Source organism: Mangifera indica, chromosome 19 (assembly GCF_011075055.1).
Source record: "Mangifera indica cultivar Alphonso chromosome 19, CATAS_Mindica_2.1, whole genome shotgun sequence".
Taxonomy (NCBI): domain Eukaryota; kingdom Viridiplantae; phylum Streptophyta; class Magnoliopsida; order Sapindales; family Anacardiaceae; genus Mangifera; species Mangifera indica.
The window spans coordinates 11,015,542-11,084,985 of NC_058155.1; the positions used below are offsets into that span (position 1 = coordinate 11,015,542).

General features: G+C 34.2%; 11 protein-coding genes across 22 annotated transcripts in view; 9 read left to right on the forward strand and 2 right to left on the reverse strand.

Moving 5' to 3' along the window:
• The first annotated feature begins 803 nt into the window (after positions 1 to 803).
• Positions 804 to 4,412, forward strand: LOC123203622 (probable inactive receptor kinase At5g67200). The gene is made up of 2 exons (XM_044620063.1): positions 804 to 2,758; positions 3,638 to 4,412. The coding sequence occupies exons 1-2, from the start codon at positions 1,339 to 1,341 to the stop codon at positions 4,207 to 4,209; spliced, it is 1,992 nt and encodes a 663-aa protein (XP_044475998.1). The 5' UTR covers positions 804 to 1,338; the 3' UTR covers positions 4,210 to 4,412.
• Positions 4,413 to 6,866: 2,454 nt separating this feature from the next.
• On the forward strand, positions 6,867 to 8,371 carry LOC123203117. Its single transcript, XM_044619295.1, has 2 exons — positions 6,867 to 7,146; positions 7,617 to 8,371. The coding sequence occupies exons 1-2, from the start codon at positions 6,979 to 6,981 to the stop codon at positions 7,983 to 7,985; spliced, it is 537 nt and encodes a 178-aa protein (XP_044475230.1). The 5' UTR covers positions 6,867 to 6,978; the 3' UTR covers positions 7,986 to 8,371.
• A 543-nt stretch (positions 8,372 to 8,914) lies between these two features.
• LOC123203116 (kinesin-like protein KIN-4A) lies at positions 8,915 to 19,700 on the reverse strand. The gene is made up of 26 exons (XM_044619294.1): positions 19,223 to 19,700; positions 17,978 to 18,124; positions 17,732 to 17,881; positions 17,018 to 17,271; positions 16,287 to 16,474; positions 16,087 to 16,211; positions 15,589 to 15,625; positions 15,350 to 15,441; positions 15,125 to 15,235; positions 14,771 to 14,884; positions 14,490 to 14,583; positions 14,177 to 14,289; positions 13,719 to 13,817; positions 13,514 to 13,627; positions 13,305 to 13,421; positions 13,109 to 13,189; positions 12,532 to 12,603; positions 12,355 to 12,448; positions 12,234 to 12,265; positions 12,046 to 12,143; positions 11,859 to 11,957; positions 11,527 to 11,748; positions 10,570 to 10,732; positions 10,142 to 10,297; positions 9,736 to 10,055; positions 8,915 to 9,425 (listed from the first exon to the last, which is right to left on the reverse strand). The coding sequence occupies exons 1-25, from the start codon at positions 19,346 to 19,348 to the stop codon at positions 9,843 to 9,845; spliced, it is 3,111 nt and encodes a 1,036-aa protein (XP_044475229.1). The 5' UTR covers positions 19,349 to 19,700; the 3' UTR covers positions 8,915 to 9,425; positions 9,736 to 9,842.
• A 6,268-nt stretch (positions 19,701 to 25,968) lies between these two features.
• On the forward strand, positions 25,969 to 28,325 carry LOC123202661 (SUMO-conjugating enzyme SCE1-like). Its single transcript, XM_044618660.1, has 6 exons — positions 25,969 to 26,104; positions 26,191 to 26,311; positions 26,422 to 26,505; positions 27,613 to 27,765; positions 27,863 to 27,976; positions 28,098 to 28,325. The coding sequence occupies exons 2-6, from the start codon at positions 26,243 to 26,245 to the stop codon at positions 28,158 to 28,160; spliced, it is 483 nt and encodes a 160-aa protein (XP_044474595.1). The 5' UTR covers positions 25,969 to 26,104; positions 26,191 to 26,242; the 3' UTR covers positions 28,161 to 28,325.
• A 1,866-nt stretch (positions 28,326 to 30,191) lies between these two features.
• Positions 30,192 to 32,616, reverse strand: LOC123202976. Its single transcript, XM_044619125.1, has 2 exons — positions 31,442 to 32,616; positions 30,192 to 30,992 (listed from the first exon to the last, which is right to left on the reverse strand). The coding sequence occupies exons 1-2, from the start codon at positions 32,343 to 32,345 to the stop codon at positions 30,496 to 30,498; spliced, it is 1,401 nt and encodes a 466-aa protein (XP_044475060.1). The 5' UTR covers positions 32,346 to 32,616; the 3' UTR covers positions 30,192 to 30,495.
• A 2,876-nt stretch (positions 32,617 to 35,492) lies between these two features.
• Positions 35,493 to 37,221, forward strand: LOC123203598. Its single transcript, XM_044620034.1, has one exon. The coding sequence runs from the start codon at positions 35,574 to 35,576 to the stop codon at positions 36,831 to 36,833; it is 1,260 nt and encodes a 419-aa protein (XP_044475969.1). The 5' UTR covers positions 35,493 to 35,573; the 3' UTR covers positions 36,834 to 37,221.
• Positions 37,222 to 42,081: 4,860 nt separating this feature from the next.
• LOC123202620 (ethylene-responsive transcription factor ERF010-like) lies at positions 42,082 to 42,996 on the forward strand. Its single transcript, XM_044618581.1, has one exon. It carries the CDS (start codon positions 42,345 to 42,347, stop codon positions 42,807 to 42,809), a length of 465 nt encoding a protein of 154 aa, XP_044474516.1. The 5' UTR covers positions 42,082 to 42,344; the 3' UTR covers positions 42,810 to 42,996.
• Positions 42,997 to 51,336: 8,340 nt separating this feature from the next.
• LOC123203627 (WUSCHEL-related homeobox 4-like) lies at positions 51,337 to 52,648 on the forward strand. Of its 4 annotated transcripts, none has more exons than XM_044620068.1 (3): positions 51,337 to 51,709; positions 51,850 to 52,137; positions 52,226 to 52,648. In XM_044620068.1, exons 1-3 carry the CDS (start codon positions 51,509 to 51,511, stop codon positions 52,361 to 52,363), a joined length of 627 nt encoding a protein of 208 aa, XP_044476003.1. In that variant the 5' UTR covers positions 51,337 to 51,508; the 3' UTR covers positions 52,364 to 52,648. The 4 variants fall into 4 exon arrangements, with proteins under 4 accessions (XP_044476003.1, XP_044476005.1, XP_044476004.1 ...); XM_044620070.1 differs by having other exon boundaries at positions 51,339 to 51,709; positions 52,229 to 52,648; XM_044620069.1 differs by having other exon boundaries at positions 51,340 to 51,709; positions 51,853 to 52,137.
• Positions 52,649 to 54,464: 1,816 nt separating this feature from the next.
• On the forward strand, positions 54,465 to 58,892 carry LOC123203149 (polyadenylate-binding protein 2-like). Its single transcript, XM_044619342.1, has 9 exons — positions 54,465 to 55,064; positions 55,492 to 55,610; positions 55,694 to 56,350; positions 56,456 to 56,533; positions 56,608 to 56,697; positions 57,184 to 57,321; positions 57,944 to 58,120; positions 58,204 to 58,410; positions 58,504 to 58,892. Exons 1-9 carry the CDS (start codon positions 54,824 to 54,826, stop codon positions 58,741 to 58,743), a joined length of 1,947 nt encoding a protein of 648 aa, XP_044475277.1. The 5' UTR covers positions 54,465 to 54,823; the 3' UTR covers positions 58,744 to 58,892.
• Positions 58,893 to 62,900: 4,008 nt separating this feature from the next.
• On the forward strand, positions 62,901 to 64,417 carry LOC123203190 (uncharacterized acetyltransferase At3g50280-like). The gene has a single exon (XM_044619422.1). The coding sequence runs from the start codon at positions 62,924 to 62,926 to the stop codon at positions 64,274 to 64,276; it is 1,353 nt and encodes a 450-aa protein (XP_044475357.1). The 5' UTR covers positions 62,901 to 62,923; the 3' UTR covers positions 64,277 to 64,417.
• A 1,691-nt stretch (positions 64,418 to 66,108) lies between these two features.
• Positions 66,109 to 69,444, forward strand: part of LOC123203191 (NAC domain-containing protein 83-like) — a 10,788-nt gene continuing 7,452 nt past the window's right edge. For 4 of the 9 annotated variants that reach the window (XM_044619426.1, XM_044619427.1, XM_044619425.1 and 1 more), the window contains exons 1-2: positions 68,301 to 68,896; positions 69,376 to 69,444. The exon at positions 69,376 to 69,444 is cut by the window's right edge and continues 237 nt beyond it. In XM_044619426.1, coding sequence (XP_044475361.1) covers positions 68,402 to 68,896; positions 69,376 to 69,444 — 564 coding nt within the window. In that variant the 5' untranslated portion in view covers positions 68,301 to 68,401. Of the gene's footprint in view, positions 66,433 to 68,300; positions 68,897 to 69,375 lie in introns of those variants that run through there. The other 5 variants (XM_044619429.1, XM_044619431.1, XM_044619430.1 and 2 more) reach the window with 3 other exon arrangements.

Sequence of the window (69,444 nt, forward strand, 5' to 3'; positions counted from 1 at the left end):
AATTTTTTGAGACTCACTGGTGGGTGGGCTTAGCAAGAAGTTTGAGCCCCCTAATTGAGCCAATCTCCTCAGGGCTCTTTAGAAATCATGCCATGAGTTTAAAACTACCCTAGCTGCGTCCAGTCCCAATTAAGGGTTAGATTCGAATAGAGTTGGCTCGGTAAACGTATTTATATATTGAGGCGAACTTAATCCCTGAGTGTGAGTGAGCAGAATAAGAACCCGAATTTATGATTTTTTTGTAATTTTGGAACAACCGTGAATGTTTGTGATAACTAATCAATTTAAAGTGATTTGTATATCTGGTTATTTTTTAATTAGAAGTTAATCACATTTTCCCACCTCATGTTTGACCTAAAAATACTTTTGCATCCCGTGATGGAAGAATAAGAACCCGAATTGATGAATTTTTTTTGTAATTTTTGAACTAGTGTTGATGTTTACGATGGTTAATTAATTTGAAATATTGTGCATATAATGTTTGCCCTAAAGAGATTTCTATATCTTTTGATGATATAAATCACACTTTAAAATAAGATAATTGATTGATCCGGATTTAATAAAAGGTTATTGATTTTTTTATGTAAATACAAAATAAAAATAAAAGGTGATCTGAATATTAAAATATCGTCACGTTTAGGTGAGGGAATCTACCCCGTATATCAAACTACTAGTCTTTATTCTTATAGCTTATCATTTTATTGGACCCAATAAAGTACCATATTAGTTGTCAATTAATTTGAGGTTGTAGCCATCACCCATGTCACAACCTGCTTGCTCAACCGACCTGTAGCAACAAAAGGACTATAAATACCACCTCCATTTCTGCGGTTCTTCAGCCCTTTTCCTTGAGACCCCTTCATAGTACTTAACCTTCAATTTGCAACAACTGTAAAGGCAAGAAGCATCATGTAGTCAAATTCCTCATAGCTCTTCGTGATAAATGTAATTGTAAAAGTTCCTTTCTTCATTGTACTCCGAACCCTCGTTTGAAGACAGAGCCCAAACTGGATTAGATAGGCTCCATTTGTTTGGTTCAACAGGAAACGAAATTCGAAATTTAAAATTTGGCCTCTTTTCTTTCACGTGATTCTACAGCGCCGACAGCTGCTCGCAAGCCCTTACTGTTAAATGCTTTGTCATCTTCCCAATATTGAAGCTTTCTGTTGCTTTACCCTCTTAATGTTTCCCTTCCTTCCGAGTCATTGCCTTATAGGGGAATGAAAATGGTCCAATCACATTCACAGTACTCGTGCCCCAAAAAAATAAACTGAGAAGGAGGAGAGAGCCAACCAGCCAGTTGAGGGTACTCTGTTTTTCATCATTTCTCCAACAACCATGTTTATGAGAAGTAAACAATCTGTACAAAAGTTGTTGCTTTTCTTATCAAATGTTCTTCTGTTACTGTCATTTTGTTTTGCTTCTCATTCTCGAGAGGCAGCCAATTTGTCACAACCGTCTGATGCAAAATCGCTTTTAGCATTCAAATCCAAAGCCGATTTGAGGAACAACCTTCTATTTTCTCAAAACGCAACCTTCCATTTCTGTCGGTGGCAAGGAGTCATCTGTTATCAACAAAAGGTTGTGCGGCTACTCCTCGAAAACTTAGATCTTGGTGGCATTTTCCCTCCGGACTCGTTGTCTAAACTTGACCAGCTCCGAGTTCTGAGTCTAAAGAACAACTCACTCACCGGACCCATTCCTGATCTTTCCCGGCTTGTCAATCTAAAATCTCTCTTTCTTGATAATAATTTCTTCTCTGGTTCATTCCCTTCTTCAATCTTGTTCCTTCATCGCCTAAAAGCCTTGGACTTATCCAGCAACAACCTCACTGGACAAATACCAAAAAATTTAACTTCCCTTGACCGGTTATACTCTCTGCGTCTTGATTCGAATCAGCTAAACGGTTCGATTCCTCCTCTGAACCAGTCGTCTCTTCAAACATTCAATGTTTCAGGAAACAACCTGACTGGTGCCATACCTGTAACACCAGCATTATCACGTTTTGATATCTCCTCTTTTTTGTTTAACCCTGGGTTATGTGGCGAAATCATACATAAAGAATGCCACCCCATCCCACCCTTTTTTGGGCCATCAACGGCTGTAACGGCGGCACCCCCACCAGCTATTGTTCTTGGGCAAAGTGCACAAGTACGGGGAGTTGAGTTGACTCAACCCAGTCCAAAGAAGCACAAGAGAACCGCAGTGATTATTGGTTTTTCATCCGGGGTCTTTTTTTTAATAGCTTCACTCCTCTGTTTTGTAATGGCCGTGAAAAAACAGAATCAGAGAAACAATAGCAAATCAAAGGCTTTGATAACGTCTGATGATGCGGCGGCGACTGCTCAAGCAGCAGCTGTGATTCAACTTGAACAAGAGAACGAATTAGAAGAGAAAGTGAAGAGAGTTCAAGAAATGCAAGTGGCTAAGAGTGGAAATTTAGTATTCTGTGCGGGTGAGGCACACTTGTATACGCTGGACCAGCTGATGAGAGGCTCTGCTGAGTTGCTTGGTAGAGGAACCATGGGAACCACTTACAAAGCAGTGCTTGATAACCGTCTGGTTGTTTGTGTGAAGAGGCTTGACAGTAGTAAATTAGCAAGCACAAGCAAAGAAATGTATGAGCAGCACATGGAATCAGTGGGAGGACTCAGGCATCCGAATCTTGTTCCACTGAGGGCATACTTTCAGGCCAAGGAAGAGAGGCTTCTTATATATGATTATCAGCCCAATGGTAGTCTCTTCTCCCTCATACACGGTAAGCTTCTCTTCCTGCTCAGTGAGTCAACCCATTAGGAATCTCAATCTCCCCTCTGTGTTGACTCAGTTTGACTGTCTCGGCACCTGAAAATCTAAGAAAATCCTGTAGGATTCTAATTATTATTATTTAATTAGGGTGTGGTGTGGAGTTCCTAGATTCGGTGATTGATTTTTCAATCAACGGCGAGAATCTTGCTGCTGACTCGCGTTGGGAAATGATTTGATTGCGTATTTTGTTTGATGTGATTGGCGTTGTCGGCTTCCTATTTTAGTTGTCCGTATTGATCTTATTAAATCTGTAAAGAAGCGTACGATACGATCTGATCACTAGTGGGTCCTTCTTGTCCAATGCTTAATCACCGTTCATCTTTAGGTCAGTAAGAATTCAACACCAACCCACCACCGTTCATCTCCGAATTGTCGATGTGTGCTAAATTTACGCGCGGATACGCGCATGTCCACGCTCTTCTTTATGTTTAGATTCAAATCAAATTAAATTTAAACTTGTTGAAAAAATTATTTGAATTTAAATTCAATCCAAATTTAAAGTTTGGCTCGTAACTATAATCTAAAAAAATGATTAAAATAATATCATTTTGATATATATTAATCAAAATGGTATAATTTTAATCAATTTATATTGAAATTTTTAAGCTCACAATTTTAGGGAGTTGAACACCTTAAAATTTGATTTCAAACTTGAAAGTATTTGACTTTTAGATTCAAATTTGAATTCATTTAGGTTAAATCAGTTTTAAATTTATTCGGATCAAACTTGTTTTCAAATTTAAATAAATTTTATTTCAATTCAATTTTTTAAACTCTAAGCTCTAAACTATGACTCACAATGTTTGTTCCAATATAATTGGATGTGCAGGGTCAAGATCAACAAGAGCAAAGCCACTTCACTGGACTTCATGTTTAAAAATAGCAGAAGATATAGCACAAGGACTCTCTTATATCCACCAAGCGTGGAGGCTAGTCCACGGCAATCTCAAGTCCTCTAATGTCCTGCTTGGTCCTGATTTCGAGGCCTGTCTTGCTGACTATTGCCTGGCTGCTCTGTCCAATTCACCTCCGGAATATGACCCAGCTAACCTAGCGTATAAAGCCCCAGAAACCCGCAATGCAAGTCATCACCAAGCGACCGCAAAATCAGATGTTTATTCATTTGGGGTTTTGTTGGTTGAGCTTTTAACAGGAAAACCACCATCGCAGCACCCGTACTTGTTGCCTGATGAAATGATGAAATGGGTTAGGTCGCATAGGGAAGACGATAGCGGAGAAGATGATAGGTTAGGTATGCTAATGGAGGTGGCCATTGGTTGTATATTGACATCGCCTGAGCAAAGGCCCACTATGTGGCAAGTGTTGAAGATGTTACAGGAGATTAAAGAGGCTGTATTAATGGATGATGGGGAATCGGATCCACACATTGGCATGTCATAGTTATTATTTTCGTAGAACTCCATGACCATGTCCACGGCTGATGCATTATCCGTGCATTTAGGAAAAAAGATACAGTAGATGAAAAACCATGTGCAGGCCTATTTTTAGTTGCTTTAATTACGACATTATTTTGCCTGCTACTTTGATTATCTTAGTGTGGTTTCTAAGATTATTATTGGTGGGTGTCCATCCTTTTCGATTTATTTTTGGTCATAATCTCTCTCTACAAGAATCAGTACTGAATTAACTATGGAAACTTTTTTTTTTTGTGAGAAGCAGAAGTTGCTGATCTACAAGGACCAGTTATGTCAGCTGTAGTCAACTGAATTTTGAAGAGCTATCATGTACATTAAACAACATAAGTTGTTGAAGATTCTTTCAAGCTATCAAAAAAAAAAAAAAAAAAAACAAGAGAGGTGGCCAAAAGACTTATTCCCACCCAAGGTTTAACACATACCCCAATTTATACTTACAGAGTTTTAAAAACTTAAATACTTATTTATAAGCGGTTAAACTTAACAAAAAACTGTTATTTACTAGAGATAAAATTGTTATTTTACTACTAAATTTTAAAATTTTATCTTATTTTTTTCATTTGGTTTAGAAAACTAACAATTTTCTTTTATCAAAAAATTTAAAAATTTTATTTTTCCCCCTGTTAGGTTTTATTTTTTTCCAACGTTAGCTCGACTTTTGTGCATGTCCCTCCTTGATGGTTTCCTAGCATGGAAACCACCCAAAATCCAATCAAAATGGTTGGATGATGAATAGACAATAACACACGTCTGTGCATTGTCTTGTCAACGTATAGATCCATTGCATAGAGTTGTCTGGGCATCTTGGCCAGATTTTGTGTGGTTTTCACGTTAGAAAACCACCGAAGAGGGAGACACACAAAAGATCGATTGACGTCAGAACTGATTGATCGTTGAAAAGTATGAAGGGAAAAATTCAAACCTTAGTAAGGTGAAAATATAATTTTTCAAACTTTTAGGTAAAAGGAAATTGATGGTTTTTTAAATTAAAGGGAGAAAATAAAGTATAATTTTATTTATTTTAATATTAATGATAAAATGATAATTTCACTCTCTATAATTAGTAGTTTTTGTTGAGTTTAATAACCTATAGGTGAGCGTTTAAATTTTTAAAATTTCATGGATATGTGTTTAGGAATGGGAAAAACCTTGGATGGGAATAAGTCTTTTAGCCGAAAAAAATTCATAGACAACATGTATAATGTCTAACTTTTCTTTAGATTTCTTCCTTCAATGGCATAATAAATCCCCTTCTAACTTCCCATTAATTTTTGTCTGAAAATTTTATAACAAAAGTTTTATTAATTTGATTGGTTTTGGAAAGAGGGCAATGCAAGATCCTAGTTAATATGGAACGAGAGTTCACAATGTCACCTTAAGGTATTAAAAACCTATAGTTCAGTAATAATCCTCTCCCTTCTCCCCCTTACCCCTGCCTCCCCTTTCCCTTACCCCCACCCCCACCCCCACCCCCACCCCCACCCTCACCCTCACCCTCACTACCATCAAAAGTATGTTGTTTTCTCAAGTTTTTTCATTCTTTTAACTTTAAAAATTCTATTTACCCATCCATAGATAGTTATAATTAATTGAATCCGTTAGTTATATCATTTCTCTTCCTAAACCCTAAAAACTAATAATTTTTCCTTAACTCAAGTTTTCAAAAATAACATTTTCCCTTTAGGGTTTTCAATTTTTCATATTCAATTTTTTTAGTGCCCCTCTCCAGTGTATCCTCCCTTCGACGTTGTGTGGAATCATTGTCAGAGAATGAAAATGATTCATCTTTGTCTCTGACGAAAATGAACTGTCTTTGTTTCTGATGAAGATGAAGATTCTTTATCGACCAAGAGTCTTCATCAATGATGACGATGTCATATAGTGTCAAAAGAAGGATGGGTCGGAGAAGAAAAGACGTTGTCTGGAGATTATCAAAGAACTCTCTTCGTTGTTAGAAAAATTGAATCTGAAAAATTAAAAATCCTTAAAGGAAAATGTTGTTTTTGAAAACTTGGATTGAGAAAAAATTGTTAGTTTTTAGCGTTTAAGAGGGAGAAATAAAATGAAATTTAGGTTTATTTTTAATATTAAATATAAAATGATGATTTTGCTTTTAAAACTAATAGACTTAACCATCTATGAGTGAGTAAGTGAGATTTTGAAAATTAAGGGGAGAGGGGACTTGGAAAAACAATATACTTTGGGTGGGAATAAGTCCTCTGGCCTAATAATTTTGTGGTGAGTAAACTAGTGGTGGAGATGGACGAGGCTGAGGTTTTTGGGTACAAAAATGCAATTTTCATCTTTAACGGGTGGAAAATTATTCGACGGAACTTTTGGTGTAATGTATTTCGCTCTATTAAATATTAAAGAATTTTAAGAAGAGTGTATAAATAGAAATGGGTAGAGTGTATTTAGTAACGCCCACCCTTTAATTCTTGGAGATCAAAATGAGCCCAATCAGCTATACGGCCGAAGTAAAGTTGAAGCCCAAAATCAACACTGCATGTCATTAGAGGGACAGTCAGAAAAGGAGGGGTGATGCCTGACTTGTACAGAATTTGCTGGAATCCTCTAGCAAGTGCAAATCGATTTTCTTAAAAAATTATAATAATAAAAAAATAAAAAAAAGAAAGGTAAGCCAAATCTCAGGGGCATCTGCAGATATTTCCTAACCGAGCAGAAATATATAAATTAAATCTGGGAGATAAAAGAAAAAAAAAAAAAAACCTAGATGGCAATGACAGATGACGTGGGTCATCGTACGGACGTCGAGATGATTGAAATGGAGACCGTCACGGCAACTCAGCCGCATCAGAACCAAAACGACGTTGCAAGAGAGCTACTCACATTGGCTCGCCAGCTCATTAATCAAGGCAAGCCTTCTCAGGCGCTGCAGGCGGTAAGTAATTAACATTTTCTTCGAATTTATGTTCATAATTTTTTGTTTCAGCTTGATGAATAATATCTGATGAATTTTCCTTTTTTCCTAATTCAAAGAGAAAATATTTGTCATCAAAATTTGCTGACGATCATCGATTTAGTTTTCTTTGGCATTGGTTAGATACATAGAGCTAGGTCATGAAGTTGTTAAATTGCTTAATCGATAAATTTCCTTTCTTTTTGGCTGTTCAAAAGGAGTGATATGATGACGCTGATTTTATTTATGATATCAATTCCTGCACTAATTTGTATTCTAGACTTATGTTTATCTTTAGAAATGGGCAAAGAACGTCGACATTTTGTAGCAATCTATGGATATTATGGTTGATTTGGCATAACTTGATGAGAAAAATTGAAGGTGCAATGTTCAAGCACACAATTTTCTATTTTACTTGAGGATTCTGTATATATAATGAATGTTTGGAGCAGGTGGTGATGGCCATGAGAACCAAAGGAGGGGAGGAAGCTGTATTTCAGTCTCTTCACCGAGCTCGTGAATTGTACATAAGAAGAATGCAAGAAAACACAGCTGTAGATCAGCTGGCAGCCATATTTGCCGAGTGTGTGATTGCTGAAGCACAGCCTTTAAATGTTGAACCAACACCACCATGTACTGTTGTTTCTCCATCAGTTGCTGCTGATGCTGATGGAACTTCGATACTTGCTGAAACTGGTCGAATGCAAATTGTGTTGGATGCATTTTCAGATGGAAGTAGCTTTATCTGTTTGCAATGTGGAGGTCTTGTTAGTAACCATCGCAAAGATGAGCACTATGCTTACTGGTGTTGCAAACTCTGATGCAGAGGTATGTGGAATGGATAATTGCTTCAAATTGATGTAGTGCCTCTCTTGAATATTATTACCATACCTGTTGTTCTACCTGTATTGCCATTGACTGATATACTTCCATTGCACACTATTGTCAAATATGCTGTATCTGGTTACCCTAAGATGATACTTAGAAATTAGAGGCTGCACAAGCCCAAAGGGAAGAGGATAGTAAAAACTTATGCCCGTCCCGTATTAGAGTATTTCAGAGTCTTGTATTCTTGCAGTAACTATCATTATAATAAAACTATGTATACACAATTGAGTATATAACTAATGATGACACATTGAATCACATGAAGACTTATTAGCTATGTACTCAAAAGTGTGTATGCATAACATTGGTCTTGTTATTATACAAGAATGCAAGTAATATTTTATCAGGTTATGTCTCATAATAATGTATTTCATAAAGTTTGTACTAAATGGTTTGATACTAGGGCTTTAGTATCAGGGGTGTTCTTTTCTTTCATTTTTCTAGGATGAACTCACTCATACTGCAATCATCTTGTAAATGAATTACTTACAGAATGGGAGTTGGTGATTCAGTTATATTCCTCTTTTTTGTCAAGTCCTTCCATTTGTCTCTGTAGAGATGAGCCATTAAGTCAAGCTCATCTGTTTCTGAAACCGAAAAGAGAAGATGCAAGAAAAATCAATCTCTTGCCTAAGCAGTTTTGATAGAGTTGTCAGTAGATTTGGACAAGCAGTGCAGCTGTAGTGGTGAAGTTTCATGTTTTTCCGATTGGAATGGCTTGGAGCTGCCTGTCATTCAAATTTGTCTCGGATGGGAGGAGGGTATACAGATAGGAAACTGAGAGCAGACAATTTTTAATATGACCCATTAACCATAATTAGATACATTGGCCTGAACTTATGTAGATAGGAAATAATAATGCTTATACAACAAATGATAATTATAAATTCACCAGAAGGACTTAATGTTGTTGTAATGTAAATATTGACAAGCTACTTCAAACCTTATAACAATATCAATATTGTGCTTACACACAATAACATTCAAAAACAAATTACACAGAAACCTATTACGGTAAAAAAAAAAAAAGAAGAACAAAAAATATATATATCAGACTAGACCTTTGATACATATTTATGTGACTTTGTGGGAAGAATTACACCCACAAAGTTGTTATTGACAAAATGAACCAAACCAATAGAAACCAAGTGTAATATAATCTTTCACTGAACATTATCACTCACGCCATCACAGATCCTGGGCGTTTCCTTTATAAGTGGTGATTCATCAGCTGCCACCACACTTCTATATATACAATTTGCTCCAATTTTGGTAAATCACAGCAAAAATTTCCAAGATTACACACTTAACCTTTTCCAGAATCAACTCATCCAGCAATAACCATTAGCAGAGCCCCTAACCAGCAATATAAACTGCACAAAAAAAAAAACTTAATGTTCTACTGCATGTGGTGAGCTATATTCCTTTTACATAAAGCTAGCCAGTGATTCAACCAGAAATCAGTCTTGCTGCCCAAGCAGGACCAGTGTCTATTGTCCAACTTGAAGACAATTACACCTGACTTTGTTGGCTGGTTGTTCTTTAAAGAAATTTTGTGACTAATTTTAAATAAGTGAAGAAATTTGCTGTGCAAACTATCAGGAAAATGAATACTCTATGATGGCAATGCTGCATACGCCAAATATTATGTAAGACTGAGGATAATATTGCACCAAAAATTACCTGCTCTACCATTCTCTGCGCTTCCATGCGCCATGGGATGGGATCAGGCTTATTAGTCAGAGGTTAGTATAGCGCAATAATAAGCTTGTGACCATAACCACAGCACATCAACCCGCACGTATCAGGGCCTGTGGACGAGGCCTTGCCCTCACCATTGTTTCATCACTATGCCGGATCAACTCAGACAGTCTCCAAGGCTTCTGCCACTTCCATTTAAATTGCAGAAGCCACTGCTGGTGGCTTCTCTTCCACCTCCATAGCTTCCCACCTTGTCCTACAGCTGCTAATTTTTTCATTGACAACTGCCCAAGTGGTACCATCTGCATTAACGGCAAAGCTCACCATCTTAGACAAAGTAGGACAACATATCCCAATCCAATAATAACGGATGAAAAAGGAGATGAACCTTTCGCTTATGATCTATGAAAGCTGCTGACTTTCTCATTGGACCATTAGCAATGCCTGGTGTATATTTCAGCTGTTTCTGTGCCGGCACAGACATTGGAGATGGAGGACCACTCACATCTTCCGCAGAGTGTTTTAGTGAGTTGTGTGTGTTCCCCTGTTCATAGCGAGCCCGAAGAATTAGACATAGTAGAATAATGATTACAACATCCAAAAAAAATGCATTTCCGTCCAACATTACGAAAACCACAATGACACTCAGCAATAGCGTAAACCCATATATAGAAAAAATTAAAGTCTGAAAATTTAAATAGAAAAATCACATTACTAAACTCTCCTACGGAGTTAAAGTCTTTCAGTTAGAGCTCTAAGTTGGTTCTCAAATTATGATGCAGAAGAATAGAAGTCACAAGTAAGACATAATCTCACCGAAGCTGATGAAGCCAGTGCAATTGCAACAGCTTGCTCCCTCAATTTTAGTTCCTTTTCTACTTCCTTTCTCTTTACCTCGCTCTGTTGCAAAAGACCTACAAGTTCTTTAAGCTGCTCCTTCATTTCTTTGATTTCTACGTCTTTCTCCCACAGTTGGCACCTGTTGTAAACATACAAAAAAAGTAAAAATAAAAATTTTTTACTCTGCAAATGAATTCTATTAACCATAAAATTTAATATATATGGAACAAACAAATAAACAGAAATAACTAGCCGAATTAGATTAAGATTTGTTGTGCTTTTGCAAATTTAATACCAGCTGATCTTGCAATACAATATGTTTGTAGCTAGAATTTGCCATCTTTATTTAGTAGACTAATTTTTAGGCCAGGAGCATATTATTGAAAACTTGAATTTTCAGATCTCTAACAAGTATAAAATAGGACTTGTGGCAGGAATCAACAAAGTGGAAATGAGTGGGTAGTGACCAAAAGTATGATGATTAGATAACAATTCAGCAACAGAACAAAGTCTTCTGTATACAAGCAACATTACTTCCAGGTCCTGCTCCAGAATACATATTAACTGGATTCTCTGATATTAAAGAGAAGCGTTGCTTATGTCAAAGGAATTGCTTTCAGCATTTTTATCCACACACCTAAAGCCCACCCCATTTTGTTTACGTTAGCTCTTTGTTGTCTAGTTTTCTTTTGTTTATATTGCTATAGGTGGTACCCCCTGCCGCTTCCCCCTCTTTATTTTTCATTTTTCCACCAAACATCTTTTTTGCTGTTAATGTTGGAAAATTTTCTGAATTTTTCATCTATTTGAGCAAAATTGGCTGAGGAGATTTGCATTCAACTCAGAATTCTATGTATTGCTAAGACAAGTAAATTAAATTTCAACAAAAACAAAGATGAAGTAGTTTAGATCATCACTAAATAGTAAAGGCACCTTGTATCAGCAAGGGAATTGAACATATATTGAAGCAAATTCTTTGCATCTCCCATTGAACGCAACTGATTCCAACGTCCACGGTTAGTGAAAGCACGCTCACGCTCTTCTGCCTCTGAAAGTTGTGAAGCCATTGCTACTAGTGAATTAGATGATATACTCAGCATGTTCTCAAGTGAAGATATCCTGGCCATTCTTGCATTTAGCGACATGGAGGATGCTCTGAACAAGCAGTAAAAACACATTAACTTCAAACTTTCTTCATCAACTTCACACAAGAAGATAGGTGGTAAGACGGAATTGACTCGAATAAGTTACACCACAACTTATACCTAGCAAACCCATTCTTCCCCCTTGGAGGACTAAGACCCTTTGAAGCAAACTCATCCACTTGCTTCAGCACAGACAACTCTTCTCCCAGAGCAGCTCGCCTGGAGATTAAGCAGAGATTGATTTAAGAACAGGGACAATGGTTTATTTGCACTGCAAATATTACATATACATAAATTAAGCACATACACCTGGCTTTGCTTCTCATATTCATAACGAACTTCATGCACATTCACCATGACTTCTAGCTCATGATCGAGCCAACGTTGTAAGGATTTCTCATGGCTCTATTAACACAAATTAAGTCAAAATTAAGGTAAAATTTACATTGAGCAAAAATATAACTTATCCTGAGAAGAGTAAGGAAAGAGTTTTACCAGCCCATTTGTTCCATGTCCATTGGTGATAGCTGGAATAAGGCATAAAATTAGAAGGGCCTGTAATACAAAAATCCCAAATTTCTGGTAAACGCATAGCTTCTCCAGTATGGTAACATACCTGAGTTGTCCCTGGCAGAAGATTTACGGGATTCAAGCAACTCTTTTAGCCTCTTGGTGGCCATTGCAGCCTCTTCTGTTTTTCTTTGAAGAACCTAGAGGAAAGAAGTTTTTCCTAATAAACTGCTGCATATTATATTAGATAAATATAACTGGGTGAGAATAGAAGTGTGCTCACCAATTTCTGGCGTTGATTCAAAGCTTGCAATTTATGCCTTTCATACTCGTTTCTTCTTCCCTCCTTTCGCAACTGTTTTACCAAGCGAATTCTTAGTTAGCATATGTAAATAAAATATAAATAAAGCAAAATGTCAACAAAAAAATAATAATAATAAGGTAAACATTGTCATATACAAGTTCTATGTCTATTTGTCTATCACTATATTCAAAATTGAAAGCCATAAATTTCCTTATTCAACCTCTGTAACTATATTTTTCCTCACAGATCAATAAAAGGAGCAATAGTAAGTTTTCCTGGTTAATACATAAATGATCAGGTTAATAAGTTAATGCAAGGGTAAATCCGAGTTTGTATGACATATATTGTCAAATTGTTGATTTTCCGAATTTAATCGGACTTGTAATCATCCAGTAGCTTGCCAACCAAAAAAAGAAGGTTAGACAGAAATTATTTATCTTCTCCATCTGCCAAATTCTATTGATTATCTTCTCTCGATATGCAACATGAAAGGTCAGAAGTGCCACTGTATAACTTTTGTCAAATTATTCATATCCCAAACTGAAGATTAAAGCACCTGCAAGAGTTCCTTCTCTCGAGAGGCTTTCCACTGACGAAATTGTTCTGCCTCTTGTTTTATCTTTTGCTGCAGTTGAACCTACACAGAGAGGAAAAAGAAGATATATAAAGTCGAAAATTAGTGGCACATAGAGTAGAGGTCATAGATGATGACCTTAGAAAGTAGGAGACTTAGAAGGCAAATGTGATTTAACCTTTTGAGCTTTTATAGATTGAATTTCATCTTGCAACCGCTTTGCTGCTTCATCACTCTTTTGTTTCTGCTTTAAAAGTTGAACCTGGTTCTCTTGTTTTTTCTTAAGATCCAAAATCTGGTATATAGTCATAAGGATTGTTTAATATTTGAATATGTCGTGTTCTTTAATCCAAAAGTACACAGAAATTAGGCTAAAGCCTACTTCACCTGTGCTTCAAGCGATTTTAATTTCTGGGCATGGACATCATGCATTTTTTGTGTTTGCCCATCGGAACTGGCAGCAAGATTTTCAATTTCAGCTAACAAACGATCTCTTTCTTGCTGCAGTAATAAAACAGGTGCACAGATGAAACAACAATAATGAAATTTCAAGGGGGTAAAATAATGAACTTCCAAGTAACTTATTTCTAACCTGCACAGCCCATTTCTCATCTTCTAATTCCGCTACTTTCTTCCCGAAATGTTGCTTGAGTGCCACAGTATTGATTCCACCAAAACATTTCATCTCTGACTGTTCAGAGACCAAAGGTGATGTGAGGTTAAAAATAAAGAATATGTACTTCAAATTATCAAGGATGCTGATAGTAATAAGAATGTAACGTAAAAGATATACAAATTCAACTTCAAAATAAACTATAAAAAAAAAAATTATGTATGTAAAAAGTACCCTGCACCTTTTCTGATTTGTCTTTTAACAGGTTTGAAATCCTTAAAAAAATGAAAAAAACATTAACTGTGTTTTCAGTAGAACTTTTGGGGTAAGAAATGCAATCCTCCACAAATTACGATAAGAACCCACATATATACAGTGATGAAGTAAAGTTATTCTTGTGGATGCATAGACGGATAGATTGGACAGGAGAAAAATACCTCTTTCTCCTCTAACTGTCTATTCAATTCATGGAGCTCTTTGTCCATAGAATTCTGAAAAAGTGTGTGCTCCCACTCCTTTGCAACTTCTTCATCAATTTCCCTGGAATCACCTGCCAAATTTGGAAATGGTATTATATCTAATGTTGCAACAGAAGAAAAGTCAAGTTTGTGTAACATAAAATATTGAAGCGAGAGGGACTCTAACAAAAACAAAATGGAACATATGCCACAACCAGAATTAAAACTTTTATGCAGTATTACAAATGAGAAAGACATGTTTTTCACACAGAAAATGTGAGGAGTGCAGTACCTGTCATAGTTTCACCCATTTGATGATCAGTTTGCTCAATACTATTCAAGCTTCTTTTAAGCCCCTCACTTTTCATAAGACACAGACTATCATCCTGAAGAGGACAAAACATAAATTTGTGTATCACACATAAATCAATCCTATAACGAGGTTAAGGACATTGATGTTCCAAGAAAATGTAATAAACAAAACGAAAAAACGTAATTAAATTATCCATTGCTTTGAAAAATGAAAGGAAGATAAACAGAGAAGTTCCAAAAGAAGCAGCTACTATTACATACTTGAGCATCTGTTTCACGCTGGTCTACAAAAGTGCATCTACTGCGGTATTCATGGAGTTCTCGGCAAAGATCTTCATTAGCAGCTTCAAGCCAAGCAATCCTTTCCTTCAGAACCTAGACAAATGGTTTAATAAGGTATATGTAACTAGTGAACAATACCAAACTCTCTCCAGAATGAAATTCGTTCATCTAATTCAAGCAATTTGTTAATTGCGAACAAGATTAATTGTACTAAATAACATGTGTACTTGATCCTATAAAATTGGTCTTTACAAAATAATGGAGGATGAAATTATTAATATTTGTCTAATGGTTAAAGGAAAACTGGAAATAGCAGCTGACAAAACCGAATACCTGTATTTCATCCGATGAAGATCCTCCTCCACGTGCACAAAGTTCAGCTTGTAAATACTCCAGTTGTTGACGCATTTTTATCATCTCACTAGACATGGGATCTCTATTAACCTATTAAAGACAAATTTCCATGATAGACATGAATGGATTGTACTATCATAAAACAAGCATACTTACCAAAAATTGAAAAAATAAAAATTAGAATAATTCTCTAAAAAGTCTTACAACAGGCTTATTTTGGATATTTCGAGCACGATTTGCATATTTAAGTGTGTTAAGGGTTTCCTCAGCATTAATATCAGCCGGACTAATGCAGGCTGTAGAAGGCAAATTTTTGGTTATGTTAGGAATAACATGATAAAATGACAAACTTGTGAATCAATAGAGAGGAGATTATAATAAACAATGGAAGGTATAGGATAGACAACTATGAAAAGTATCAAAACCACAAAAGAAAAAAATACCAATCATAACAGTTCTGCTGTTTCCACCCAGCGAATCCTGCCAAAGTTCATGAATCAAATCGATATATAAAATTATAAAAAATAATAATTGAGAATGAAGGGCAAATATATGAAGTGAAAAAGAACTATTTTGAGCCTAGTCCATATTTTTAAATATAATACTAGAGATGTCAAATAAGTTACTTAGGTTAAAATCATTGAAAATCTTGACAATCAAGTTTCAAATATCAGTCCTCAGACGAACAGATTATTAAAGAGTCGGATAAATCACATCCTTGGATGCAATTTTGTTTGTTAATGGTTACTAGATTCTATATACATATCCTTTCAACTCCTATTAATACCGCAATCTATTGGCAGGGAGATTCCAAAGTTAGTTTGAGTACTTGGGACAGAAATCACTTTTCAACAATTCAGCAGTTCTTGTCCTTGCCACTTTTCTATGTTATAATAAAGAAGAGAACTGATTCATGGAATAATCTTTCAAATATGTCATACCTGCAAAAGCCTTGTAAGTTTGCTATCACGATAAGGAACATGTACACCTTCTTTGCGCTTTTTTTCATCACCAAGTGCACTGATAACATTACCAAGTGCAAGAAGGCCCTTGTTGATGTGAACTCCTGTTTGAGAACTTAAATGTTACTATGTTGGATAAAAGAACTTCAAGTTCACAAGTGATCAAAATCTTCACCAACCTTCCTTGAAACGCAAACCATCAGAACCAGTTCTTTTGGCTCTCTCTGATCCAGCAAGATCTACTAAATGCAATTTGGCACATAGATATTCTTCATTCATGCTCTCATTAGCACTGATTTCATCCGGTAGAATTGAATTGAGCTTACGCATTTGCTCTAAGGTAATGGTAAATATTGCATGTGAACGACTATATAAAGACATACCAGAAAACATAATATGTTAATAAAACCGGTGATAACTGCACCGAACTTAATAGTAACTATGCATTTAAAGGTAATGTTTCCAAAACCATCATGGTACACAAACATAAGGTTGAAAAGTTTCTAGTTAGGAAAAATAGAAATATAAGCATGATTCATAAAACTTATTGAAGTTTGTAGTAGATATATTTCTTAAATTTTATAAATGATAGAGTTTTCTCAGATATGTTATTTATGTAGTGTTATTTATTTCTAAAAATCCAAATCCTTGTTATGAAGAGTAACAGATTTAATGCATAATTTGAATGTTCCTGGATATTTGTTAAAACCATGTGAGTGTCTCTCCAAGCAATTATTTTCTGCAAGTAAGAGTTATAGGTACAGTGCATAAATTATGTGTCATATTTACCATGTTAAATGAATGGAATTTGAAAGATAATTACGGGAAAAAAATAAATTAAAATAAAACATTATCAAACAGCAATTGCAACCATCTTCAAATTGAAGTAGAAGTGAGAAGTGTAATTAACCTTGACTGATTGTTCATGTTTGTACTCCCTGTTGCCCTGCTCAATGATCCTTGCTCTAGACATGCAGCCATTTCTTTTAGTGAACTAACACTAACTTCAGTAGATCCAGCCAGTGTAATAACACCATTTGATGTTTCACGGATTTGTATTGGTGGTTTCCCAGGGACAGCTACTTTTCCTGCATGCCCATTTGTGGTTTCTGGTTTGCTCGAGCAAGTGGGGTCCAGCAAATCTCTTACTTCTTCTTTTAAAATCTTTCACATTGCAGGTTTTTAGTTAGACATATACCACAAAAAGGATTTTATAATATAGCATCAAATAGTATTGCTGAAAATAACAAATATAGAGATATAAAACAGAGTAGCTTTATTGGGGACACCTTACACACCCAAATAAGTAAGGAAAGATGATACACAAAGCTGATGCCATATGCATTTTTATAACTAACAAATATAACTTGCATTCAATTTCTAAAATTTTTCTAATTATGTTCTGTGACAGAATGGACACTAAATCATAGTTCTCGCTGTAACATGTTGGCTGCTAGGCACACACAAGCTTAGACATCTCAATAAGATCCATAATTCTGCAAACTGACTGACATTTGTACTGAACTCTATATTGTGATAGAACAATCCATATATTAAATTATAAAGTGAAATTGTAAAATAGACGCTGATGACATTAAATAACTCTTAAAGAAAGAATACCAACCTCAATGAAGGAAACGTGCAATTGGAATTCAGTCTGATGCTTTAAAGTTTCAATTTTGTTAAACAGAACATGCATAACTTGAGGAATTATCCCAGTTTGGCATCCATCTTTGAAGCCGGTACCCATTGTATATGTTTTCCCAGATCCTGTCTGAAATATTAAAAAAGTCAACTAGAAGAAAATTATTGACCAAGCATACATAATAACTGCTCCACTTGAGCATTTTCCCATTAGGGGTTAAGTTACCTGACCATAAGCAAGTACCGTAGCATTATACCCTTGGAACAAACCGTCAACAAGAGGTGCAATACATTCTTCAAACATTGCAGATGAAGGAGAACCAGTGCTCCCATATACATGATCAAACGTAAAGGAATGTGTCCCAATTTGTACCTGCAGCATAGTCAAATCAGGCATGCAATTCTGGAGAATTGTACATATAGTAAAGTTCAGAGGCATTGGCAAAACATGAACACGCATTGAAAAAAATACACCAAACATATACAGATATACTTAATAAATCACATCAAATGGCATAACATACTTGTGTGAACAAAGACCTTTCTCTGCTTTTCACTGCTAATGTCAATTGAAAATACATATACAGAAATATTTAATATATCACTCTGAAAGTACGAAATGCCATATAAAGATTGCAGCAAGCAACATTAGAAAAAATTCTATAAACAGATACATCAGTAATGTGGTATATTGTGTCTGCTCTTTACTGGAGAAAGTACAATTGATGTTACCCTCCATCACCATCTTCAAAAAGAGAAAAACAGAGTCATTCCAGAAAGGCACATAAGATTTTACATAATCTTGCAATAGAATTTAAAATTTCATATTAAAACTAAAATGAAACACAATTTACTTATAATAGAAAAGATAACCAACAAGTAAGAAGGCTACAATTCAGATGGAAACAAAACTTCACATTATAGTTCCTTTTTCATTTGCTTTGTATAACTTTTAACAAGGACCACTTTGGCACTAAACTGAGCCAATGCCTTATCTCTCATACATCTATACCAGTAAATTCAACGTAAGGCTCTGCATAATGGAATGAAGACACCTGTACGATTATTGAATTGTTGCATAAACAAAGACAAAGACTAACGAATTCCTAGATCGGAATTATAAAAGAAATAAACTAACAAAAACACCAAATGGAATATTCCGAAAACTAGCCAAGTTCACCTGATTCTGTGTAAATTTTGACCTCTGTAATCGTAAACTCGATTATGAAACCAATCCAGTAATGAAAATAATGAGTAATGATTATAGAAAACCATCTTCAAAGCAAACATGCAAAATGAAGCGTTTAGCATCCTAAGATCTAGATCTCCATAGATTTATGAATCAACAATTTTAAATAGGCATCCACAACAAGAACTATCCACTGAAATATATAGTAGACTGAACCAGCCCCGATGACATTAAATTCAGAGTCCACTCAGAGCTTTTACATTCTCACAACTAAGTGCATACCTGAGGCTTCCCAGCAATGACAGTGACACAATCTTTACAACCTTGTGCACGCTCATCACCGATGAGTGGCCGCACGTGAACTGCAACCTTCACACAACAATCCTCTCCTCCGCCGCCCGTTTCCATGGGAAGCAGCCAAAGATAACAACAAATAAACCCGCGATTTTGTCGGCAGTAATAGCAACAAGAATGAGCTTTATCTATATGTTTATGAATTCAATATTTGCCATTAACCGTTCTCATTGTCTGATAATTTGGAGAATTTCAGACAAAGAAAGTGATACAGTAACAACAAAAAACAACAGAACAGGACCAAGATGGAAACTATAAGTCAAGTTTCAGAAAATGTATTGTAGAGAGAGAGAGTCTCACAAAAAAATGTTAGAGATTTCAGAGAGAGAGAGAGAGGGAAGGGTAGTTGGGGAATTAACAAAATGGAGAGCGAAGGCAGGGAAGTAGCAACAGTTAACTGTAAAGACAACAACCACTATCATTTTCCTTAGGCTTCACTACTGAAAACATAAACTTTCATGACACTCTTTCCTATTTTACCCTTGTCCTAAGACAACGGCTCTCACCCGCCTTACTTCATGGTCTTGTCCTCCTTTTCTGGAATTGTAATTACGTTTTCACCCTCGTAAGTCCGTCCAAATATACGCTGTTTCATATTTTTTTTTAGGCCAAACGACTATTTCCCACCCAAGGTTTAGCGTTTTCTCAAAAGTCTCTCCTTTAACTATGGAAACACCAAACACCCACCCATGGCCGGTTAGATTTAACCAAACCCTAACGCCTGAAAATTTTATCTCCTTTTGCCCCCCTAAACTTTAAAAACTGAAATTTTCCCCCCGCCTAAGTTTTAAAAAATTGTAGTTTCACCCTAGGGTTTGGTTTTGAAATCTCCGACGACCTCTCCGGCTCCGTTGCCGACGGCCGCTCCCTCCCGAAGCAACCTCTCCTTCCGGCGATCTCTTTCCTCCCATTTGGAGGTTCGATCAGCGCCCGGAGACGCCGTAGGAGACGAAGAACTTCGTCGGGAAGACGAAGTTCTTCGTCTTCCCAGAGGTCTTCTTCTGGGAAGACGAAGAACTTCGTCTTCCCGACGAAGTTCTTCGTCTCCCACGGCGTCTCCGGGCGTCGATCGGACCTCCAAATGGGAGGAAAGAGATCGCCGGAAGGAGAGGTTGCTTCGGGAGAGAGCGGTTGTCGGCAACGGAGCCGGAGAGGTCGCCGGAGATTTCAAAACCAAACCCTAGGGTGAAACTGCAATTTTTTAAAACTTAGGCGGGGGAAAATTTCAGTTTTTAAAGTTTAAGGGGACAAAATTATATTCTATTTTAGTTTATTTTTAATATTATAACTAAAATAACGATTTTACCCCTACCACTGTTAGGGTTTGGTTAAATCTAACCGGTCATGGGTGGGTGTTTGGTGTTTCCATAGTTAAAGGGGGGACTTTTGAGAAACGCTAAACTTTGGGTGGGAAATAGTCGTTTGGCCTTTTTTTTAAAGGTTTGTGGAGTGCTATAAGTGCTACGCCCCGTATCATGATGTTTACGAGTCATGATTGTCGCCAGAATATAGTAGAAAAAAGAGATGCCACAGCACACAAGCCACGTGATTTGGAATCATATACGATTTCCGGAGGAAATTTGGGCACGGGGAAGATTCATACTTACATGTTAAAGACGATTTAATTTTATAAAATTAGAAATAAATAAAAGAATTTATTATCTGACAAACTTGAAAATATCTGTGTGTGTATATATAGTCAAAGAAAAGACCCGCAAATGCAATAAATTAATGCAAATATAAAGATAAAAAAAAAAAGAACATTAAATTTCATTACCTACCCTTTGTATTAAAATAAATTAGTAAATTGGGAGACAAATTAAAATTGGGGAAAATAAGAAAGGTGATGCGGGAAAGAGAGAGGAGGTAAAAGGAGACCCACACATTAGACATAGCCAGCTGGTGGTCTCCCATCCTCACATGGTCTTTTAGTGTCAACATCAAAATGGTCCCTTTAAAAAAAAAAAAAAAAAAAAAATTGAATTTGGTATTTTCCAACTTTAACGATCATCCTATACTCACTCAGATCTCATGCCGACCCACCTGCCATCCGTCTATCTCATTATCTGCTGGGTGATCTCAACCTAACCTAACATTTTGATTTTACTCTTCGGATTTTAATGATCATTAAGGCCTTTTAGGACCACTTTTTCTTTAATTTGTGGTTAATTTGTCACTCTTAGTTTGACACATTTTAACCAAATTAAGATAAAGCGGAACATCATTTAAGCAGGGTTGATTAGTTGCATAGAGCATGATTTAAGTGTCAAATCGTTTCATTAGTAAAAGTTGATTAGATTTCCCTACCATATTATGGACTTTCCTTTGTGGGTCTTAGCTAAAACATATTTTCAATGCTTCCATTCCTGTGGGATAGCAGATAAAAAGTAAAAAAAAAAAAAATCTTGACCATTTAATGTTTCCCATTGTTAGATACAAATGTGACATATTTCCTAATTACAAGTGAAAACGCCATTTGGCAGATGGGGAAAGAACTTAGAGACTCTTTTATTTCCTTTTCCTGATGCGGTAGACTGCAAGTTAAGCAAAACAACATTCTCATTCTGCAGTAACTTAACTGCTTCATTTACAAGAAAGAATGAGGAAAACAGAGAGAAAGCATATCATCTGACGCAAAAATCCTAACTCAACGGTTCCTTTTCACAACCTAACTCTTCGTTCATTGGATTTTTCCATTTCCGACCGTTAGTTTGGAAGAAAACCAAGCAACCATATAGACCCCGCTGCATGTTGTTCTGGATGATGAATCTTTTGTCGTCACATTGTATTTGTAGCTTTATTTTCCAAATTCAAACTTAGCTGTATGCCTTACCAACCACAAAATTAATTCCAAACAATCTGTCCAATCAGGAACTTAACCACAAGGTCCACAAAGAAACTTTACTACATGTTTAAGCCAAAGCAGTAGTAGCCTTTTCATTAGTCCGCTAATTAAATCTCATAAAGCAGTAGCTATTTCTGCATAAGTGCTTTATTAATTCCTATCCGAAATTCTCCTACCCTAACCAGCTTTTTCATAGTGCTTTGCGTCACCTGCTGCCACCTCCTTTACATAATAAATATGCATAAAAGAAATTAACTTAAATGTCCAAAGATAATGTGTTTCAAGCAAAAATGTCTAATTTTGGAGGATTAAAGCAAAAATGCCCAACTATTTTTCCATGACGTGGTAGAAAATTTTCCCGCAAGGTGAAGTACCAGCCCTCAAGATCCATATTTTCTAAAAAAAATATCATTTCTTGAGTACCATTTCAAAAAAACGAATCTACATCTATTCAAACATAATAACATTCAATCAACTTATTTAAAATAAGCAAGAATCAACCCATAAAATCAAATATTCAAAATCAAAAATCTTAGTTAAAAACATTCAAAATCTTTATCCAATCAATAAAATCTTAATACTAAAATGAGTAAAACATAACAAGAAACAATGTAATAATAGTTTTTTATCATTTTCATCACCGAAAAGCTAAAAAAATCGCTAGAAAATTATCGATCTCATGGAAGCCTTAGGGGAGAATGAATCTACCATCAAAATATAAGGGTATTTAGTTCAATTCACATAACTTGGGTATTTTAGCTTTATGTTAACAAAAGATAGAAATTTTTGTTTTGTGTGGATATATTTTAAGTATTTAATTTAATTTCTTTATATATAATAATTTTTAGTCAAGATCAATATCGTTAAATTCTACAGTCAAATAATGATAAGCAACTCTTGTGTATTGACTAGAATGATTAGTACCATTATTTGACTATTTAGTGTCCAATCCCATAAGGTTCATAGGCCAGGGGATATGATTCCAAAGGGAAAAATTGAATATGAGTGTGGCCTTCTTGTCAACCAAAGCGAATTTATGCAAGTTGTCTTGGATATAAACTGCAATGGTGCTAATTGCTACAACTGTCTCTTTCTCTCGTTGAAAGTTACAACGTTGGGGCTTTAAAACAGAGGAGACACAACATGTGCTGCATTGCTGGTATTCATCACGCGCATGCATCACTGGTAGAGCTATAACGAGAAGTGGGGTACCTAAAATATACTTTTTCTCTCGCTATTTTATCTACGCATCCGTCATATCATGCTTCTATATGACTTCTATATATGATTGGTAATGTGTTGGAGATGGACTGTTCCACTGGATTATCTATTGGGCTCGACAAACAGGCCTAGTGAATTTTGTTGTACTTAAGGAATGAAACTAGCCACAAGTCTACCTGGTTTATTTGTAGAAACTAACATATTAATATGAGATGAGACGAAGGCCAATTCCGAGCACCATTTAGTTCAAATTCGGTTTGAATAGAAAATGCTCTGATTCAAATTCGTCAAACTAAAATTAATTCAGTTAGGATGAAAATTGATTTAACTCAGCTCGGTTCTAGTTTGACTCGATTTCATAGCTCCAATAAATGGTTTAAATTTATCGCTCGATCGGTTTAAATTAATAGTTCAAATATATAATTCAAATTTATGACTTGAGTTTGTGATTCATTAACAAAATAATATTATTTTACCTAAATAATATTCAAAATTTTTTATTCAAATCAAACCGAGTCACGAATTCAAACCACCAATTCAAACTATAAATTCGAATTAAATTAAGTCACTATTCAAATTAAACTCGAATCAAATACCTCCTAGTTCAAGTGTAGCTTGGTTTAAAAAATAAGTGAAATTTTCTTGTTTGAGTTTGACTCGAATTTAAATCAAACTAATTTGAGCTAAAATAGATCAAATTGAATCAGCTTTTGAAACTAAACTGACTTGAATCACATGTTATATAATAATATATTTAATTAATTAGTTTCTTATTGTTGGGAAATTAATATTCAAGTTATAATAATATATATTTTGGTATAACAATCACCACACCAGCTTGTTAAAATTGTTCATTATAATTAATTATTTAGTTTATGATTTCTGGGGAAACATTGATCAGAGGTTAATTCATTATTTAGTTCATTATAATTCATTCAGCTCGGAATTGGAAGTCAATAATTTAGGGTTCAATCATGGCTGTCATTTGATGGTTGTTTCTATTGTTGCAAGCTAGAAAGTAGAGAAATATAAACAAAGGCAAACCCTTCAACGTCATGTTGATGGAGAAGTGGTATTGTATGCACATATGTTGAAAAGAATGTAGATGTCGAAGCATGTTCTAAAGTTTTTCGTGATATTAGATATTAAATCGTAAGAGCATTAGATGATAGTGCAATGAAAAATAAGGAAAAGACGAATTTCGTATGCATGTAACACCTCATGATGTTAATGTACATCAAATTGTAAAATATATTAATCGTGCATAAATATAATAATTTTATTAGAAAACAAAGTAAAATGTCAAATGATCGAAAAAGAAAGAGATTATTGATTTTTTTTCTCAAAACTATTCTTAGATGTTAACCCATGTTTTCGTTGGTAAATAAACCACATGGAAAGTCGATATTACTATTGTTAGGTTCTTTCATAACGTTTATATCCTTGTGAAAATTGTAAATTCCATATGTTTTAGATGTCATAATTGTAATTGCTCCTAAATATAAATAACCAACTTATCATCTCGTGCACGTGAATTTGTTGAGAGATACTACAATGTAAGTCTAATCACTTGTCGATAGTTTCAAAAATAACAATGAATTCTTTTAAAGGGTTTAAATGATAAATTTTTAAGTTGATAAATAAATTAATAATAATTTGAAATTCATTACAGTTTCATAATTTTGATAGTTGTTTAAACTAACGCTTATCAGAATTTGATAAAGAAAATGGTGCGAATAAAAATTTAATTTATAAATTTAAAGGGTGAAAAGTCATCTCATCAAACCGGGGGGGGGGGGGGGGGGGGGGGGGGGGGGGGGGGGGGGGGGTTTGGATTTGGCCAATATAAAACTTTAAAAGGCCAAAGAACTATTCCCAACCAAGGATTGTTGTTTATCCAAGCATCTCCCCTTTAATTTTGAAAATCTCAAATACTTACCCATGAGTAGTTAAATTTAACGAAACTTTAACCTCTTAAAATTGTATCTCTTTTTCCCTCTTAAACTTTAAAAACTAAAAGTTTTCTCTCAACCTAAGTGTTAAATATTAATAGTTTCTCCTTAAGGCTTGATTTTTAGATCTCTAACGCCAAATCAGACGTCATTGCTGACCATTTATCCCTCCCGAAGCTTCCACTCCCTTCAACAGTTTCTCTCCACTTATTTGGACAACTGATCGATGTTGAATGAGGTTGGAAGACGACAGGAGATGAAGAGTTTCGTCTTCCCTAATGAAACTCTTAGTTTTTCAGAAGAATATCGATGTCGAACGGATATCTAAATGGATAGAGAGAGATTGACGGAGGGAGAAGAAGTTTCAGGAGGGATAGACGGTTGGCAATGTTGCAGGATTTAGCGTCGGAGATCTGGAAACCAAACCCTAGGGAGAAACTGTCATTTTTTAAAACTTTGGTTGAAGATAAATTTTTAGTTTTTAAAGCTAAAGAGAGAAAAAAAAGATTGTATTTTAGTTTATTTTTAATATTATAGATAAAATAATGATTTTACTTTTATTATCACTAAATTTAACTGTTTATAAGTTGATATTTGAGATTTTCAAAGTTAAATAGGAGATAGTTAAGAAAACAGCAACGCTTGCGTGGGAAATGGTCGTTTGACCAACTTAAAAACCCCAAAAATCCCAAAATTGCTTTGCCTTTGTAGAACAGGACACAATAAATAAATGAAAGAAATAGACGGAGCGTATCTTCGAGTCATCGTCTCACAGTGAAGCTTCCAAGTCGCGTAAGCCTCAACTCGACCTTGGCAATTGGCATATTACAAGTCAATATTTTTTCAAGTTCACAAACAAAATTTTTTTTTTTCTGCAGAGAAAGAAGCGATTGATATCCTGAGATCAAGTGATCAAGCATCATCATCAACATGTCTGGTGGCATCGCACGTGGCCGTCTTACTGAGGAGCGAAAAGCATGGCGCAAAAATCATCCTCATGTAAATTTTCTTCAATTCCTGCTCTCACACACCGCTTTTTTGACGTCTATAGTTATATTTTTTATCCGTTGAGTTTGGTTATTAATTATCTGTTTGATTTCCTCTTTTAGGGTTTTGTGGCCAAACCTGAAACTGCTAAAGATGGCTCCGTGAATTTGATGGTCTGGGAGTGTATTATTCCTGGCAAGGCGGGGGTTAGTGTGTTTATTTATTTTTCTGTAAAAGCTTGCTTTTGATTTTTGATTTCTTAGTAAGATATGATATCCTAGTTTAAACCTTTGAATTGCTGGACTAGAAAACAAATTCTTAGAAGAAATCTGTTGTGCATTTTTGGGCTCTTGGATGGTTATATGTGTGAAATTGAGGCTAAAATATTCTATAGTTCAATTTATTAATATATGCCCTATGGGTTTATGGAGCTATAATTCCTTTTTATTTGATACTTTTGTTTGTTGTGGCTTTCACATTTTGTGTTACGGTTGTGCTTAAGGGAATACAATGTGTAATGTGTGCACATTGCTTCCATATATATCATCGTAATTTGTCAGAGATCATCATCAGGTGTCATCCTTTGGGATGTTAGCATTATCAGATGGTTTGTTGAAGAAACACTAGATTGAGAAGGACATAGTAGTGACTTCTATAGCTATTTCTTCAGGGTTTATGCCATGGTGATTTACATGTGTAGGTGGAGAGAGATAATGAAGCAGACTTTGGTATTCAACTTTTAGGGGGCGTTTGGTTTGGGTAATGTTTTATTATCAAAATAGAAAGATTACTTTGAAGTTAGATTACTTAGATGGGTATAAATGATTACTATGTTTGATAAAATTTTGTAGGTATAAATAATTATTGTGTTTGGTTAAAGGTAATAAAAGATTACTAGTAAATTATTTTATTTAAATGTCATTGAATATAATTATTTTTAATTATTTTTAAATATTTTTTATATTATTTGTCATATTAATTAAAAATAAATTTATTTTTGTTTCAAAAAAATAATAAATAATAATATAATTATAATAAAATCAAAATTACTTCGGTAATCTTTAAATACCTAAGGTGAAGATGGTAATCAGATTACCACCTATATTACCTACCACGTCAGTATTGGTAATAGAAGATTACTATAATATTTTATTACTGACAAACCAAACATGGAAATAAAAGATAGATTACCAAAGTAATCTTAAAAAACCTAAACCAAACGCCCCTTAGGGATATGTAAATTACTTATTATTTAGTGCCAATAGATATTTTACTGCACTGTTTGAACATTATTGACCTTCCTGATTCTGCAGACTGACTGGGAAGGTGGCTTTTTCCCACTTACTCTTTACTTCAGTGAAGATTACCCAAGCAAACCCCCAAAATGCAAGTTTCCCCAAGGTTTCTTCCACCCTAATGTCTACCCTTCTGGAACTGTCTGCCTGTCAATCCTCAACGAGGACTATGTATGTTCTTCTCTGCTTTTTTCCTGTACTCTTGCAAATCATGTCAAATATTGGATCAGCTGTATTATCAGCTTTACTAACATGTAGTTTTCTGTAGGGATGGAGACCGGCCATTAATGTGAAGCAAATTTTGGTGGGCATTCAGGATTTGCTGGACCAGCCCAATCCTGCTGATCCTGCACAGACTGATGGGTATCAGCTTTTCATCCAGGTCTTTTTCTATCCCTACAAGATCACAATTCTTAGTTTACCTGAAGTGTTTAGCTTTTTTTTTTTTTTTTTTTCTAAGAAACAAAAACTTTTCCTAATAAATGTGGCTTTGACATTGGCAGGATCCTACTGAGTACAAGAGAAGGGTGCGACAACAGGCCAAGCAGTATCCACCAGCAATATAATTTATGTTTGCTTTTCTGGATATGAGTAACTTGTTTGTATATCTTGCATTGTTTAAGTCTGACTCTCTGTGCAAGAGTGAAGCAGCTGAATTATTGGTGGCAGATGAATGTTTTATGTGGGTATAACTATTGCCTATTTCAGTTATGAAGGGTATTTTTATAAGATGTCTTGAATTTCTTTTATATGACTATGTATACTCTCGGAGATGATATGAAATTTGCTTAGAGTCTATAAAGATAAGAGTCGCTTTTATAATTAAGTGCATGAAGCATAAATAATTTTACCATAAGAAAAATCAAAAGCAATTTGATGCTTTATGTAATTGTACTGAGATTGTCTGATGCTCATTTAAGGTTTTATATCTTCATGATAGACTTAATGTATAACTGTAGAAAAAAGAGTTTAGGTTCACGAAGTTTATTTGCTTTAAAATCTGATGGACTCTCTTAGAGGAGGGTTGTGTTACAGGGTAACACCCTTCAGAGAAGGTGTAAAAAAGAGAAAAGAGCTTGTGGTCCATGCATGTACCATAGTTGGTTGCAATCATTTTTCATTGGCAAAATAAAAAATTGAGATGAATCTTAAAGCATTTAGACATGAAAGCGTAGGATTGTATGTTATGCAATTTCTATCTTATTTAATTTAATTTAATTTTGTTTTAACAAAAAATTGATTAGAGTCAATAGGGTTTAGTGACTATTATAAATTTACATTTACTTTTCAGTTCTCAAGCTGTTTTGTATATTTTAATATCCTCAGAGCCTTCATGTCATTGTAAGGTGACGATTTGCCATCTTCAAGAGCTTTCGTTGCTAACTCTCTGTGATGGTCGACTCTTTTCCTCATCAGTACCGCAACATCTTTATTATCTGTGTCACACAAAATGCGTAGCTGTCAATAAATTCAAGGTGATATGCTTGTTGGCCATACCTTCCAAATTTTATTACCTGTCAAGACTCCAAATTTCTTCTCTTGAGTTGACGGCCTTTTGTTTTAAAATTGCTCCACAAAATTGGCAAGGTGACCATGGGTATGGCAGTGTGCACCCTTTTGGGTGTAGAGTTTTAGTAAGCAGTTTAAGAATGCTCCCATCGCGGATACTCAGGTATTAAACTCTGCTGTACGCATTTCATTGTGCTCAAAAGTATTAGCAACCCTCAAACCATGAAATGTCTGGTTAATCTGGTTTTTGTCTGTGTTTCTTGTCGACATTGTGTGTGTAAGAATGTTTCTGACTACCCAAATCAAGGAGCATCCTGATTCTTTCATTGCCCGAAGTATTGCGTTTTGAAAAGCCACGTTGGTGGTTATTGTTGTGCTGACCCTTATTCCATTTGGAGGCCTGGTGCCATGTAGGAAGGCACATTACTTCAAGTTGTTAATCTTTTAAAACAATGGTGGAATCTCAAGGAAAGGGATAGTTTGTGTGTCAATGTATGGATAGGTCATAGGTGGAAGGAAAATGCAGTTTCATGATTAATTAACGGATGATTATTGTGATCATGCTGGAATCAGAAATGAATACCCTTCTCCACAACTACTTTCAAATGATGACTGAATTCCAAGTTGGCCCAAATTAAATCTTAATATTCTGCTATCTTCTGATTTATTTGTACCGTAATTTGGATGAGATCCTCTTTAGTAACTCAGAACTACTTCCATATCATACAATGTTTTTAGTTCTACCAGCCTGCTGAATTTGACCAAGAAAACAGCCTTTTTCTTCTGTTCAATCATATAAATGCACAACATGCATACTATTCTTAGCTTAGACTTCCACCCATTCCAACTTCCCCTGGGTTTATTATTTTTTAATTACTTTTCTCGTTCTTGTTGTCAACTGTCAACCAAGTTTAAGCATCCATTAATTAAAAAACTAAATTCCAACCCATTAAATACTTTTCTTAGTAAGGTGAGCATCTTGTCTTCATGTCATTGGTCCATCCAGTTCCAGGGGAAGTCTTTCTACCTCTATGCTCGAATCACACACTCCGCTAAAATTATTTATTATAAATTTTATCAAATAGAGATAAAGAAAATCACAACTGACCTTCAGTTATTGAGTGAAAAGGGATGTTAAAGATCAATGAAACATTGGCATTGAATATGTACAAAGAAATGAATGCTTGAGAAGGCAAAAGTATAAAAGACACAAGTTAGAGAAGTAAAAATATATGCATGTATAGTCCTCTAAATCTCGTTGTAAAACTCTGATTCTCTGTCTTTGTACTTCGAAGATGCCACTCGCACAAGAACCACATGATTCAAACCAAAAACAAGACAAGCTGGATGGCACCAAAGCCAAAATCTGTTGATCATCCTCCTATCTTGTGGCTACAACACTGTGTTTGGGGATCTACCAGAACTGTCCAAAGCAATTTCAAATAAATCAGCCTCAGACTCTTCATCAAAATCTGATGTTCTATTATGATTCCCTGGATTGTTTCCGCCTTTCATTGTCGGTCGGTTAAGCCACTGAGAGTCAATTCTTCCCATGGAGAATAGCTCTTTGCTGTCTTCATATCCAAGAGCAGCAGCTGGGGAATTCACAAGAGGGCCAATGAAGCATGGATTTGATGTCCGTTGAGCATTTGCTGGTGCATATGTGAATGCGCTTTGCCCAAAGTTGACAAGAACTATAACATCATCATTTGCTGCAATTGTTGGGTATAGTGGAGACCCAAATTCCTCAGACTTGCAATGGATTACATGCACTAGCTCTGAGTCCACTGTAAAAAACACCTTCTTTTGCCTTGGGTCAAACCCACAACCAATTACCTTGTCTGTTCTTCCCCATTCTGTTTTTTCGGATTCAAAAGCTAGTTTAATCCCTGAAAAAGATAAAAAACTCTTATGGTCAGCATAAAGAATCATCTGAGCACTAAGAAGGCTGGAATCAACTATTAAAATTTTAGTTGTACAGATCATAGAGCATTAGTTTTTATGAATTTGGATCTAACAGCTTTATACCTACTTCATATCCATTGAACACTATTGAAGGAGAGCTCAATAGAAGGATCTTGGCTTAAACTAATGAAATATTATTAAGCTATTATAATTCATGACCATGTCATCTAGGTGGCCTTTTCTCATCATCTTTCACCAATTTTGGGACCTTTTAGGTGAGGGATTCATTCAGTAATGGGTTGCCACTTTGTCTCTGCTAATACTGAGAATAATTTTGTTACAGCTGCATTACTTATGACTTGATTCTACTGAGTTGCAGATACCCACAAAAAAAAAAAAAAAAAATTAAAGAAGAACAGAAAAATGACTTTACCATCAAGATACACAGAACCATTAGAGTTGAATCCGATTGATCCTGGATAGCTTCCTGGGAGTCTTAAAGGAAGAGAACCACCAGCAGTGAGTCCCAAAGATAACATCACTGCTTCACCTCTGCTATCATCTTTACCAGCAAGCTTCAAATCTTCAATCTTGTTAATATTATGAGTGCTGGTAACATGGACTAAAGACTCTGAATTGGCCATTTCATTAGAATTTTCTTGGATGAGTTTAATCTTCTCACCTTCCCTGACTTTTCCGTTTAGTTCACGATCGTCACGTGAATGTAGAATTGTGATTTCGAAAAAAGCCTCTTGGGGAAAAGCAGAGTTTCCCAGGGGTGGCCCTGGCAAAGGCAAAGAAGTTCTAATAACAGAAGCAGCGGCCATAGAAGGATTGTTTAGGCTGACTTTCTTTAACCCTGAATTTAGCGTAATCTTTTGCATAAAATCAGCTGACCCCGGAGAAACTTCCCAAGTTATATCCGTTTGTGTTTCTCTTCCATAATCACCAACTGCACATAATCCTAACAGGCTTGACCGAGATGATGGAGATGACGACATGTAGTTTGTGAAACCAAATCTAGACCATCCATTTTCAACAGCGTCTGTAACAAGCGCTGGATGATCAGCCCAGTTGAACAACGGCATCGTCGGAACCCCTCGACGGAAAACATAATAACTTCCTCTTCTCTTGCTATCCAAATCAAGATGATTATGCAAAGCCGCCCGGTGAAGTTGTGCAATCCCGGCTTGCAAATTCTCAGGCCTAGTTTGATTGGGATCAATAAATTGCTTTGGTTGCTTATAACAACACCATCGCCAAATGAACATGATAAAAAGGATTGACAGAGCTCCTATGGAAACTGCCACCAGTACAACGTGTGTCGATTGAAGCATCTCTCTTCTTCTTAAACTGACTTTTTGTTGTTATTCGGTTAATTTAAGAGGGTTTAGATGGTGGGTTTTGAAGAAATATTTTGTAAAGAAAGAGAGGTTCAAGAAGGAGAGAGATATAATAAGGAGAAGAAAAACAGACAAATGGCAGGCGTGCGGGGACCAAGACTGGTTCAAGAAAGGCAAGAGCATTGACCATTGAGTAAGCTGAAACAGTAAAGTGGCCAAGCAGTTACATTACAAATCCTCAGAGATTTGCCATTAACATCTTTACCATAAAAAAAAAAAAAACGCGTTGGTTGTTTCACTTTCCATTTTCATTTTTCAAAGGAGAGAAACAGAGACGCATATTGATGTTGTGTTTTGAACCAACCAAAACTCTTCTAGAAGGACAAAAGCAGAGATTTCCAATGGTGGACTAATGAAAATTATTTATTGGAAATTGGATTGTGGAAGGAAACAGTGAAGCATCACGGGTTTCCTCCCGTACAGGCAATCCGGAGACTGGTAAAAAAATAAAACAGCGACATGGTTCAAATAAAGGAACATAAATTTTATTGTAAAATGAGTTGGTAGTTTTTTGTCTGTCCGAGAGTTAAGTTAATCCCATGTTGTTGACATATGTTACAAAAAAAATACCGTCAGGATTCTGGAAGGAATATATGTGTATACCCCATATCGAAAGCTTGTCTCATTTGGGTTCAACTCTGGCCTTTGAGTTTGACAGAAGAGCTAAAGGCTAAGCACAGCAAGATACATTTTAAGGATGGGCAGCCTAAGCCATTTTGGGGCGCATGTGGGACTTCAATTTTCTTTCATTTTCTTTTCTTTTTTATTGGTATTCATTTTGTTCAAGTTGGGGGCATCTTGACTTATCCGGACAAGTAATAAAATCTGAAATTTCATTTATTTGATATAATTAGTCCAACCTCAACAGAATAATTCGATTCAAGTAAGGTTTCTCAAGAGAAAAAAGAAAAACAAAAAAAGAAGTTGGAGTAAGACTAGCCTCTATGATGGAAAATTTCTACTCATTGCTGAATGAAAAATTAGTGAAGGGGAGCCCCAGCGGACCGTAAACAAAAGTTTACAGGGGAAAGATACTTTTATTGTATATAATTTTGGCAATGGCTCGAGCTCAAATATTATAAGCAACAACTCAACTAAGCAAGCCCCCACCAAACTTGGTTGCTTACGTCGTTATCATTCGTCCGCTGAATCAATTCGAAAATATGAAAGCGATTATGGAATTAATTTATGGGTTATCCTATTTGGTTGTAGTTGATTTAAGGTGTCTACCATAATTCTGAGGATAATTCAAGGGAACATCATTAAAATGAAAGGGAAAATGGTTAAAAAATCTGTTTATCTTCCTTAATCACTGAAAATTATTTTCATTAAGAAGAGAGATTACAATGTCATTAATGCCTAAGATAAGATTGTTAGCCATATGAATGGTATGTAAATATGATATTAGCCATATAAATGGTATGGTGATATGTTACCAGGTTTATGCCCTTACCAAACTAATAGCTCAAATCAAGGATTTGGATTTTTTTTTTATTAATAGTTTAATGCTTTTAGCCAATTATATATATTCAGTTTTGAATACCCAATTAAATATTTAGATAATATGTTTATCATGTGATTAGATGAATTTGAATTAAAAATAAAATAATACTCAATTATATAACATTGCTTTGTAGCCATATTAGTTTACACACTTTTGTATAATAATAAAACTATAACTATGTATACAGTTTTGAATACTGATTGGATATCCAGAGAATATGTTATCATGTCATTTAGTGATTTTATATTAAAAAAATAACATTCAATTTTATGATAACATATCATTTGAATATCTAATTAAGTAATAAAACTAATGCAGAGAGCGTTGCTTTTGGTATAAATAAGGTTGTATATGTATACACAATACACACAAAAGATTGCATAAACTATTTTGCATTTCTCTCCAAAGTTCCAACACTGAAGTTCATGTTATAATGTATGATGATCACTTTTAAATATAATGCTTCAGTAGAAGAAAACAGTTGGACTTATGAAGTTAACCAGTGTTAAGTAATAGTATTATAAATGCATCAGAAAACAAGATTAGTTAGACAGATGATATAGAAAATTGTATAAGCAACAGAAAGATGACAACAGACTGTATAAAAAATGGTGATGCCTTCTCTCTCTCTCATCTGGCACTGACACGGGTCATTTTTTATAAAGGAAAAGAGAAAGTGAAAGAAGATAAGCCAGCATGAGGATTATCACAGCAAATATAACTTTTTTCTGGGTGTGGCAAAAATTAGTACTAGACAAATGCATTTAAGTAAGAGCTCATTCATCACATTTGTCTCTTCACTTGCAGACAGGAGTTGGCACAAGAAATGATTGGTTATGGAGTTGCTTTCTGAATCCCTCATTGGCAGGGCAGGATATTATGGGACTTGGGAAATCAAAATTTCAATATAATCAAGAATAAGCCTATCTTTGGAAACAAAAGGTCCTTGGTTCTGTATAAATTATAAGTCTTAAGTACTAGAATATGTACAACAGTTGAACAGCAGCACATCTTTTTCAGTGAACCAACAGTGAAATCTGCCTTGTTCATCATCCTTCAGTTGCAGCTCTACAGAAATGAGAAAAGAACATTTAATCATAGACTTGAAAAAAAAAGTTGCATGGACTCATTATGGTTTTACATCATTTCCTGACCCTTACCAGAATTTGATACCTCGAATAAGGATGGATTTGAACTAAATTAACTTAACTTAAATTAGTGTTCAATTCGAAATTAGAGTTTTAGTTCAACAATTCTGTTCAAATCCTCTCGGGTAATATTGTTCATCTCTGATGATATTATTTATCTCATTAATAATATTATTTATCATATCAATAATATTATTTATCCTATTGGTGAACTCATGCAAGATCTTTCAGCAATTCGAATGAATGATGTAATTGATAAACACTCCCAACGATGAAAGTTCTCTGTATAAAGTAAATGGGCTTTGATGTTTTTTCACGATTCCATTGATAAAAAGGCCCATTAGAGAATCAGGCTCTACAAAAGCCCAACTCATCCATCTTGATGGATCCATCCCGTGGTATAATACAAGATCCGACCCGGATATTGTCCACTCTCCTTCCTTATCTGAATCTCATTCATGTTCGCTCTTAGTCACGGAGATCGGTGGCACACTGCGCAACAAATGAAAAATGAATTCCCTATCCCTTTGCAACTCTCTCGACCCTCACACTCTGAAACCCATTTTTCAAAAAAAGGACCTCCATTTCTCTCAATCTCTTCTGTTTCACAATTTTCCCTCTAATTTCAAAACCAAACTCAAACCACTCTCATCCTCATCACGATGTTGCATCAAAGCCACCTCAGCCAATCACGCCGCAACTTTCGAAATCGATATGGTCAGAAACAAGCAAGGAGTCTACACACAAAAAACTAACAACAAGGTCGTTGTTTTGTGGGACCTCGATAACAAGCCACCACGTGGCCGTCCGTACGATGCGGCCATGTCGTTAAGAAGGGTAGCTGAGAAGTTTGGGGAGGTAACTGACATATCTGCTTACGCTAACCGTCACGCTTTTATTCACCTCCCTCAGTGGGTCATCGAGGAACGCCGTGACCGCAAGTCGTTGGACATTTTTGAACGCAGAGGAGTTGTGATCCCCAGTGATCCGTACATCTGCGGAGTGTGTGGTCGTAAATGTAAGACCAATCTTGATTTGAAGAAACATTTTAAACAGTTACATGAACGGGAGCGGCAAAAAAAGTTGAATCGAATGAGATCGTTGAAGGGAAAAAAGAGACAAAAATATAAAGAGAGGCATATAAGTGGGAATGAGAAATACAATGAAGCGGCGAGGAATATTTTGAAGCCCAAAGTTGGTTATGGGTTGGGTTCGGAGTTGAAGAGAGCTGGTGTGTTTGTTAAGACGGTTGAGGATAAACCACAAGCTGCAGATTGGGCGTTGAAGAGACAGATGCAGCATTCTATGAGTAGAGGGATTGACTGGCTGTTTTTGGTGTCAGATGATAAGGATTTTAAGGAGATGTTGAGGAAAGCGAGAGAGGCGAATTTGGGTACCGTTGTGGTGGGAGATTCAAATAGAGGATTGGGGCAGCTAGCAGATTTGTGGGTGCCATGGATAGGGGTGGAGAATGGGGAGTTGACAGAGAAGGATTTGGTGCCTAGGAGAAGGAGTAACGAGGGTTTTGAGAGGAATGAAGATGAATTGTTTTCTGTTAGGCAGTTTGATGGAGGATTTGGTTTTGAGGGTGAAAGGGATTTGGATGACGTGGTTAATGTGCTTGTTGGTGAAAGAAACGAGTTTCGTGGTGTGAGGATATCGATGTTTTCAGAAGGAGAAGAGGAAGATGAAGATTGGGTGACTGACGAAATGGATGGAGACTATTTCTTAATGGAAGAGGGAATTGAAGACGTAGATGGATACTATTGAGATAACAAATGCAGTTGTTTATACGAGACACGTCGTTGGAGCACATTGATCTTTAATGGAACGAAAAGAGCTTGCACTCTTCAGTTGAGAGCAGAATCAGCCTATTGAATGCTTTGTCGACATATGGTGTCCTGGTTTTTCCTCTCAAGTAAAAGTGGATATTTTATAATGCATTTAGTCATTTGATTTTCTGAGAATGCTTGTGCGATCATCAAACACTCCTATTTGTTCTCAGATACCGAAAGTAGATGCTTGTGGTCTTCAGATATGAAATGGGTGTATGTCTGACCTAAAGTCTTAGCATGCTTCTTAAGTTAGATTATAGTCAGAGTGATATACTGTATTAACTTCGCTAGTATTACATAATGAGAACTGTGGACATTGCCATTCATCGCAATCATTTTTTGTTTCAAGTATCATTTTAGTATACATATGATTATGATGCTCACTCATTAAAGTGCCTCTTGTGATGCTTGATTAGAGCTTTATATAATTTTATGAGGCATAAAGTACTCGGTGGTTATTGTCAACACATCTGTCTTACAAACTCTTGGTCATCCAAAATTATGCATTTGCAAATTCATCATTCTGGTTTCACTTTTAATCTGTGCACGTCAAGGCTGATGGGGTGGAATATATGTTTGTTTGTTGAAAAGCTGCTCATTTGTTATTGACTACATGGTGTTATTCATTTTTTCTGCTTTGAATGTTGTGGCTTGTTTTCTCGCTGGCTATGTGAAAATGATGATAAAAGGATCCTATTGACCAGCATCTGCAGTGATTTTTTGTGTGTCAAGAGGAGCATTGCTTTTTGGTGTATCAGGATGAGCAAGAAATGAATAAGTAAATTTAATGAAAATAGTAGGGCGTGGAAAGCAATGGCAAAATTAGTTCCTACTTCCTAGAGGATTTGCTTATAAAAAATCTATTCCTATAGGATTGCCATCGAGTTTCAACCACTGGTTCACTCCAGTACTTGCCTGGAGAACTCAGTGTAAGCTGGACTTGCCCATGCAATTTCATTTCATCATTATACTTGATGAACAGTGTAGCATGAACCTTATTTTGGTTACACTTCGTTTATGCATTAATTTTGCTTTTGTTGAAATTAATATTGCCTGTATTATTAATGGTTGGTTGTTGGCTTTTATTGGAAATGGCTAAACAGTATTTACTGCTCCCATTTGTCTGTCCTCTAAACTAATTGTGCTAGAGAGCTCATGAGCATTTCACTAAAGAAAGATTCATGGCACCTAATGATATGATCGCAATTGTTAGAAGAATGGTCTTGGCCAAATTAGCATACTAGATATCTTTTATAATGTGAAGTCACTGGTCTCAACTCTCAAGTTTCATTTATCTTGATTGCTCTGTTTGTTAAAAAAGAAATGAACGGAAAACTTTCTGGGGTTAGAAAAGGTTGCAAATTTCTTCTAGATTGTTCTTTGATCAACTTATCTATCTTATGTCAATTCAATGTAATGAAAAATATTTGGTCTTTGAAAAAGTGATGGTCGATATTGATTTTTGAATTTGGAGTGGCATATTTCTTCTCATGAAGCATTAGTATCCTGGAATTCATGACCCCTGACCAGCAGAGGTCCTTTTCATTGTAGTGGTGATGAGTTATTTAAAAGCATTGTGATTGTGAATTTGGTGGTCAGGTTCAATGGTTTGGTGAATCCACTCAGAACAGATTGTAAGAGCGCTTAATGTTTACTACTTACTCTATAGGAAGGTGGAGACAGATTAGACCTTGGATTAGTGATGTTAACAGTTATAATTTGCATAATCATCTGATGTTACAGGTAGCAGTGGATGCCCTGATTGAACTATTTTGATATTAATCAATGAGATAGGAAATTGAAGATTAACATGGGCAGTTATTTGCTTGATGGCATTGATTTGGGTGGAAAATATCTGGGCTCTTCCCATTCTAAGTTAAAATCAAGCATTGTTTTCAAAAATACCACAGGCAGAGCAATAGAACTTGCTGTCATTCTAGGGAAAAGTTAATGGAGAGTGTCGGAGTAGAAGTTTGTAATGGAACAGGAGTGAGTTGAGAGCAGCTCCTGGGCAGAGGTAGCCTTGTCTCTAGCAGTCATTTTTCAAGCAACAAGTAGCGTAAGAGACGAGAACTCAAACTCTAAAATGGAATAATATTATAATTGGAAATGTAGAATTATTTGTTGATATGTTTGCCGACTGAATCTTCCAGTTGCCGACTGGGCACACTCTCCCGTCCTCGTGCTGCAACTCTCTATATAATAACAATTTATATCACTTTTGTCTCGGTGGGGAGGGAGAGAGGCAGGCTGTCCAAACTCCAAATTCCGATTGCGCTTAATGTCCACACAATACTAATTTGATATAGTAGCTACGGAGGAACTGATTTATCTTTGGAAAGAAAATTCAACTTAAATAAAAGTTGTTAAAAAAGAAATTGTGATGTAATGTGATTGATTGAGACTATTAAATTAAAAGTAATATTATGTATATAATTTTATATATAAATAATTACGTATTATTATATAATTTGATAGTTTTAAATTAATTATAAAATAATATTTAATCATATAATAATATATCATTATTTATATAAAAAAAATACCTGTAATTTTATTGATGAATAAACTTATTCATACAACTTAATTTAATAATATTTGATTAGATAATTTTAAAGTAAGAAAAAAAATAACTAATTACATCACATAATGGTAAATTGTCACATCAATTTGTAATTTATCATAAACTATTATTTTAATTTATATAAAATAATTAATAAAATTTGTTTGAACAAATAATTTTTACATGTTTCATGTTTCGTCAATTGTAAACAATATTTGAAAAAAGAAGGGTGATGGTGATAAAGATGATGACGATGGTAATTTTAAAATGACAGAAAACCTATATATAAAGACAATAAAATTATATGTATAATTTTTATATAAATTTTATATACAAATAGCGATATATTATTATACGATTATATATTATTTGATTTTTAATTATTAATTATTTATTTATATATTAATATATTATTATTTATATATAAAATTATGTATAAAAGTTATACATATAATACTACTCACAGAAATATGGTCAATATTCAAAGTAATTATTTTGCATTATAATGAGGTATATTTTATGGTTTTGTTTATATAGGCGGTGGAGGATAAGTCATTAATTAAAGTCAGTAATCAATAATACTTGTAGGTAGCCCAACCATTAGAGATCAGACACGTATTCAAAGTCATTTGCCATTGTTGAATTGACTGAACACTAAGCCACAATTAAGCGGATGATTAAGAAAGAGAAGGAATTAATTATTCAATAATAAGGATTAAAGTAAACAAGATACTAATTCTAGGTTTTACTGTTTCCATCATAGAAAATTACAAATCCATCCTTATTGCCTGGACGGAAAGTCGTCCTCAACCCCATCCGTCCATTTTCCACCGACTCTATTCTCTCTCTCTCTCTCTCTCTCTCTCTCTCTCTCTCTCTCTCTCTCTCCCCTCATTTCCGCTTATAAACTAACTATTTTCCGGCGTGTTTAGTTAGGTAATATTTTAGGTCAAACAACTATTTTCCACCTAAGTTTTTGTGTAAATATTTTTTCATCTGTTACATATCAAAAATATAAATGTCCACCCATATATTAAATTTCACTATTATTATCAGGGATAAAATTCTCATTTAAAGATTTTATTTTTAAAAAGATTATGTTTTCACCTTAATTTTAAAAATTAATAATTTTTCCCCTAATCTTAAAATTCTTAGGTGTAAAAACTTACTCCCCCCTTCCAAGTCTAGAGTTTTACACAACTTTCATATTTTTTTCATTGATAGCCATCTTCTCAACCTTGTAAAACCTTTGAGTTTCACCCCCACTTCACCTTTAGTTTCCAAATCGTCGCCAGTGACTTTCTGCCTTCATCTCTGACATCTCCACCACTGAGCACGAGCCGTTGGTGTCCACTTCCCTACTATATCTCTATCGTTGGAAGCAAGACGCACCAAGGAGGCCGAAATCGAGCAAGATCTCTTACTCGATTTTCATTTGTTTTTTCTTCCAACGACAGAGATATGGTAAGGAGATGGACACCAGTGGCTCATGCTTGATGGTGGAGATGTTGGAGACGACAGGAGAAAGTCGTCAATGGTGATCTAAAGGTGAAACTCAAATGTTTTGGAAGGCTTGGGGGCGGTTGCAATAGAAAAAGATATGGAGGTTGTGCAAACCCTAAACTTGAGAGTAAAAGTTAGTTTTTAAACTTGAGAAATTTGAGGCTAGGGGAAAAATTGTTAATTTTTAAATTAAGGTGGGAAAATTATATTTTTCTTTAAATAAAATCTTTAAATGATGATTTTACCTATGACAGTAATAGAAAATTTTAACAAATATGTGAGTATTTAAATTTTTGATAGTTAACAAGTAAAAAGTTGGGTTTGCATCAAACCTTGGGTGGAAAATATTCATTCGACCAATATTTAGAAAGATTCCCTTTAAAATAAATTACTTAGAAGATTTTTAAGTATAAATGATCACTATGTTTGATAAAATTTAATAGGTATAAATAATTATTGTGTTTAGTTAAAGATAATAAAAAAATATTAATAAACTATTTTACTTAAATATCTTTTGGTATAATTATTCTAAAATATTTTTGATATTATTTGTTATATACTTAAAAATGGGGTTATTTTTGTTTTAAAAAATTAATAAATAAAAATATAATTATAATAAAATCAAGATTATCTTGATAATATTTTAATACTCAAAATAAAGTTAGTAATTAGAATATTGTTTATATTATCTATCACATTATTATTGATAATAAAAAATTATTATAATATTTTATTATTAATAAACTAAATAAAATAATAATAATAAAAGATAAATTATCAAATAATATTTATTAATTAAAATCCAAACCAGCATTCCAGTTATTTCTGTTTGCTCATTAATTAATTACAATTTTACTCAAATCCAGATCTTGATCACCTTAATTAATTAACTTTAAAAGGTTATTATCGTCAAACAAATAAATAATTAAAATGAATGCACTTGGAAGAGCAAACATCCACCTCGGCTTTCAAATAGGCGCTTACGTGGGTGGAATGATAAAAGTACGAAACGGCCCTTCGAATGGACGCATACTTAGTACTTTACATCGGTTTAGTTTAACTATAAATAGACAGAAGAAAGCGGGGCTGATCCCTGGTGGATTGTGTCGGCCAAATTTGTATTTATCTTTAAGGGAGATCTACGTGGCGGCCGTCCCCATACGACAGACTAGCAGCCAAGTGGGAAACTTAGGCTTCTTGCCTCTGCAGATTTCTCCATATATAAATATAACATCTTTTATATATACAATTATATGTATATAAGCGTGGTTTTCTGAGGCAAATAATTTGTTGGATCGAATCTGTTTTCGGCATGAGCCTCAATCTATAGTTTCAGAAACAGCAGGAGTTTTTGTTCTTATATAAAGATTCCGTACGTTTATGATGAAAGAAGAATTTTGTTCATCGACTTCTACAAGAAACATGAACACAGAGAAGCAGAAGCAAGAGCAAGAGAAAAAACCATACAAAGGGATAAGGATGAGAAAGTGGGGAAAGTGGGTAGCTGAAATCAGAGAACCCAACAAGAGATCTAGAATATGGCTTGGCTCTTACACCACTCCGATAGCTGCAGCACGTGCCTACGACACAGCCGTCTTCTATCTTAGAGGCCCGTCTGCTCGACTAAATTTCCCTGAATTGATTTTCCAAGATGACGATCTTCGAGACATGTCCGCCGCTTCTATACGCAAGAAAGCTACAGAAGTTGGAGCTAGGGTTGATGCCTTGCAAACTGCCCTCCATTCATCATCACAACAACGCTCAGAATCAAATTCTACCGCCCGCTTATCTGAGAAGCCCGATTTAAACAAGTACCCAAACCCAGAAAGTTCTGATGAAGATTGAAAGAGATAATAAATACATGGAACCAAAAAGGGTTCTGTTTTATTAGGTTAAAAAGCTGGGTAGCTGCTTTAATCATGATCTACAATTAATCTCTCAGTTGTAACTTTATAGAAGCTAAACGAGAATATAGGAAGTTATGTACTGAATCTCTTAATTAAATTTAATGTTTCCTCTTTTTTCCCCCCGATGTTGCGTACTTTCATTGAAGGCGTGGGAATAGTGATGGCCTATCTATTGTCGTACTTCATGTTTGAATTGTTGCCAAACAGAGACAAAGTAGATAATATTTATTAGAAGATGAGGAAGAAAGTGGGGATGTAGTTGCATTTGTTATGAGTTATGAGGTGGTTGTCACTGTGGACACCACAAAATTAAACAACTTCTGAGTGTGGAAGAAGAAACTGAAGAGAGAAGAGAATTAAGTGGTCCTAAATCAGCCGGGTCTGGGTCTGGGTCTGGGAGGTTGTCACCGTCATGGAACTGGTGGAAGCTTACGTAAAGGTCGTTTATTGGAGGTTGATGGGCGATCTAATGTGGGCGGTGAGTGGCTTTTCTGTTCCTTTAAAGAGCTTGCTTAATTATTCCCCTATTATCTTTTAATTTTCTTGTCGAATGCTTTAACATGAAGCCTCCCCTTGTGATCTGTGATATCTTTTTTTTCTTTTTTTCAATCCGCTGCAGCCCAACTGTAATCCAATCAATGTGAATTCAGCTGCATCTTTCATCCAGCCAATTGATGCTACCTATTTTCCCCTGTGGACGGTTAATTATTTGATTAATTAATGTTAATTGTATTTAGACACATTAAGATTATTTAAAGTCTGATTATTCCAAGGGAGTTGTGATTTTCAACGCTGAGATGCGGCTACGTATTAACAAGCTGAAACTTCTCTTTGTTATTAAATAAATAGATTTAAACAAGGTCACCTTACGACTCGCATTTAACCTGCTACAGAATAAAGTATTTTTTTAAAGAATGAGTAATTTGAATTCAGATAGTTTCTTATTATCTAATTAATTATTATTTTATTTTTAATTTAAAATTATTTATTTATATGGTGATATATAATTTATATATTTAAATTATATACTAAAAATATATAAAATTTTATTATTTAAAAATTAGATGATAAGGGACCTAAAATAAATTTAATGTCTCCCTCAATTAAATGAATTATTGGCAGCATATTTCCAAAACAAATAATTTACTCACGTGCATATTTAAATCATTTTCCCTTAAAGCAATAAAGTACAAATCAGTTAATTATACAATATAATTAGCAATAAAATTATGTGTTGATGTGTTAGGTACATATTTTTATTTATTAATTGTGCTCGAATGATTTTAAATTAATAATAAAATAATATTTAATTATATAATAATATATATAAATAATTATATATTTATATATTTAAAATATATACGTATAATATTGTTCTATAATTAGTAGCCAAATTGTCTTATAGTTTAGATACACCCAATGTTTTTATATAATTTTATACGATAAAAGTATGTGTTATTAAATGATTGAATATTTAAAACTTAATACTAATAATATTACTCTAGAGTTAAAGCAATAAAGCACTTAGATAGGTTGTTCCATAGCTCGGATACGTCCAATTATAGTTATCAGTATCTTATGATATATGATAAGTATTATATAATATGATACGTATTATAAAATATATCAAATTAATACGATACAGTGAAAGGATTATACGATATGATATGTATTATCGATACGATTCAATATACTTTTTAAAGAAAATAAAGATACATATAAAAGATCTTAAATTTTGAAGGATGTTTGCGATATTTTTTAAAATAATAACGTATCAATTAGATTTTTTTCATTATTATTATTTTTAAATTGTATAATATAATTCGATACATAATACGAAAAATAATATTTTTGATATACGATTTGACTACCATACATGTAATATTTATACATTAACAAAAATAATAAAAGTGTGTATTATCATATGGATTAATGATATCATTTAAATATTCAATTAAATATTTAAAACTAAATACCGAGAATATAATTTTAGAGGTAAAGTCTCGTATATTTATTGGTGAATATCTGAGATGTATAATATGTTTGCATCTACTTTTATCAATTCAATGCTCAAAATGTTTGTTTCTATTGCAACGTAACACCCGATCAACATCTTCCTATTCATGGTGCACAATAAAATTAGTCAACAAAAATGAAACCCATAGTCTAAAATTTGGCTATTTGTTGGAATTTTCCTGGATCGGGGTTTGGACTGAAGCTATCGGTCGGCAGAAACAGCCACATAAATTTCATTATTTCAATGCAAAGACGTATCAATGACCTTTTTTAACTAAGCTAAGACTCCTCTATGCGCAGCTTGTTAATTTTCAAACCATATATTTCATTATAATCTTTTTTTGTTCTAACAAAGATCAGCCAAGTGTTTGGAAAGGATAATATACATTTACCAGTTGCAACCCATCATATATCACTTACTCGAATCCAATTTATGCGTGGTCTGTTAAAAATTAGTTTCGTTTAATTAAATTAGATAATTAAATAATTCAATGATAATTTACTGATGACTTAAATAATATATAAAAATAAGGTTAATACACTTAAAAGTTATTATCTAATAACCTATCATATGTTTACTAGGTCTCGTTTTTTAAATCCATTCAGTATAACTTTATCAATTAAAATATATTATTTTAGGAAGGTTTTAGGAATAGAAGATCGGTTACTCTGATGTTACTAATTTTGACAATATTATAAATTCAGAATAAATGACGTCGAAGGTATTCATTGAAGTCTAAAGTTTTTAATTCAATATTTTATAATTTGTATGGAGACTGCAAACTTAGGATTGAATAGTTTCATTTTAGTTTGTGTAAATTAACTCTTCCATGACTTGAAAATTTCTAAATAATTAGTTTAATACTGCTGAAAATTAAACAATAATCAACCGGCTAATTATATAATTAAGCAGGCTGTCGATTACTGTGACCAGGCTGTCATCACCCTCAGACAAAGCCAACTCAATTTAATTGCTTTACTCTCGCCTATCTCCATCTTCCTTAATCATAAAGAAAAAGGTTTACGTATTTTTTCAATAATTCCTCATTTATATATACATAGAGTGAAAGGTAGTGCATCCCCACCTACAAGAGAATCCATCGAAGATTGCTTGATACACATTAGTTTCCTATATATATATAAAGCTAGACATAATATAAATTCTGTCGCTTATATAGGTTATGGTTTTATATAGGTCAAAAGACTTATTTCCATACAAGGTTTAGTGTAAATTCAAACTTACATTTGTTAACTTTTAAAAATTTAAATATTTATTCGTCTTTTAAATTTTATTATTATTATTTAACTAAAAATATTTAAAAATAAAATTAAAATTTTATAAAATTTTTAAATGACAATTTTATCTTTGATAATAATAATAAAATTTAACAGATAAGTGAATATTTAAATTTTTAAAAATTAAAGAACATTAATTTGGGTGGGAATAAGTCTTTTAGCCTTTTATATATTCTCTAGTCCTCTACTTAGCCTGTTGCTTCTTGTGTTAATATTCATATTGATATCTTCAGTCATTCATTTACGACAAAATATTTTGCTAGATAAGTCGTATCTTCCCATTTCCACACTTCGTTTGAGTTCTTCGTCTGGTAATGGACTTTGACAAATGATTAAATGAGCTTGGATATGATCGGATAGGATTTGGAAATTGAAGTGGGGTGGTGGCTTGCTCTCTCTCCATTACTTTCAAATAATTGGTTCCATATGATTATGCAATGATCGGCATTCCACTATTATTCTATCCATATAAGGGTGGTGAAGGGACAAGTGTCAAATTTTGGTGTGGAAAGTAAATGTCAAAGGGTCTACGTTTGACCATTTCTCTTCTGCTCACGTTTCTTTATTTTAGATTTTACGGAGAAACCAACTATACCAGAAAGAAGGTAGGACTCCAATTACAAAACGACATTTGCATGTGAACAAAAAATAGTTAATTACGACAAGTCGCTGTTGCATGAACGACCAGTCGTACGATTGGAAAAAAGATCTTCGATTATGGGCTACACAATCATTTGGGTTCAAGAAAAGGCCTGTATTATCATAAGCTTAAGCCCAAAAGATTTGAGGATGACTGAGACTAAGTTAAGCAGTCCAAAGGAAAAGAAGCAAGCCATTTTTATTGTCATGGAGTTGGACTATTTGGATTCTGTAATTATTAATTCATTTGTTTTCTGAAGATGGAAATGAAATTTAAACAGAATAATGCTTAATGAGTTAAGAAGAACCTAGATAGTAACGCTTAGGCATTATTAAGTGGTGAACAGTTTTGTGTACTCTAAATTTTTGGAGATTTTGAAACTTATTGTTATAAATTAAGCGGCGAAACCTCGAGATACTTTTCACTTGTTTCTTATAAGTTTGAGACCTTACCTTATTTCTTTGACTAATGAGTTGAGTTACATAATGCAGCCAGTTTTGGAACCCACTCTTTAAAAGTTCATACATCTCATGGCCAAAAATTAACGATTTTTTAAATCCCTGTAAGTAGTAGAATCAAGGACTATGGAAATATGTATATAAAAACAAGCATAAAACCATAACGACGTTTGGAGGCACCACCAATGATGAAATTTGACTTGGTTGCTTCGATAACTCCTCACAAGGCAATAAGGCTCCTATTTGTCAATACGGAGGTATCAAGAAAGTCACATGATATTGGTTAAATTGTTAGGGAGACACATGAATGCTAGTTCATGTTATAATGAGTGATATTTGTGAATGAATGTGCAGGAGAAGAAGATAAGCACTTTTTTTTTTTTTTTTCTAGTTATATGAAACACTAACCCATGATAAATTATAGGTATACTAAACACTTAACCCTAATCACTCCTCACAAATGTCACTTCAACTCTTTGACTTTAGGGTTATTATTGTTGGACCCCTTAAGATTTAAAATCTTATACTTAGATCCAATAAATGAGTGTTAAATTCATCTAAGATAGATTGGGCAAAGATGACATTAATGAAGATTGAAATCATTAAATCGGGATAAACCCTACATGATTTACTCTTTATGTAATATGCCTAAAACATATTAATTTTGACAATCAACCCTCTATCGTGGATAGAGGATAAGAAGCTACGTCATAGTGGAGGAGATGGCGAGTCATGTTTATCAGGAAAAATGATAGTTTAAAAATAAAAGAGTATCTGATGGAGATTGTTGTAGCAATAGGGATGAGATGGGGATAGAGATGGAATAAGTTGGGACAATGATTTTGGAAAAGAATCGTAAAGTTTTTGATAAAATGCCTATTCTACTTTTCTACTTGAAGATTTTATTAAGGGATTTGAGTGACAGTGAACTAAGGGTTAGGGGAAAAAATCATGGTATAATCCATGATAGTTGAATTATGTATCATATCATATATCAAAAATTTAATTTTACATATCGTATATTAAATATCATATTATATCTTATGATACAATTTTTAAAAAATTAAATAATTAAATAATTAAAAAATATAATTAATATGTTATCATTTTAAAAAATATCACAAATACTTTTAAAAATTTAAAATTTCGTATATATATTCATACTATATCATTATTTTCTTTAAAAAATGTATCAACCTATATCAATAATACATATTATATCGTATGATATTTTTACAATATTATATTAATTATGATATATCTTATAATAAATATATTATATTTTCTTTATATCATATTATATACCATAAAATTCTGGTAATCATTATCCCAATAAAGCTCAAATGTATCGCAAAAAGTGGTGAGCTAAGTATAGATAAACAAGGCCCATCTAAATCTAGCTGGGAATATATTTCAGAGTCAGTAGCAAAAGTGGTTGAAGGTGACCCCCCCGCCTGTAATATAAAATATGTAAAATCAATTAATAATTTAATTTAAACCGAAATAAAATTCAATATTAAAATTAATTTCACGGACAGGGGATTGATCCAGCACTGATCATTATAGATTTAAATTAATTAGTTTAAGGTTTGAAAATTGTAAAATAAAAAATATAATAAATAAATGATGGTAGTGTGTGTGGTCCATGGACACGTGCAAATGATACCATTGTCTTCCTTAATCATGATTCCCACCGCTAATCTTCCACTGTCTGGGTCCCACTCCTTTCGTCCCAAAACTCCACCGCCTGTGACTGACATACTCTCTCTCCCTCCGAATTCATCGTCATCGTTAAGAGTCAGACATTCAACAGTGTTGCCTTTTCCCACAAACCAAGCTAAGCAGACGTGTCACTTTATCATGGGCTTGTCATCAGTCAATTACGTTCACTCACTCTTGAGTGGCTGTGATTCAATGTAAAATTCTACACTGCCACCTGAATTGCAGCTACTTCTGTTGAATAAGATCATGTATTTCAGGACCCACTTACATTTACAAGATAGTAATATTCGTCCAGTTAATCTTAGAGCTATTCATAACTGTTTTTATCAGCATGATTATGGTAATTCTTTGGACAAGTCACAATTTAATTAATTATAGATTAGATTAGGTACTTAATCATTAGTCTCTAATCTAATAGGGAAAGATCGGTAGTTAATTTAATTGTATTTTTTGTCGTGATTGAAGGGATGGTGAAATCTGCCCTGGGATCTGCTTAGTTGAGGCCAAAACACATGGTTTCAAGCAAAAAAAATCTAATATTTCAACATGAATATCATTATCCCACCATTGTCGTCAAGCTAGCTCACTTTTTGAAGCTATCTTTCTCTTGTTTCCACTGTTCAGCCATTTTAACCTCACAAATAGCTAGAATAAAAGCAAAGGATATGTTATTGCTAACTAGCAGGCACTTGCATCCTGTGAAGGGAAACCATGTTAAATTTACGTTGATTAAGGAGTTTTGCAGTTCTCGAAGGTTAATTTGTTGAAAGAGTTTCAGCCCACAGACAACGTCTTTTTTTAATGAATAATGATTGTGGATTCAAGGAATGAGACAATTCTCGTAGAAGAATAAAGTTTTTAAAATAAGGTGAAGAATGAGTCCAAGTGAGAAAAGGCAAGCCTATCAAGAGTTGAGTTCAGAATGAGCTGTTGAGCAGATAGAGATCATAATCTCAGTATCCAAATATCACGCAATTTTGTCACCAAATGTCAAGATCCTCATTCTACTGCATGCATTATCAGTCTATGGTCGGGAAATTAAGCAGAAGGGTCACATCACCCCAGCAACCAAATCTTTTAAGCCTTGAAATATTACCATCTCAGAAGAATTATAGGGCAAATTACATCTATATAATGTTTCTCATACTGCATTTCTGTCCAAGGAAAAAAAAGTTTTCATTTTCTTACTTATAGAAAATAGCCTGGTGGCATAAAATTCTTTGGTTCATACTTTCACCAAACCCTAACCCTATTTTGAGATTTGATTATATGTGATAACTTGCATCCAAGATCACAAAGAAGAAATGGGAAAAATGAAAAGACAAGTGGGATTTGGTGATATATAATACATATTTTAGAGTTTAGGAAATTGGGGCAATAATTTATGAGAAAAGTTGCCAAAAAAGAGGATTGCAGTGTAGATATGGCATGCACTGAAAGTAGAATTCTCTACCACGCAAAGACAACGGCAGTCACTTGTTTCTCTCACTCAGTCTTAATTAATATCCGTATCTTGAAAAGTAAAGAGTTCCATTTTCAAGCTCTGGGATTGGAGGAATCATTTTTCATCCCTTTCCCTCTCTCACTTTATAGAAAGTAAAGTTTGAGAGAGAGCACCGAAAAGCATTGACACCTTATCATGAAAGCAAGAAAAAAACGACCGATTAGACCGGCCAACCCACACGCATATATTCATACACACACTCACGTTAACCCACGTATATGATTGGATCGTACTAAATTTAGTATAAATATTTTTTAATTTGAATTCAATTTATATAAAAAATTATTTGATTCGAGTTTAAATTAAATTTATTAGTTCAAAAGAGTGATTCAAATTTAGAATAAAAAATAATATAGCTCAAGTTCAAATTTATATTTATAGTTCAAATAAATTATTCAAATTCATGATTTGATTCAATTATAATTTATAATTTGAATCGATAATTTAAATTTATGATTTAAATTTACGATTCATTAATAAAATAACGTCATTTTACCTAAATAATATATATAATTACTTATTCAAATTGAACTAAATCATAAATTTAAATCACCCATTTGAGTTATGAATACGAGTTAATTTAAACTAAATTGATTTAAGAATCTGAATTATTAATTTAAGTTATAAATTCAAGCAAAATTTAAAATGAATTAAGCCGAACATCTCCTAATTTGAGTTTAGTTCAGTTTCAAAAATAGTTAAATCTTTTAATTTAAATAGACTCAAATTGAAATCAAATAAATTTGAACTAAACTAACCATACGTTCATTTACAACTACGAAATTACTTGTCTTTGTTTGTTCCCTCTGTGGCATATTTCTACTGCTTCCTTTATCACTCTGTCCCTCTGTTTTATGTTAAGCTGGAAACCCAAGTCAACCTCACCTCATAATTTGGTCTCGGTTCTTACAAGCTCCACCTCATTTCCACTTTCGTTGCTCTAACTCCTATTCATTTTCCTATATAACCACTCTATCATTCAGTCCTTCAACGTGGGAACCATGAAGGTGCATCAGTTGGCACTTGGATTCTGGGTACACGAGCCATCTCTTACGCTTGGCTGCAAGCGCTTACGTCCGCTTGCTCCCAAGCTAGCAAACACAGATACTACTATCACTGCTTTCGATCTCAAGACCTTCGTTCGACCAGAAAGTGGTCCTAGAAAACTTGGATCTTCCGACGACAAGAGAAATTCTCCTCAGGTGATCATGTCATCCCAGCTCTGCCGTATTTCGTACTCATCCTTTCATTATTTCATGTTGTCATTTTAATTAACCACTGAAACTTGCAACATTATAAGACATTCATATATTATGGATAACTGAATGAACGAGCGATACAGCAGGTGGAAACGCACACTGGAGGAACACGGTGGAATCCAACACAAGAACAAATAGGAATTTTAGAGATGCTGTATAAGGGAGGAATGCGAACTCCGAATGCACAACAAATAGAACATATCACAGCACAGCTAGGCAAGTACGGGAAGATAGAAGGAAAGAATGTGTTCTACTGGTTTCAAAACCACAAAGCTCGAGAGAGACAAAAGCAGAAGCGCAATAGTCTTGGTTTTAGCCATTGTCCGAGAACCCCAGCTGCCAGTTTCAGCACTATATCTTTTGACTCTAGGGTATTTAGATCCGCTCCCGTTTGCACTAGCTACTTCATGGCATTTATATACTAAAAGGTCTAAATTTTTTATTTATGTATTTGTACAACAGGGAAATCAAGTAATAGCAGAGAGTTATGGAGATAGTCCATACAAAAGGAAATGTAGGAGTTGGACATTTGAATGTTTGGAAGAGGAAGGAGATAGAACTCTAGAGCTTTTCCCATTGCACCCAGAAGGCAGATAAAGGGGTACGAAGAAAATTTCATTGAACTTCGTTCCATTTTGTGATCTACTTTGATGTGCTAGCTTTTTCTTTCTTTCTTTCTTTCTTTCTTTCTTTCTTCCTGAAAAAAAGAAAGATCAGTTGTCTCTCTGTACTCTACTGATGTATTGTTCCTGACTTAATTAGAACCAAAGCGGTTTGTCACTCTTTATTCCATCTCATCGAGCTCACTCTGGTGGTGGGTGTGAAACATGTGATCCTATTGACTACAGGAAAACTTGGTGAAATGAAGCTTTTAGGTTAAAAGTAGAGACCCTATGGACACTGAAGTCCACGCACCATGCTTTATCCTTCTTCTCCTTACGCTGTCTACCTTTGATATTTTAAGTTTCAAATCGGAAAAGAGACGTCCTCTTCTTTCAAAGTATAATATGTTGCACCACTTGGAAGACTTTCATAAAGTAGCATATCAACTTCAACTGTTAGGAGGAGACATGGAATTTCTTTTTCTTCTCTTTGGGATTGACGTGCAATGTTTTTTTTTATGTGGGGGGCCATTCATCATCAGGTGCTAAATAACTTTAGGAGGGAAACATAGATCAACGAATTTGAAATTATTAATCATATGCTAGTGGCTTCTATATATATTAATTAAAATATGATTTTATTTTATGCATCAATTCATACTGAAATTAAATATATACCAGAGTTCATAATTGGGTTTTAAAGATATTATTTAAATTTTTCATAAGGTAAAACTTTCTACTTGATCAAGCTCGTAAAATTAAATTCGAAAACTTGACAAGCCAAATAACTAAAAGGGTAGTGACCAAATATTTCATCTTATATACATTTTCGAAAACTTAACATATAATCATTTTCGAAAATATCATAAATACCTTTAAAAAAAATAAAATTTCTTATATACATATTTACTATATTATCATTTTTTTAAAAATATATTGATTCATATCGATAATATGTATCATATCATATTTTACAATATATCTACTATATTGTATTAATTTAATATATTTTATAATGTATGTAATTTTTTATTTATATTATATTATATTATAGAATACCAACCATATATCATAAAATAATACATATAATTCGATTATAAAAGCTAATTTGTAACATTTACGTGGATTTGTAAGCCCATTAACAAACTGTAAAAGTCAGCACCGAACAAAGTTTGAGAAACATGATATTATAAAATGGGCTACGATGTGACTTCAAGAGTTCGGCTGTGTGTATGGAATTGTTGGGCCTTTTTTAAGACTTTCTTACCTTTAGGCCCATTCCATGAATGATTGTTATCTTGGACTAGGATTATCTTTAATTGACCGGTTCTCTTTCTGCTGTTCCATTGATCAAGTCAAAACAAACCCTGTGGGTGGCCCCTTAAGACAATCTTTCCATATTTACAGTATAAATTTAAAGTATTTTATCCTATTTACACCTGTATTTTTTAAATCACTTTGAATAATCTAATTTGATTTGTTAAATCGTAAATTAATTTATAATTCATTTCAGTTTCATAATTCAATTCACTCTAATATAAATATTAATTTATTTAAAATTTAATAAATTTATTAAACCGAAAAAATGATTTAAAACAAATAATTTGTAATTACTTAAAATTATATTTTATATATTTTAAATTTAAAAAATAAAAATAATTAATTTATTTAATTAAAAATATATAGTAATTTGATAATAAATTATTTAATAATTTAAACTAATAAAATAATCCATTCCATTTGATTATCTAGCCAATTTTAAAAACACTTACCTGCACAGAAATTTAAAAATGGGGGTTCTGTATTAATTTAATATTATTAATTCCTATTATTTAATTAATACTGGTGATTTATAATTTTACAAATTTTAAGCATGGTAAAAATAAAACAACGGCAGATAAATTAGGCTGGCAGGCAGCAATTTTGAGACGTGTCGTTAGTCGGTCACTTGTTCGTACGTAATACTCGATTATCTCTTAATTTGAACCGCTTTTCAGAACTGACGGGTGTCGATCAGCAGTAGATCAGACGGTCTACGTTTGTTTTGAAATCAAACTAGGGTTTCTTCCATTTACTTCGCAATATAAGCTAAACAGTTACCCTTAGAGATTGCGGTGCAGTTTGTCCTGCCCTCCCACACTCAAAAACCTTAAAAAAAATATATTTTGGTTTCTTCCTCTGTCGAAATCCGTCCGATTCCGTTCGGATCTCCGACGATCTATCCCAACTTACCCTTCCCTCTCCTCTCTTATCTTCTAAAATCTCGAAAAAAAAAAATAAAAAAAGTAGGCTACAAAAATCTTCAGTTTGTTCTCTTGAATTTGGCTGTTAGAGTCAGAATTATTATCTTGTTATCTCTCTTGGTTTTTGTTTGAAGAAGTTACACGAGGAGAGGGAAACAGAAAAACAGAAAAAGTTGAAAAAGAAAAAAAAAAAAGAGAGAGAAGAGTCTACGATGGCGCAGATTCAGCTTCAGCATCAGGTGCCAATAGCGGGGCCAAACGGAGTGGCGGCTGGGAGCCAGTTCCTTACGACGTCGCTTTATGTTGGTGATCTCGATTTGAATGTGACCGATTCGCAACTCTACGATCTGTTTAACCAGATCGGCCAAGTCCTCTCGGTCAGGGTTTGTCGGGACCTCAGCACTAGGAGATCACTTGGCTATGGTTATGTTAACTATAGCAATCCCACAGATGGTTAGTATCGTAATTCTTAGTATTTTTACCATTGAACCGATTTATTGTATTGTAGCAGTCAGTTATTAATTAGAGTTTGTTGCTTGCTTGGTTTTACATTTATACAATTCAATAATAGGTGGCGAATTTCTTAGTTATTATTTTTGGATTAGTATATTAGGTAAATATGCTTTAGATTGGAAAGCTATTTGCAAACGGTTTGTAGCACTGACTTTTATAGGGATATATACTTAAACTAATTATTACTGAATCTATGTTAACATATATGAATTCACTTGAAGTCAGTATAGTGTCACATAAAATTGAAACAGTAATGTCTACTCTTTGTTTGTAAGAAAAATTACTGGTTAATTGCTTTAATGGCAGCTAAGCTGCATAATGTTTCATTTCCCAATGAAAAATGCTGTTTGATTTTGGCTGGCTACAGCTGCAAGGGCATTGGAAGTTCTGAACTTCACTCCTCTGAATAACAAGCCCATTAGGATCATGTATTCTCATAGGGATCCTAGTATTCGCAAGAGCGGTACTGGAAACATATTTATCAAGGTATGTTTTAATTCTTATTGTGATCTATTTCTAGTTTTGCTGTCTTTTTGTTTATCTCAGTAGTTTGTTTATTTCAAGTGCAGAACCTGGATAAGACTATTGACCAAAAGGCATTACATGATACGTTTTCTTCATTTGGAAACATTCTTTCTTGCAAGATAGCCACTGATGCTTCTGGGCAATCAAAAGGCTATGGTTTTGTTCAATTTGACACTGAAGCAGCTGCTCAAAGTGCTATTGATAAGCTTAATGGCATGCTTATTAATGATAAACAAGTGTATGTTGGGCACTTTCTTCGTAAGCATGAAAGGGATGGTACGTCTAGTAAAACAAAATTCAACAATGTCTATGTGAAAAATCTTTCTGAAACAACAACGGATGAAGATTTGAATGAGGTTTTTGGTGAATATGGAACAATTACCAGTGCTGTAGTGATGAGGGATGGAGATGGAAAATCCAAGTGTTTTGGATTTGTCAATTTTGAGAATGCAGATGATGCTGCTAATGCTGTTGATGCACTTAATGGTAAGAAATTTGATGATAAAGAGTGGTACGTTGGAAAAGCTCAGAAAAAATCTGAAAGAGAACTTGAATTGAAAGGACGATTTGAGCAAAGCATAAAGGAAAATGTAGACAAATTTCAAGGTTCGAATTTGTATATAAAGAACTTGGATGATAGCATTGATGATGAAAAATTGAAGGAATTATTCACAGAGTTTGGCCAGATTACTTCCTGCAAGGTTTGTGATTATGTTCTTTGACTTTTAAAAATCAGTGGTCCTTATTCAATATTGCCTTTTTTGTTGGTATATAAAATATCATTTTTATCTTTTCATCTTTTATAGGTTATGCGTGATCCAAATGGAATCAGTAAAGGCTCTGGATTTGTGGCATTTACGACTCCTGAAGAAGCATCTCGAGCTGTAAGTGTGATTTATTTATACATAGTTACTGTGCCTGAGCAAAAGCTTTACCTATCGTCATTATTTTCCTGCAGCTGGCAGAGATGAATGGTAGAATGGTTGTTAGCAAGCCACTTTATGTTGCGCTTGCCCAGAGGAAAGAAGAGAGAAGAGCAAGGCTTCAGGTATCTTTAGTATTCTCTGTTTTTTTTTTTTTTCTGTTTATCTCTGAGAAATTTTTAGGACCTAATATGCATTCTGCTTTGTGATAAGGTTTTTTTTACAATTAATTCCGGCGTGGAAGCAATTTGTTTGTGTTGTTCAATACTATGGCAAGAGTTGAGCTGACTTGCAGCCCATTTAATTTTAGGAATTATTCCTTGTATTTTGGTTCTTATTCTGGTTTGTAGTTGTCAGATATGATTCTTGATTCATTTGAGTGTGTTTTTGAACTCGGCACTTGGTTGAATAAATTGAATGTATGGTTATTGATGTATTTTATGATGTTGTTAATGTGAAAGTGTAGCTATAGTAGTTTCTTTATGACTTTATTATGTGGTGTATTTGTCATATAGATTGATTGCTTGTGCTCTAAATTGCAGAGTAATAGCAATCCTGAGTTTTGGGTGAATCTTATGCCATAATTGTTCCCTTGCATCATGCTTTTGCAGGCTCAGTTTTCTCAAATGAGACCAGTTGCTATGGCCCCTTCTGTGCCACCTCGTATGCCAATGTACCCTCCTGGTGCACCAGGCCTTGGCCAACAATTTTTATATGGCCAAGGACCACCAGCAATGATTCCTCCACAGGTATTCTACCTACCTAGTATTTAGCAAATCTTACTACCACATTCATAACTAACTTGACTTTTTTATCCTTTTACGTCTTAAATTTTAAGGTTCACTGTAGGACACATACTGATTGAGGGAAATTAGTTGTATGATATAGGAATCTTTATTATTCATACTTTTCTGATACCACATTAGTGGCTCACCTCGTTTCTGTTATTGGTATGATCTGTGTGGCCCAACCATAAATGTTTGTAAGAGGATTCTTTTCCATTTTCTCGTCTTCTTTATTCCAGTTGTGCCTTACAATGTATTATCTGTTATCCCTTCGGTTATTCCTTTCAAAACATTTCCTCTTTGACATTCTGTTTGTTAACTTTCCAAAACATTATTCTACACATATGGATTTTATCTGATGGCCTTTTCCAAAACATTTCCTCAGGAAGACTGTTTGAAAGAGAAATGAACCGGTTAGACTTTCCTTTGTAGTTCAGCTATTTTTAATGCTAAATTGGCTTGCTGATTAAATGTATTTGATGATTTTGAGGGTGTAAGAGACACTTTATGAAGTTTGATGGAATAAATTTAAATGATTATTGGTGCAATTTATTTATTGGATTTTATCCTAAATGTTTCATTTTAGGCTGGATTTGGTTATCAGCAGCAACTCGTTCCTGGAATGAGGCCTGGTGGGGGTCCAATACCAAATTTCTTTGTTCCAGTTGTTCAGCAAGGTCAGCAAGGACAGCGACCTGGTGGGCGACGTGGGGCAGGTCCTGTGCAACAGCCCCAGCAGCCTCTACCTGTGATGCAGCAGCAGGTCTGTTCAAATAATTTTTGTGAACTTTGATTTTTAATGTTTGTGTTTTTAATGAGTTTTCAAATATAATTTGCTTGTTCCAGATGCTTCCCAGAGGACGAATGTATCGCTACCCACCAGGCCGCAACATGCCAGAAGTTCCAATTCCTGGTGTTGCCGGAGGTATGCTTCCTGTTTCATATGACATTGGTGGGGGCATGGCCATGCGAGATGCAGCTCTTGGACAACCTATGCCAGTTACAACATTGTCTACTGCCCTTGCAAATGCATCACCAGATCAGCAAAGAATGGTAAGTTGATACACACACGCGCACACATCTGCTTGTCTTTAATTACTTTTACTTGGGGATGAAGATTTTTTAACATTATTGTTGTGTGGACAGCTGCTGGGTGAAAGCTTATACCCGCTAGTGGAACGGCTGGAAAGAGATGCGGCAGCTAAGGTTACAGGCATGCTTCTGGAGATGGACCAGACTGAGGTCCTGCATCTTCTTGATACACCGGAGGCATTAAAGGCGAAAGTTGCTGAGGCTATGGAGGTACTGAGGAGTGTTGCGGCTCAGCAGGCTAATAGCCCAACGGATCAGCTGGCCTCTTTATCATTGACTGACAATCTTGTTTAAGTCATCTTGTTGGTTTTTTATGTAGGCTTGTGACTTCCTAACTTGGCCATGTTTCGTTTTTGTTATGCGGGTTTTGTAGTTTGCTAGAACATGTTATGGTTCTGCTATACTGTCTGGTTTGCTTATTTAATCGTTCTTGGTACTTTGAATTTCTGTATTTCCTTAGCTGTATTGTGTGTTTAGGGTCTAGGTACTGGGTTTGCCATGTTAGACTGCCCTGCTACTTGTGGGCTGTTACAACCCACTTTTGTTTTGGCAAGGCTTGTTAAGACATTCAATATTTGGCGGTGGCCTGTCATGGTGGCATAACTCGTGGAATGGTGAGCTGTGCCATTTTTAGTCTGCCGACCCTAGCTGGGATCGAGTTGAAGCCAATGAATAAAAATATTGTTTTGAGTCAATGGGTTCTTGGCTCGGTTTTGGGAACTGAGTTGAAGCCACTGACCAGGATAGTATTAACCGTCAAAATAATGAGAATAATAAAAGGAATGTTAGAAAATTTAAAGAAAATTCTTCTTGCGGTTACATTTATGTGTAATAACTATTGATGAATTTCACTCGCTTCTTTCCTAACGCATAAAATAATATTTTAAAGTAATCTTAATATCTTTTAGGGCATTTTTGTTAATGATAATTTTTAAATATTTTTTAGAACAAAACCCTTAATTATTAAATCAACGGAAACACTGCTCCCAAAAGGAATAAAACTGTTAGGTAAGTCAACTGACAAACCGAGAAAGATCAAAAGGCAAAAGAAAGAAGAAGAAAACTGTTGTGGGCTTTCACGTAGGTGTTTGGTTTAGTTAATATTTTATTATTAAAATAAAAAAATTATTTAATATAAATGATTACTATGTTTGATAAAATTTGATAAATATAAATAATTATTATATTTGATTAAAGGTAATAAACGATTATTAATAAATTATTTTACGTAAATATTATTGAATATAATTATTTTTAAATATTTTTTATATTATTTTTTATATTAATTAAAAATAAATTTATTTTTGTCTCAAAAAATTAATAAATAATAATATAATTATAATAAAATCAAGATTATCTTGATAATCTTTAAATACTTAAAGTGAATGTAATAATCAGATTACCACTTATATTACCTGTCACGTCAGTATTGATAAGAAAGAAGAAGAAAACTGTTGTGGTCCTTCACGTAGGCGTTTGGTTTAGTTAATGTTTTATTATTAAAATAGAAAGATTATTTGGGTATAAATGATTACTATGTTTGATAAAATTTGATAAGTATAAATAATTATTGTATTTGATTAAAAATAATAAACGATTATTAATAAATTATTTTACGTAAATATCATTGAATATAATTATTTTTAAATATTTTATATATTATTTGTTATATTAATTAAAAATAAATTTATTTTTGTTTCAAAAAATTAATAAATAATAATATAATTATAATAAAATTAATATTATCTTGATAATCTTTAAATACTTAAAGTGAAGGTGATAATCAGATTACCACTTATATTACCTGTCACGTCAGTATTGATAATAGAAGATTATTATAATATTTTATTACTAACAAACCAAACAAAAAAATAAAAAATATATTACCAAAGTAATCTTAACAAATTGAAACCAAATGTCCCTTTATGCTTTAACTTGGAACTACTCGACAGGTTTTGTGGCCTTCTCTTCTGGTCCATTTAACTTGGCAAACCAGCTGTGGGAGATATGTCTGAACCTAACAGAGATCCCGCTGTTAAGTTTTTCGATGCTAAGATTCCGGTTCTCGATACTCAGATTCTAGCGGTATCCGATTTCCATGGTTTAATTTTGTTTACTTTTACGGTCATGTAAATGCAGGCCCTGCTTTTCTTCTTTTAGGTTTTTGTTGCTTGCAGTGTTGGTACCGAAACCAAGCGCTTCGATAAGTTGTGACTAGAAATATATCGGTTCGATTCTTAAACTTTGGAGAAAAGCAAGTTATTTCTTTCTACAAATAAAAAAAAAAAAAAAACAGAAAGATTTCAAATTTCAATTAAACTTGACATATTAGTTTCTTTGAAAATTGACATCTACACCAAGCTGCCGTAATTTTTCTAGCAGATAATTGATTTGGAAAATCGAATGAATAAGACCAGGAAATGTAGGCAATTATGCAGTATGTCTTATTACCTAACTATATCTTTCTTTCCATCTCAGCGGACCTAAACGGAATGATTCGCACGTCGCTTTCCATTTGAAAAGGGATGGGCAAAAATATTTAATAGGACGAAAACGTTTCGCCCTTCATCTTTCCCTGATATAATTTGAAAGAGGATTTCTGTCGTCTTTCTTTATCAAGACTTTTGAATTTTATTAATAACCAGAGAAGAGCTGGGTCAGCTATGGATTAGATTAATTGGTCTTGAATTGCCGGCCAACAACTCAATTTTGACCGTTTAACCAGTTTGGTAGTTGGCGTTCTTATTATTAATTTTGGAATGAATATTATAAACAATATTTGATGGTTGAACTTTTTATTTGAATGGTATATTGGGTAGTAATATTTTATTATTAAAATTAAAAAATTATTTTAAAAATTATTGAATATAAATAATTATTATATTTAATAAAATTTGATAAATATAAATAATTATTATATTTTGTTAGAAATAATAAAAAATTATTCTAAAATATTTTTTATATTAATTGAAAATAAGATTATTTTATTCTCAAAATTTAATAAATAAAATTATAAGAGTAATACTATATGTATCCATTTTGGGTACATAAATGTATACACACTCATATGTATCATCATATGATTGGTTATTGTTTTATTTTTAATTCAAAATCATCTAATCACATGATGACACATATAAATGTGTACATATTTGTGTATCCAAAGTAGGTACACATAGTTTTATTCAAATTATAATTATAATAAATTTGAGATTACTTTAATAATATTTTAATATTTAAGGTGAATATGGTAATCAAATTATTATTTATATTATTTATTATACTATTATTAATATTAAAAAATTATTATAATTTTTATAAATCAAATAAAATAATATAAATAATAAAAAATAAAGTACCAAAATTACATTTTCTAATTATAAACCAAACCGCCGGCTAAAATGTTTGTCAATATAAATTACTGATGCATCATAGAGTACCTTCACAGATCAAGTCTACTATGACCCACAAGCTGAGAAAGTCAAAGTAGCTACCAACATCACCATTCACAGCAAGACAATAAAATATAGCAAATAAAATTACATAAGCAAAATAAATACGCACAACAAGGCAATAGAAAACAAAAAAAGGAAGCTTGAGTCTTGAGTGGGTCGTGTTAGGTGAAACCGTGAAGGGGAAGATTGAAAAACCTGAAATAGCATTAACAAATTCCCCCAAAATTGAAGCTTAGCTGAAAAAAATAAGAGAGATTGAGTAGGTTGTGTTAGGTTAGGTGCAAAAACGTCAAAGAGAAGATTGAGTGGATTCTGCTGCCACGATTTTGGAAACAACTGTTACTTAAGTTACCCTGGTTAGGGACTTGGGGCATTCACTTGGCAAATCTAGTTTCCTTGGTTTGTCGGTTTTAATTAGATTTGATCAATTTAATATATAAAAAATATTTTGATATAAATTAGATTAAATTTAAAATTGATTTTTAATTCAATTAATTAAATTAATTGATCTGATCTGATTTTAAAAAATTTGAATATAAATCGAGGAAGCTTAATAAACAAGAAACTGATAATTAAATCCCTTTGATTATTTCAAGCCCTAGTTTTACTTGGAGATGACATATGGTAGGCGATAAGTTATAGACCTCCAGTTGAGCAATAATATATATTGAAACAAATTTTATTACTGTATTTATACAATTTGATATAATAAATAATTGGGTAATTTTAAAATAAAAAAAAGAAAACAATTATATTACGTGGTCACATGCTTTTGTTTTTTCGGATCTTGAAAGAGGGAAGGATAAAAACTCTTGCATTTGAGGATTTCAACAAGCAAGATTTTTGGTTGGTAATAAAGACGGCTACTACTCTTGTCAAATTCCAAGTATCAAAAAATGAACGAGGAATAGTATTAAATAACGAAGACTTGACTTGGTCTACCAAAGACTTTGTATTATATATATACTGTCATCAAGCCCACAAAAGCAATAGAAACACTTACGTGCTTAGCAGCAGCAATGGATCTCCTTACTGTTAAGCACATTTCAGAATGCTTTGTTAAACCACAGTTTGTTACAGAATCTATGAAGGAGCCTTGTCATTTGATACCATGGGATCTTGCCATGCTCTCTGTTCAGTATATTCAGAAAGGTCTTCTCTTCACCAAACCCCCAGAAGCATATGATCAAGAAGACTTCATCAAGACTCTTCTTGATAATCTGAAGCACTCCCTTTCTCTAACCCTGGTTCATTTCTACCCTCTTGCTGGCAGAATGAAGACGTTGACCACCCAAAACCCACCTTCTTGTGTGGTCTTTGTCGACTGCAATGACAGCCCTGGTGCTAAATTTATTCACGCAGCTTTAGACTTGTCAATAGCTGACATCCTTTCACCTACTTATGTGCCATTGGTGGTTCAGTCTTTCTTTGACCATGATAGAGCAATTAACCATGATGGGCACACCAGGTCTCTGCTCTCAATTCAAGTGACAGAGTTGGTGGATGGAATCTTTATAGGTTGTTCAATCAACCATAGCTTGGGTGATGGCACCTCTTTCTGGAATTTTTTCAACGCATGGTCTGAGATTTTTCAAGGACAAGGCAAGATTGATAAATATCCCTCAAATTTGCCCATAATCAAGCGCTGGATTCCAGAGGGTTATGATCCAATCATCAGCCTTCCTTATTCTCATCCTGATGAATTCATCAGCAGATTCGAAGCACCACAGCTTCTAGAGAGAGTGTTCCATTTCTCATCCGAATCAATAGCTAAAATCAAAGCCAGGGCCAATTCAGAGGCAAAAACCCAGAAAATTTCCTCCTTTCAATCCTTATCAGCACTTCTGTGGAGGACCATAACCCGGACACGAAATCTGCCACATGATCAATCAACCAGCTGCAGATTAGCCACCAATAACAGATCAAGACTGGATCCGCCATTGTCGCAGTATTATTTTGGAAATTGTATTCAAACAGTGAGAGGTTTTACCACGGCTGGTGAGCTGCTTGAACATGACCTGGGATGGGCAGCTTGGAAGTTGCACGAGGCGGTGGTTAGCCACAGTGATAAAGCGATACGCGAGTGGCTTGAGGCATGGAAGCAGAGTCCGTTTATATACCAGGTTGACAGGTTCTTCGATCCATGCAGCATAATGATGGGAAGTTCGCCGAGGTTCAACAAGTATGGCTGTGAGTTTGGGATGGGTAAAGCGGTGGCACTTCGCAGTGGCTATGCGCATAAGTTTGATGGCAAAGTTTCGGCATATCCGGGGCGTGAGGGCGGCGGAAGCATTGATTTGGAGGTGTGCCTTCCGCCAAATTCAATGAAAGCTCTTGAAGCTGATCGTGAATTCATGGAAGCTACTTCTTGATCCATTTAGTTAAAAGTACTTTCCGTTTCGTATGCTGTGATCGTTTCATTTTACCTTTGTTTGAATAAGAGATACATGCAATAATATTGTTGAATGTTGAGTGCTACAAATAGACATTGAAATGAAATCTTTAGTTTTCAACGGTCGATGTTCTTATATTATTCAAATTAAATGGAGAGCACATCCTAGTTAGAGATGACACTAGGCCGGCCGGACTAACTTTGCCACAGTTTATCATGCCTAGGAACTAATTTGGGCCTAAGTCTGTGAATGGAAGGACCTGACAATCCAGGCAAGTATGTTACAATTGAAGAGCCATGGATACATTATCCAAGGGATATTAACGGCCGAAAGATCATTCTCACTTAAGGTAGGGTGTTCTTTTTAAAGTTTCACAAATCTTATTTATTCACCCATAAACAATTAAGTCAATTAGTTTTAAGAGTAAACAAATTATTTTATATATAATATTAAAAATAAACTTAGATTTTATCTTTTTTCTTCTTCTAAACCTTAAAAATTAATAATTAGTTCCTAGATCAAGTTATAAAAAATAACATTTTTCCTTCTAGGGTTTAGTTTTCAAACTTCAATACTATTATCGAAGACCTCTCCGTTCTCAACATTTCCTCTCCCTCTAGTGATCTATTTCATCTCACTTAGACCTCAAATCGACAACATTTGAAGTCGAGAAGATGACTCTTCGTCTTCCCAAAGGAAAACAAAAATCTCATCTTCATCTAGGAAGACGATTGTGACAAAAAAGAATTCTCGTCTTCTTTGTTAGTCTCTTCTTCTTTATGTTTTCTTTCCCTCCAGCGATCTCTCTCCTCTCACCTGGACTTCTAACTGACATCAATTGAAGTTTCTCCAAAATAACCTTCCCTCCTTTGTTATTACTCTTCACTACTTCTCTAACTCTCCCTTCCTTTCTCCAGTATCCATTCTTTACCTTCCAACTTTCCCTTCCATTTGGGGGATTCGACAGAAACTGCCGCGAGGACTGAGCACCATGTCAAGGTATTTAAATGTGATTGTTAAAATTTGTGAATTCTAGTTATGTATCAGAGTTTCTTTTTTTATGTTCGGATGAAATTCTTTATGATTTGGGTGGACTACTTGATTGTTGCTGCACTGAATGTGGAACTTATGTTAATGTGCGAAGTCAAATGTTTGTGATTTTGTTTAGCATACTTGTTTGAGGTGAAATTCATTCACCAAATGCTTGAAAAAAGGTTTATGTTGTGATTAAGGTAATTATGAAGAACTAGTTGTAATTAGTTCATTCTTGTCGGGAATCTGATTTATCTGGGATTTCTGCTGCTCAATTTAGTTTTTACTTTTGAATTCTTGAATTTTTCTTTCAGCCAATCTCAGCAAAGTGTTGTATGTGTATGTAATTCGGAAAGTTTTCATGTCAGATGTTGTGTATGTAGTCCTTGTAAAGCACATTGAATTATTAGTTAACTAAAAAAGAGTGCCACATACTATCTTTACTTTAGGTTCAGCACTATATTCGACCTAAAAATAGTAAAAATCATTGAGTCCAAATCTTTCCCTTCTCTTCTAGTCTTATTGCATTACTACTTTGTAACCTCTAGAAAGTTGGCAATGGTTGGAAACTGGAAAAGTAATCATACTTGCTTGACACAGCATCTGGCCATGTGATTATTTATCCCCCCATTTATTAGGAACTTGTGCTGGGTTTACATTTTTAATTTATCTTTATTCAGGACATAACGACCAACCTGACTTTGCATGTTCTATGCCAATCCAGTCTGATTTTGCGTTACCTTTTAGTTGATTTTCTTTTGTTGCTGCTGGAACCTAATATTTCTCCCTTTTTGCAGAACTCTTCTGTACTGTGCAGAGTATTTGTTAAACCTCATGGTGGAAACAGCTTATCAGAGATTGGTTTAAGTTCGGTTGCAGAAGAAAGTGTTTCTGCTGTACGTCACATCGGTGTTCAGCATGATGGCTTTCTTACGCCTAACATTGTTGAAGCTAAAGAGAATAATGAAAAACATGTTGACAGGAAAAATGATGGATCAGAAATTGAAATAAAATTGGTTAGTCAGCTAGATAATCATGCCAGCTCTAGGCTTGTTTCTCTACCCTGCTTTCAATTTCCGGCTGGCAACCCACCCAACAAGCAGGTATCCCAGAAAAACCTTAAAAATTAATAGTTTATTCCTTGATCAAGTTTTAAAAAATGATATTTCTTCCTTACGATTTAATTTTCAAACTCAAGTGTCATCGTCGATGACCTCTCCCTTCCCAATGCTTCCTCTTCCTCCAGTGATCTCTCTCATCTCACCTAAACCTCCGATCAACCACGATTAAAGTCAAGAAGACGACTCTTCGTCTTCCCAGAGTAAAACGAAAATCTCATCTTCATCTAGGAATATGATTGTCTTCCCAAAAGAAGACAAAGAATAATTCTTGTCTTCTTTTGGGAAAATAATCATTTTCTCAAACAAAGACGAGATCTTTGTTTTCGTTTTCTAAACTTTAATCGATATCGGTAAGAGGTTCAGGTGAAAAAAGAGAAATCGTTGGAGGGAAAGAAAACTTCAAGAGGGAGAGACTACTGGTGATGGTGCCAAAAATGGTGTTGGAGTTTAAAAACTAAACCTTAGAAAAGAAATATTATTTTTTAAAACTTGATATACAGGGAAAATGATTAGTTTTTATGATTTATAGGGGAAAAGAAATAAAATTTTAAAAAGTTAGAGTTTCATTAATTTTAACAGTTCATTGGTGGATACTATAATTTTTAAAATTAAAAGATAAAAACTTGATAATATAACATACTTTGGATGGAAATAAGTCCTTTGGCCAATATTAAATTATAAAAATTTAATATTTTTTTAATGAACCAACGAATCTTATCTAAAGCCTCAAGTATGATCCATATAGTTCATAAGTTTGATGGAATCATAATTTTATGAATTGTACCCTATAAATCATATTGAAAAAAGGCCAAAAGACTTGTTACCATTTAAGGTATAGCAAAATTTCAAATTTTCGTCTTTTAACTTTCAAAAACCCAAACATTCATTAATAAATCAAATTATATTAAAAATCTCAATTAGGGTTAGGTGTAAAATCATTATTTAACAAAAAAATTTTAAAAACTAAATTTTTATTACATTCCCCCCCTCCCCAATTTTAAAATCTAATTTTTCCCCCCCAAATTTTTTTTCAAATGTTGAAAAGCGGTAATTTTGCCTCTAAAGTTTTCTCTTCTTCTCTCTAGCAGCCAGCCTTCCCTCTTTTTCTCCATCGCTGCTCCTGCTTCTTCCCTTCTTCTTTGTCAAAGATGGAAATCGTAGTCTCTATCTCAGATAAAAACAAAACATCTTCGTTTGAAATGAAGATGAAGAGTTTTCGTTTAAAGTGGAGACAATGGTCTCCGTCTTTGATAAAGAAGAAGGGAAGAAGCAGGAGTATCGACAGAGAAAAAGAGGGAAGGTCGGGTGACAGTCGTGAAGAAATAGATCATTAGAGAAAATGAGAGAAAACTTTAGGGAGAAATTGTTATTTTTTAAACTTTAAAAGAAAATTTGGAAGGAGGAAATGTGAGATTTTAAAATTGAAGGGGAAATATGTAATGAAAGTTTTTTAAATTTTTTATTAAATTATGATTTTATTTTTATTTTTAATCAAAATTTTTAATAAAATTTAATTTAGGAGTGGGTATCTAAATTTAAAAAAAATCAGCCAATAGAAATTTGTGGTTTTACTATTCCTGCAATGGCAACAAGCTTTTTGGTACCGTGGTTCCTGTATCTATTCCGGGCTTATAGTGTACTGGGCGGCTGGGCCACAAAAGTCAAACCTGCGATCAGTTTTCCAAACGCGAAGTCTCTTTTCACATTACCTTTCCCGCGCCCGTCAGGATAAGAGTCAGATTCTTGACACGTGTAGGAAAAGATGTTTCACTCTCCAAGTGGACCAATGACAAGTAAAGAAAACTTACACCTCTGTTATACAGTATCACATCTATTGCAAAAAGAAACTTAATGAGCACGCACCTTGGACACGCAGCTTAAAACCTGAAGAAAATTTCCCATTCTAGCTCTCCTTGTTAGATTTTTGCCATAACTGTGCAAAACGTATCTAATGGGAGACACCAGCAACAACGGCAACGACGATACCAGAGCTAAAACGATGCCATTTTCACTTCCTCCAGGTTGCCGATTCTACCCTTCCGATGAACAGCTTCTCTGTTATTACCTCACTAACAAAAACTTAAACGCTGATGAAACCGGTAATCCGTCCGGTTATGATATGATAAAAGAACTAGACTTGTATGAGTGTCAACCTTACGAGTTACCGGAGAAGGCGTGTTATACGTACGGTCGCGGAGGAAGGAAGAGGCATTGGTACTTTTACTGCAAAGTTGGTGCTAGAAATGGAAGAAAAAGTTGGGAGGTGAGGAATGGGTACTGGAGAAAGGAAGGGAGAGTTAGAGAAGTAGTGAAGAGTAATAACAAAGGAAGGAAGGTTATTTTGGGGAGGAAAACGAGTTTTGTGTTTTATTTGAGGGATTCGACTGAAACTACCGTGAGGACTGATTGGATCATGTATGAGTATGCACTTGTTCACCATGTCAAGGTATTTAAATGTGATTGTTAAAATTTGTGAATTCTAGTTATGTATCAGAGTTTCTTTTTTTATGTTCAGATGAAATTGTCTATGATTTGGGTTGACTACTTGATTGCTATTGCACTGAATCATTAGGTATTTAAAATCATTCTATCTTCACTTTAGGTATTTAAAATCATTAAATCCAAATCTTTCCCTTCTCACATATTCTTATTGCTTTACTACTTTGTAACCTCTAGAAAGTTGGCAACGGTTGGAAACTGGCAAAGTAATCATACTTGATTGACTCAGCATCTGGCCGAGTGATTATTTGTCCCCCCATTTATTGGGGAACTTGTGCTGGGTTTACATTTTAAATTTATCTTTATTCAGGACATAATGACCAACCTAATTTTGCATGTTCTATACCATTCCAGTCTGATTTGTGTTACTTTTTAGTTTATTTTCTTTTGTTGCTGCTGGAACCTAATATTTCCACCTTTTTGCAGAACTCTTTTGTACTCTGCAGAGTATTTGTTAAATCTCATGGTGGAAACAACTTATCAGAGATTGGTTTA

Coding starts and splice junctions, on each gene's coding strand:
- LOC123203622 (XM_044620063.1), top strand. CDS start 1,339: ATGTTTATGAGAAGTAAACAATCTGTACAAAAGTTGTTGCTTTTCTTA. Junction 2,759..3,637: donor TCTCTTCTCCCTCATACACG/GTAAGCTTCTCT, acceptor TTGGATGTGCAG/GGTCAAGATCAACAAGAGCA.
- LOC123203117 (XM_044619295.1), top strand. CDS start 6,979: ATGGCAATGACAGATGACGTGGGTCATCGTACGGACGTCGAGATGATT. Junction 7,147..7,616: donor CTTCTCAGGCGCTGCAGGCG/GTAAGTAATTAA, acceptor TGTTTGGAGCAG/GTGGTGATGGCCATGAGAAC.
- LOC123203116 (XM_044619294.1), bottom strand. CDS start 19,348: ATGGAAACGGGCGGCGGAGGAGAGGATTGTTGTGTGAAGGTTGCAGTT. Junction 17,882..17,977: donor CGGTACTTGCTTATGGTCAG/GTAACTTAACCC, acceptor TTAATATTTCAG/ACAGGATCTGGGAAAACATA. Junction 13,422..13,513: donor TAAAATCGCTTGAAGCACAG/GTGAAGTAGGCT, acceptor ACTATATACCAG/ATTTTGGATCTTAAGAAAAA.
- LOC123202661 (XM_044618660.1), top strand. CDS start 26,243: ATGTCTGGTGGCATCGCACGTGGCCGTCTTACTGAGGAGCGAAAAGCA. Junction 26,506..27,612: donor TTATTCCTGGCAAGGCGGGG/GTTAGTGTGTTT, acceptor CTGATTCTGCAG/ACTGACTGGGAAGGTGGCTT. Junction 27,977..28,097: donor GGTATCAGCTTTTCATCCAG/GTCTTTTTCTAT, acceptor TGACATTGGCAG/GATCCTACTGAGTACAAGAG.
- LOC123202976 (XM_044619125.1), bottom strand. CDS start 32,345: ATGCTTCAATCGACACACGTTGTACTGGTGGCAGTTTCCATAGGAGCT. Junction 30,993..31,441: donor TGGTTCTGTGTATCTTGATG/GTAAAGTCATTT, acceptor TATCTTTTTCAG/GGATTAAACTAGCTTTTGAA.
- LOC123203598 (XM_044620034.1), top strand. CDS start 35,574: ATGAATTCCCTATCCCTTTGCAACTCTCTCGACCCTCACACTCTGAAA.
- LOC123202620 (XM_044618581.1), top strand. CDS start 42,345: ATGATGAAAGAAGAATTTTGTTCATCGACTTCTACAAGAAACATGAAC.
- LOC123203627 (XM_044620068.1), top strand. CDS start 51,509: ATGAAGGTGCATCAGTTGGCACTTGGATTCTGGGTACACGAGCCATCT. Junction 51,710..51,849: donor ACAAGAGAAATTCTCCTCAG/GTGATCATGTCA, acceptor CGAGCGATACAG/CAGGTGGAAACGCACACTGG. Junction 52,138..52,225: donor CTATATCTTTTGACTCTAGG/GTATTTAGATCC, acceptor GTATTTGTACAA/CAGGGAAATCAAGTAATAGC.
- LOC123203149 (XM_044619342.1), top strand. CDS start 54,824: ATGGCGCAGATTCAGCTTCAGCATCAGGTGCCAATAGCGGGGCCAAAC. Junction 55,065..55,491: donor CTATAGCAATCCCACAGATG/GTTAGTATCGTA, acceptor GGCTGGCTACAG/CTGCAAGGGCATTGGAAGTT. Junction 58,411..58,503: donor CACCAGATCAGCAAAGAATG/GTAAGTTGATAC, acceptor TTGTGTGGACAG/CTGCTGGGTGAAAGCTTATA.
- LOC123203190 (XM_044619422.1), top strand. CDS start 62,924: ATGGATCTCCTTACTGTTAAGCACATTTCAGAATGCTTTGTTAAACCA.